Below are 72089 nucleotides of genomic sequence, written 5' to 3' on the forward strand. Positions count from 1 at the left end.
TAATAACTAGACATTAAGTGTTTGTGAACAAACACGAAGCTGTTCCGTGATGTTTTGCTTGGATTATGTGCTTCATTGCCCAAGGAATATATAACTGGAAAAAAAAAGTTTCAAAAAAGTTGTGTAGCTCTTGGTATTAGGTCACACTTCCCGGTTGACCCACAAGTAAAAGTCAAAATGGGCCCACAGCTACCAAAGACTAATCTGCAATGCCAAGGAGTCTATAACTGAAAAAGTTAAAGCAATCGGTTGTGAAGATCTTGATATATAGTCCCACTTCCGGTTGACCCAGAAGTAGAGGTCAACATAGGGTCACAGTTTTCCAAAGTTAATATTTATTGCCTTAGAGTCTATAGCTGAAGTTTGAACATTGGCTTTGTACTTCTTGAGATATGGGCCCACTTCCGGTCGAACCGGAAGTAAAGGTCAACATGGGGTCAAATGTGTTTCAAACTAATCTTGAATGTCCAAGGAGTCTATAACAGAAAAAAGTTTGAAAATCGGTTGTATATTTCTTGAGATATGGTCCCACTTCCGGTTGACCCGGAAGTAGAGGTCAACTTGAGGTCACGGTTTGTCAAAAGTTATATTTTATGCCTAGGGAGTTTATAACTGAAAAAAGTTTTATAATCTGTTGTATAGTTCTTGAGATATGGTCCCACTTCCGGTCGACCCGGAAGTAGGGGTCAACTTGAGGTCACGATTTTTCAAAATTAATCTCCAATCCCCAAAGAGTCTTTAGCAACAAACAGTCTTAAAATCGGCTGTATACTTCTTGAGATATGGTGCTGCAAAGATTTTCTAATTTAATATGCAAATGAGGGCCATGTGGTTAATTAGTTACTAGTTGCCATTTTTCAACAACAAATTAAAGATGCAAACATCACAACGTCGTCTTCTCAGACTCTCCCCGAGAGTCTTCAACACATACAGGTCTGCAGTGTGTTGCAAGAGCCATAGAGATGTCAAACCATTGCAATGAAAGTGACTACACCCAAATTATGAAGTACTACGTTGTACCCATGATGCCAAGATTATAATTGATTAATTAATTAATAGACGAACATTGATTGCTTTTATGGACTGAAACAAATCTTATTAGAATCAGTGTATTTTTCTACACATAATATGATATTTAGGAAACTAACAAATAAATTATTTAGAAGTTATTGTGTTTTTGACCAGTTTAAAGTATAGATTTGAAGAGCCATTGTGTTTGTGCACAGACACAAAACGTGCATTACATGACGTTATGGTGACGTCGTCCAGAATTTTATTTCGGAAATCACATTAACAGGACCTGACTAGTGTATAGCTGAAAAAAGTTTCAGGATCGGCGGTCTACTTTTTGAGATATGGTGTTAACAAGGTTTGCTAATTAAATATTCACAAGCTTAATTAAGGATTATTAATTAACAATTTTTACATTTTTTACGATAAGAATTAAGCTTATGTTCTAAGCTTCAATTTGGTATAATAAACTCACTCTTTCGTATTATGGTTTAGGAGATTAGGCTGCCGCAAAAACGTGTACAAACACTATGGGATTTAGGGAGAAACAAAGAATAATAATAATAAAAACAATAAAAATCTAGACGAAAACAATACCTGTTCCGACGGACGGTCGGAACAGCTAATAATAATAATAATAAAAATAATAAAAATCTCGACGAAAACAATACCTGTTCCGACGGACAGTCGGAACAGCTAATAATAAAAATAATAAAAATCTCGACGAAAACAATAGCTGTTCCGACTGGATCGGAACAGCTAATAATAATAACTAGACATTAAGTGTTTGTGAACAAACACAAAGCTGTTCCTTGTTGTTTTGCTTGGATTATGTGCTTCATTGCCCAAGGAATATATAACTGAAAAAAAGGTTTCAAAAAAGTTGTGTAGCTCTTGGTATTAGGTCACACTTCCCGGTTGACCCGCAAGTAAAGGTAAAAATGGGCCCACAGCTACCAAAGACTAATCTGCAATGCCAAGGAGTCTATAACTGGAAAAGTTAAAGCAATCGGTTGTGAAGATATATAGTCCCACTTCCGGTTGACCCAGAAGTAGAGGTCAACATAGGGTCACAGTTTTCCAAAGTTAATATTTATTGCCTTAGAGTCTATAACTGAAGTTTCAACATTGGTTTTGTACTTCTTGAGATATGGGCCCACTTCCGGTCGACCCGGAAGTAAAGGTCAACATGGGGTCAAATGTGTTTCAAACTAATCTTGAATGTCCAAGGAGTCTATAACTGAAAAAAGTTTGAAAATCGGTTGTATATTTCTTGAGATATGGTCCCACTTCCGGTTGACCCGGAAGTAGAGGTCAACTTGAGGTCACGGTTTGTCAAAAGTTATATTTTATGCCTAAGGAGTTTATAACTGAAAAAAGTTTTATAATCTGTTGTATAGTTCTTGAGATATGGTCCCACTTCCGGTCGACCCGGAAGTAGGGGTCAACTTGAGGTCACGATTTTTCAAAATTAATTTCCAATCCCCAAAGAGTCTTTAGCAACAAACAGTCTTAAAATCGGCTGTATACTTCTTGAGATATGGTGCTGCAAAGATTTTGTAATTTAATATGCAAATGAGGGTCATGTGGTTAATTAGTTACTAGTTGCCATTTTTCTAAAACAAATTAAAGATGCAAACATCACGACATCGTCTTCTCAGACTCTCCCCAAGAGTCCTCAACCCATACAGGTCCGCAGTGTGTTGTAAGAATTTTTATCAAGGGTAATGTACACAAGCATTGGGCAATTGCGCTTTTTGTGACGTGTGCACATTGTATAAACATTGTGCAGTGTATGCGTTTGTTAAGTTTGTATGTGAAACATGTAGGCCGCGTCAGAAAAACGTCGGTGGAATCCCACTGATTTTGATAATTCCAGAGAGGGTTTGCTGCTATATAAACGGAATAATTTGATAAAATAATAATTTTCCTCTACAACAAACATTGTTTTAATATCAGGGAAATTCAATTTTACTCACAACAGTCTAACAAAACTCATCGTTGACGTCATTCGGTCTCGCTGTTAAAGTCATAGAAACATGCACAAAACAGCGATGGGGTCACTGCTATAAATAATTCACCTCATGTTGGACTTTCTGAAAATCTCGCGCATGCGCAAAACTAATTGGCACTCGATGTAGAGCTCTGAACAGCGGTGGAGAGTCCTCAACCCATACAGGTCCGCAGTGTGTTGCAAGAGCCATAGAGATGTTTAAACATTGCAATGAAAGTGACTGCACCCAATTTATGAAGTACTACGTTGTACCCATGATGCCAAGATTCTAATTGATTAATTAATTAATAGACGAACATTGATTGCTTTTATGGACTGAAACAAATCTTATTAGAATCAGTGTATTTTTCTACACATAATATGATATTTAGGAAACTAACAAATAAATTATTTCGAAGTTATTGTGTTTTTTACCAGTTTAAAGTATAGATTTGAAGAGCCATTGTGTTTGTGCATCGACACAAAACGTGCATTAAATGACGTCATGGTGACGTCGTCCGAAATTTTATGTCAGAAATCACCTTAACAGGACCTGACTAGTGTATAGCTGAAAAAAGTTTCAGGATCGGCGGTCTACTTTTTGAGATATGGTGTTAACTAGGTTTGCTAATTAGATATTCATAAGCTTAATTAAGGCTTATTAATTAACAATTTTAATTTTTTTTTACGATAAGAATTAAGCTTATGTTCTAAGCTTCAATTTGGTATAATAAACTCACTCTTTCGTATTATGGTTTAGGAGATTAGGCTGCCACAAAAACGTGTACAAACACTATGGGATTTAGGGAGAAACAAAGAATAATAATAAAAACAATAAAAATCTAGACGAAAACAATACCTGTTCCGACGGACGGTCGGAACAGCTAATAATAAAAATAATAAAAATCTCGACGAAAACAATAGCTGTTCCGACTGGATCGGAACAGCTAATAATGCAATTATTATTTCCAACACATCCAAAACATACACATGAGTTTCCTCACTGTTCCTATACGTACTGTAAATTAGACTTAACCTTAATTTTTAATTCAATGACAAAACCGAAATCATTCGACAAGCATGAAGCATTCAATTCACTTACCTTTATTTGTAGCTTGCTGCAAAGATGGACGACGGATATCCTGACCTCCTAGTGTGTTATTTTCACTTACTACAGATGAACTACCAAAAAGGAAACCGCGACTGATATTCCAAATTTGTTTTTCTGAATCAAAACAATCTTTAGGATGAAAATAATCTCAGTCGGAGTGCAGATTACAAAAAAATGAGCAGCTTACAGTAAATTGCAGTTTTATATACGTGTGTATAATATGTTTTCTCATAGAATCTCCCACAGTCCATGTCGGTGAAGATACATTTGAATAGTACACATGATATCTATCGAATCTATCGGCAAATAGAAGCCCGTCGTGATTCTTTTAAAAGACACTTTGACCCAGATCACCAAGAAAACAAACACCCCTTCACTATCAATGGAACACTCCAAACAATGGGGACCGGGTATTACCCGTGATTTCGCAGCTCATACATCCTTGCTCCTAGACTTGACCCAGTCCCAATCCCGTGCCATCCCCAGGAAACTATACTGTTGATGCCTCTGCATTCCCAAACCTGTTCCGCATTCTCGGGACCACATTTTGACGGCGAGCGCGCACTGTACTGTATGCTACGGGTTGTTTCATAGTAAGTTGGGGGTGATAGCTTTATAGGGACCTCTCACAGAATGGGACTTGAATCAAGTCTACCTAGTAAATAGACCCGCGATTCCGCAGCTCATCCTTGCTCCTAGACTTGACCCAGTCCCAATCATAGTGCTTGACCGTACCATCAACTTAGGTGAGATTATCTGTATTTTGAGGGACTCAAAGTCACACGGTGCGTCGTGATTCTTTTAAAAGACACTTTGAAAATAATATATGCAATACCGTAGTCCATTTGTGTTGTTTAAAAAAAACAAAAAAAACAAAAAAAAACGAACTAACAAACATCAACGCAAGTACCGTTTATAGGATCTCCCCCAGATCACCAAGAAAACACCCCTTCACTATCAATGGAACACTTTTTAGACTCCAAACAATGGGGACCGGGTATTACCCGTGATTTCGCAGCTCATACATCCTTGCTCCTAGACTTGACCCAGTCCCAATCCCGTGCCATCCCCAGGAAACTATACTGTTGATGCCTCTGCATTCCCAAACCTGTTCCGCATTCTCGGGACCACATTTTGACGGCGAGCGCGCACTGTACTGTATGCTACGGGTTGTTTCATAGTAAATTGGGGGTGATAGCTTTATCATAGAATGGGACTTGAATCAAGTCTACCTTGCCCCAAAAGCATGGGCGACCTACAACTTCAGTAGCAATAGATCGGTAAGTTAGTAAATAGACCCGCGATTCCGCAGCTCATCCTTGCTCCTAGACTTGACCCAGTCCCAATCCCGTGCCATCCCCAGGAAACTATACTGTTGATGCCTCTGCATTCCCAAACCTGTTCCGCATTCTCGGGACCACATTTTGACGGCGAGCGCGCACTGTACTGTATGCTACGGGTTGTTTCATAGTAAGTTGGGGGTGATAGCTTTATAGGGACCTCTCACAGAATGGGACTTGAATCAAGTCTACCTTGCCCCCAAAGCATGGGCGACCTACAACTTCAGTAGCAATAAATCGGTAAGTTGCAGATGTTCCGAAAAAGCGATAAATGGTATACAATTGGTGCTGGGGCCGAGGATACGGAGTGGATTGGACCAATTTATGGGGCTATTTGAACCATATCGGTGAATACAACATTAATGAATAATTCATTAGGCATGTGATATCCATCTGCGAATAGCAGCCCGCAAAGATATCATCCCTTGTTATAACGAGATGAAATTATGCACTAGATTTGATTATAACACACCTCTTGCTTGTACACGGTCACGTGGGATGAACTAATAATAAAGTATTGCCGAGCTTGGCACGTGCCATATTATAAAGCGCAATGGGCCGTACCATTTACTGGTAGGTGAGACTCTAACTTTACTTTTGAGGGACTCGCCAAATCTGGAAGCAACACATTGCGAAATGATTTTAAAAGATACCTTAAGTATTTTTAACTATATACAAGACAATTCAAAGCTGCCATAATCTTGTGGTCCCTTTGTATTTTGTTTTAAAATCTGAGACCCTCAAACAAACAACATAGCAAGAATACACTTGCCTTTAAAGAGACAAAAGAACATTATTTACACAACACATCTTTATACTTTTATTGCAAATAGAAGAAGCGTACACACACACACACACATAGTATTTTTTTATCAATTAATCTAACAAGATCTTCTTGAATTTCATGGACAAATCTTGATTTATTATCGATGTTCAAAAGAAGAAGAAAAAACGGTAATGTCTCTACTTTGTCGTACCAACAATCACAAAATATATATAAAAACTTGAGACATTATACAGGACGTTCATTCAGCATTTTTATTCAAGAGAGAATGGTTTGAAAACGTCGTAAGTTTTAGTTTTCTATGGCCCTTTTCGAAACCACGGCTTCGGCTTTGGATTCGGCTTCAGGGTCGTCCTCTCGTCTTTTCGAAACCACGGCTTCGGCTTTGGATTCGGCTTCAGTGTCGTCCTCTCGTCTGAAGCCCTGAGCGTGTATACGCAAAGCACACGCAATATTGTCAAAACAACCGCGGGGCCAAGGTAGCCTGAGCCGATTCCAAAGCCGAAGCCGTGGTTTCGTGATGGGCCTATGAGAGAGCTACACTCCCTGATAGAAAACTAAAACTTACTAGTACTTTATTATTTGCCTACGTAATTAAAATGCTATTTCCTTGAAATTACTCTGCGCATTGTGTTAAAAAGTACTCAATAAACAATTATTGTTATATTCTTAAGCGTAAAACCTCAATTTTTAACCGAGGTATAGGCTACCTAACATTATAATATATTTTTTTTGTCTTAATAAAAATTACACTACGAGTATTTTTGTTTAACAAATTCATTCGATAGTACGATTGTCGTTTAAATCTACAAAATCTTTAGCAAAATTCATCTCTAAGATCATGATACATACAATCTAAAAAATGGCAGGTTAGAATTTACCAGAAGACGGGTCCGTGTGATAAGTCAGTTCTGGGTCACCGTTCTACGGATCAACATTACCCGGAACAGAGTTAGAAATAATTTGTAATGAATCTCGATGGTCTAGTTGGTGGTTAGGACACTGCTCTAGAATTGCAAAGGTCGCCTTCATATCCCACCCGAGTAATAGGCCTATGCGTTTTCACAGAACTCGTGGAGATACTGAGGTGCTGTAACACACATTGGTGAAAGAAAAAACGCCCTTGTTGGACGAAATTGTGTGCTTTCAGATAAGAATAAAAGACTTCTAGCTAGAAGTCTTTTATTATTTTAGTGAGAAATTACCTCTTTCTCAAAAACTATGTTACTTCAGATTTATTCCTCCATGTTCAGAGGGAGTCGTTTCCCACAAAGTTTTATACTATCAACATCTCTCCAATGCTTGTTACGAAGTCAGTTTTTAAGTTAATATTTGTTTTGAGTAATGACCAAATGTGTACCTTCCCTTTAAGTAGAAAGAAAAGTAATAATAAATAGTAAACTTGTGGGTACAACCAGGGGCCAATTTCATAGAGCTGCATTGGACCCTTTAGGTACAGAAAAAACAAAAAAAGTTCACAGATTTACAAAGAACTTACAGGGTTTACAGAAGGTAATGGTGAAAGACTTCTCTTGAAATATTAGTCCATGAAATGCTTTACTTTTTGAGAAAACGGTAAAAAAATATAAATTCTCGTTAACTAGAATTACCTTACTCTATGGAATTACGAATTTAGTTTAAACACATGTCATGACACAGCGAAACGCGCGGAAACAAGAGTGGGTTTTCCCGTTTTTTTCTCCCGACTCCGATGACCGATTGAGCCTAAATTTTCACAGGTTTGTTGTTTTACATATAAGTTGTGATACACGAAGTGTGGGGCTTGGACAATACTGTTTACCGAAAGTGTATAATGGCTTTAAGCAAAAACAATGCTTAAGCACAATAATAGCTAGCTTGTTTTACACATGTTACTGGCCAAAATTTCATGCCATATGCATTGATTGTGACTGGTATTTAGCTGTTGTTTACTTAGCATAACAACTGAGTGGAGTCTTAGCAGGTAATCTAATTTTACTAAGCAATGATTTCTTTGCTTAAGCAAAATGTTGTGCTTAAGCAGCTCTATGAAATTGGGCCCTGGTCTCTTGTGTGAGTTTAATATCTTCCTATCCACACCTTACAAAGCTTCAAACAATACTTGAACTTTCAAGTTATACTTTCACCTCAAAAGCTGTACTTCATAATCCGAAGAATTACCTTGTGTATAATGTGCGGCAAGATTTGGTCACAGTTTAAAGGAAAAAACTTTATATAACAATAGGCCAACAATATTGCCAAAAAGATGCGACTAATTTTCTTTTGCACACTTTGCACAGACCACAGTAAGACTAGGATAGGAGTAGTTTACTCCTAGAACTATGAGGTTCGTTCCGCTATCGTCTCCACGAGGAGACGGTAGCGGAACGAACCTCATAGTTCTAAAAGTAGGTGTAGATAAGCAAGCATGGACGCAGTCTGTTAAAAATAGTATGGTTTCTTATTGTATTCTTATCAAAAACATAAGTTATAATTTTTAAATGGCAAACTTCCACATAAAATCATCATTTTTTAGCCATTATTATAATCAATTTCAGTTATATTATTTTATCAACTAAGAATCTTTAAGTCGTGAGTTGTTGTTTAAAGACAATTCATTTCCTGTTTTGGATGAACAAAGAAAAATTGACTAGGGCAGGATTTGAACCAACGACCTCTGGTGAACGTGCTGGCGCTCTACCAACTGAGCTATCTAGCCCTTTAATGACAGCCTCCCTTTTTAATCAATATCCAGTTGTTCACTTTAAAATTGTCTGAATATAACAAATATGCGGTTTTGCTTTTCAGAAAAATAGGACATACTTTCAATTCTCATTCTTGTCAATTTGTTGTTCACCCAAAACATTTCTTTTTTTACACATTTTTCCTTGTGGTTTCTTACTTAACATATAATATTATTACGTCAGCGCAAAAAAAAAAAAATCGTACTCATGGTACGCCGGAAGTTGTTGAAACATTGCATCTCGTTTATATCAGCCCAGATGTACATAAAAACAAAACAAGTTTGCAAAAAAAAAAGATACAACATTACGCAAGGAGAAAATGGCGAGAGATATTACTTTTTTTCGCAAAATCAATGATCATAAAATCAAGAGATGTGTGTAAAATATGGGAAGAGATGCAATGTTTTATGCAAAAACAAGGTACAAAACGTTTTTGCACAAACACAACGATATATCTTTTAGAAGCCAGGCCCAAGTTGATAGAGCTGCAAGGTAGCCAAGCGCAGCAAATTTTTGCTTACCAGGATAAGGTTACCAGTCAAATTACCATGACATCACATGCACAATTTGTTACTTGTATCCTGGTAGTTTCTGCTTAAGCGACATTTTCTGCTTACAGGGTGTCAGTACATTTTGTAACACAAAACACAATGTCGTCAGGGCTACATCAAACTCACACAGTTTGAAGATAATGATAGTAGAAAGCTTCCCATTAAAATATTATTTGCTGAGGTGTGAGAACTGAGTAAACAAATGTCTTGAAATTAATTTTAGTCTCCAAGCTTTATCATGTAAAACGTATTTACCAGTTAAGCTGGTTAATACGTCATGCTAAAATAACTTTCGTCTCACTGAGACAAAACGATTTTTGTGACTTGTTTTATTCATTTCTCAAAAACTACAGCACCTTAGCAAGTAATATTTTAAAGGAAGCACAATCATATCCTTTAAACCATGTAAGTTTAATGTAAATCTGTTGACATTCTTCAAAGAGTACCCAAGTCCTTTAAGCAGCTCTATGAAATTGGGCCCAGGAGGTACCAGTCACAAATCTGGTTTTAGAACTCATCTTCGTCCTGCAGAAGTACAAAGCCAGCTTTCTTCCACTGCTTCGGAACCTTTGCAGTTCCTTCGCGAGAGAAGACAATCTTGAAGCTGTCTGCTTTCAGTGCGTATCCGAGAGGGGGGTCTAGCAACAGGAACTTCTGCATTGTTCCAAGATTTTTCTTGCAGGTGTAAGTGGCACATTTGATGAGACCTGTAATGACAAATTGGAGCTGTTTTCAAGATTGTTGCTCGTGAGTTGACTCTTAACAGTATTAAGTATCTATAAGTATCTACCTACATAGTAATAATAATAACTAGTTCTTATAAAGCACATTTTCACAATAACCGTCTTGATGCGCTACATCAGTATCCTGGGCATAGACTGTGCAAGTCTCACACGTATTTGAACTTCCAGGACCTTTGTGGTCCCAACCTTAAGGGGTTTTACGTTGGAGAGATTTTGTTCCATCCATTATTTTAGTTTAACGTAATTTATGACCATGAAAATTACATATGTTGTTGAATATGTAATACTACTGAGCAACACATAAAAAAGGAAAAATAAATTTTACAAAATAACGAAGAAAACCGATATTTGTACTTGACCTCAGGTCAGGTTACTTGAACAAAATTAAGACTTTGTGCCCATCTCTGATCACAAAACTTACGCAGACGCTTGTTTGGTCGCACGGGGTGAAAAGCCTTTTCGTTGGTTGTTTATGTGTCGGCTTCCTCCTTAAACTGCGTCAAGCATTAATTTTACGCCCTCTTGACCATTGTGCGTCTGCGTATAAACCAGCTTTTAGTTGTTTCACATTCGGGCGTAGATTTACAACAGTGGTTTCAAAAAATTTAAGATCAAATAAACACCCTTGTCCCAGGGTTTTACTTTTTTCTATACTTTCAACTATAACCGATTAATTGTATATTTGTTTTGAAAGCTGAAACTTATTTAAACAGGCTGTAATGAGTATTTTTGTTGCTAAGATTTGGCATTAAAAATAATTGAAAGCAAAGATTTGATTTCATAAAAATAAAGTTCTTCGTTTATCGTGTTTTCTTGCTCCGGTGCGCGCGAGACTTGCACAGTCTATTGAGCCAATAACATCCTTTAGTCTTTCTCAGCTCCCTAGGGAGTATAAAACCTGTTATGGGCAACCGTAGCACTCCAAAAGCTTTTCATACATAATATCAACTCTACCCTCGCAGGTACCCATTTATACTCCCGGGTGAAGAGAAGCAATTAACGTAAAGACAGACAGGTTGAACAAGGACAGAAAGAGAAATGGATATTTGGAGTAACCACACTTCTTAAAACAGACTGCATTAGAGTCCAGCGTTCTCCTGAAGATTATTCAATTCAATTCAAACGTTTAGTTTCATTACTTTACAAAAACCTCTAAACAAAACATTAAGGTTATAAAAACCAAGAAAAATGAATTTAAGAAGTACCCATAAATCCAGTCTTTGAAGACGGGATATATATCAAATAAGTATGAGGCATCTTCTAGAATTCTGGATTTGGTAATAATAATTATAATAAAAGGTAGCTATATAGTGCCTTTGCAAAAAAAATCAAAGCGCTGACCAGAAAAGATGAGAAACAAGAAGACAAAGATGGAGGGTTATGAGGAAAAAAAGTTTTAAGACATTTCCTGAAAATGGCGGTAGAAGGAGCATTCTGGATATTGATGGGGATAGAGTTGTACTATTTGGGACCAGCTATAGAAAAGGATCTGTCCCCAAGAGATTTTGAACCAGTAGGAATAGACAGAAGAAGTTGATCATCAGAAGATCAGAGTCCCACTCTGCCTGGTTGAGTGAGACGCCTGATGGACAGACAAACAGAACTAAAGAGGAACCAAAAGGTAAAGACAAGTTGAACAAAGACAGAAATTAATACCCACCAGTTGTTTCTGTGTCTCGATATCGCTGTGGTCTGCTATACTGTATCTCTGTAATCTTGCTACCAAAGTCCGGACTGATGCAAGTCACATGACCAGCAGTTCCTTTCCGTCGCAGCTCTGACGCTTTGCAAATGTAGGCGGAGCATTCTTTACAATGAATGTCGATCTTCTCAAGATCGTGCATACTGCCTTGGAGCTTTTCCTGCTCCTCAGCTTTGATTATTGCTTTTATTCGTGCGTCCTGAAAAAACGAGAAACAACATGAAGGCGTACTTTTTAATTTGTTTCCATCTTTCTAAGCTTCAAAGGTATGAAATAGTAATAATATTAATTATTACTATTTCATGAAATAGTATTAATATTAATTATTACTATTTCATACCTTTGAAGCTGACATTCGAACCCACACTCCGATGACTTGAATTTGATGCTCTTAACCACTCGGCCATGACACCCAAACTCATACAATGAGGGGGAAATGGGGTTAAATGTTTCATCCATACAGCGAAAACCTGCAGCTAACCATGTACCGGTACGTCTTTTCAAGATCTGGGCTAGGCGTGGCAGGTCCTGGCAATGTCTGGGCCCGATCATAGTAGATATGGGCCAGGTCTGACCACACTAGGTCAGATGATATCTGATCTGGGCCAGGTCTGACCACACTAGGTCAGATGATATCTGATCTGGGCCAGGTTTGGCCACACCAGGTTGGATGATGTTAGATCTGGGCCAGGTCTGACCACACTAGGTCAGATGATATCTGATCTGGGCCAGGTTTGGCCACACCGGGTTGGATGATGTTAGATCTGGGCCAGGTATGGCAACACCAGGTTAGATGATGTCTGATCTGGGCCAGGTCTGGCCACACCAGGTTGGACGATGTTAGATCTGGGCCAGGTATGGCCACAGCAGGTTAGATGGTGTCTGATCTGGGCAAGGTCTGGCCCGGTATGGCCACACCAGGTTAGATGATGTCTGATCTGGGCCAGGTCTGGCCACACCAGGTTGGACGATGTTAGATCTGGGCCAGGTATGGCCACAGCAGGTTAGATGGTGTCTGATCTGGGCAAGGTCTGGCCCGGTATGGCCACACCAGGTTAGATGATGTCTGATCTGGGCCAGGTCTGGCCACACCAGGTTGGACGATGTTAGATCTGAGCCAGGTCTGGCCACACTAGGTTAGATGATGTTTGATCTGGGACAGATCTGGCATCACCAGGTTAATTGATGTTTAATCTGGGACGGGTCTGGCATCGGGTCAGGATCTGGCCAGGAAAAAGCACAGGGCACTTTTGGGATGCTGGCGGCAGCAGCCATAATGGTCCTTTTTTGCAGCTCTGAGTGTGCGTGCAGTGCTCAGTGCTGCGGGCGTAGGTCTGAGCACACGCAATACTGTGAAAAAGGACCGTCTAACAATCTCCCATTGTTGTGAGTGCCGTGGGTTACGTCGAGTCCTCAGTAATGCATCAATCTTTACTGACGGGTGTGTCTTACCTGTTTTTCCTGGATCTTGACAAGCCGATCCTCTTCCACCATGGCTTCCAGCTCCTCCATTGCTTTCTCCATTCTGACCACCTTTGAGCGATTCTCATACTCTCTCTTTTCATTTTGGGAATTTCTGATGTGAAAAAAATAACAAGCTCTTGATACAACCTATAGTAGCACTGTCACAGGTCTAAAAATCACATGGAGGGCACTATTACCAAGGCCCTCAGAGCCCTTCATGACTTTAAAATGTTCCTTTTAAACATGCCACTTTTGCAAAACCCAACTACATAATGTAACTCCTTCTTTTATTCCACTGATCATGGGAATAAACTCATTTAATCAAATTAATTTTATGGTTTAAGTATTTGTATAAGGTTTCATCCCCTTAAAGCCATTGGACCCTTTCGGTACAGAAAAAACAAAAAAAGTTCACAGATTTACAAATATTTTACAGGGTTTACAGAAGGTAATGGTGAAAGACTTCTCTTGAAATAATAGTTCATGAAGTGCTTTACTTTTTGAGAAAACGGTAAAACAATATAAATTCTCGTTAGCGAGAATTAGGGATTTATTTCAAACACATGTCATGACACGGCGAAACGCGCGGAAACAAGAATGGGTTTTCCCGTTTTTTTTTCTCCCGACTCCGATGACCGATTGAGCCTAAATTTTCACAGGTTTGTTGTTTTATATATAAGTTGTGATACACGAAGTGTGGGACTTGGACAATACTGTTTAACGAAAGTGTATAATGGCTTTAAGGATCCCCTGGCTGCTGCATCCTAGCGAGTAGACAAAGGGTCACGGGTGTGATTCCTTGCTACACTGCAACTAATGGTTGTATAGCTTCGACTGGCACCCCGAACAAACATATTGACAAAATAGGAAGACAGTCAACATAGAGCTAGATAGCTCCAATGGTAGAGTACCAGCACGTTAAACTGGAGGTCGTTGGTTCAAGTCCCATATGATTAAACTTTTCTTTGTTTTTTGTTCCAACCCCAAATTAGTGAGACAACTTATTCAATTTAATTCAATTCAATTCAATTTGTAACGTTCCTACCATGGAGCAAAACTCTTTGCATACATGCAATACACAAACTAAAGACAAACAATCGAAACGATATTTTATATCTTGAAAATAAATTACTTCAATACTAATACCACAGGGGAATCAGTTGAACAACATCTTAGCAGAAAAGACAACGCGTTTGTTTGATAACTTTCTTACCTTTCCACGATGAGGAAGCACTGGCTCCCACTTGCACGTGCTCGTCCCTTCGACTGGACCGTGCCGATCTCATTACTGACGAAGTTATACCTGATGACAAAGCTACAGGCTGGCATGTCAAGGCCTTCCTGAGCGATATCTGTAGCCACTAAGATGTTACAGCCATCATCTGCAGAGAAATGGAGTTAAAGATTTCATTAAGTTGGATACTGAGATCGAGAGACGATTCACAAATTTGCTGAATTTGTTTGAGCTCCTGGTAGAATGGAGTTTTTTTTATCAAGAGCGGATGTACATGGATACTATTAAAAGCATCTACAACAGAGTGAAGAGCCAAGGAGACGAAGAGGTCAGACACTGAGCCCACAGGTCAGACTGCGACCGAGAACAATGAAAAGTAGACTTACCACTGCCAGACCTGTGTTTTTACAATTCTTGCAGGACTAAAATTACATGATTCAAAAGTTAATACTAGTGGTTGGTCCTGTCAGGACTTACAATCACATGGCTGTGGGTTCAAATCCTACCAAGCGTAAACCGCTGATTTCAAAATTACTAGATTAAGTATTATATAGAAAAGTTTGCGGTAACACCATGTAATAACAATTAATTAAGATTAAGATTAAACAATTAGATTAAGTATTGTCGTCTAGTTACTGGATCACAATTTCTTGATTTGTGCAATTTTATATTCATAGACATTAAAGCAATATTTGTATGAGAGAAAGATTGGCTGTTGCCAGCTTGGCATTTATATCTCCTTGCAGGTGGTTTGCCGATTTCTCTTGACGGGAAGATCATCTAAACAAACTACAGTCAGCTCACCTCTTCTGAAACTGTTCAGAACCTCCTTCTGTTGAGCCTCTGTCAGGCAGTCATCTTCTAGGCTGCCCTGCCCAACCAGCCTGAGTGGTTCGATCCTGCATGGTAAGGACTTCAGGAGATTTGAAGACCTCAGAAACTCAACCAGAGCGGTGGCAGCTACTTTCATGGTTGCGAGAATAATTCCTGATGGGAGGAAAAAGGATTAACCAGCTCATAATTTATCCTGAAATTTTTAGCAACAAAAATTCTGACCAAGTTTGAGTAACTAGATTGGTTGTACGATCTTGTCACATGAGGCAAATTAAATCTCCACCATGCAAAGTTTAAAATCCTACTTTAAAAAAAAGGTGTAATCGTTTTCATTTATTGATTTGTATTGCCCCCATTCCATAAAATGGACACAAGCGCATAACAAAAGAATTAGACAATGAGCCTTCAATCTTCTTCAAATCGCTCATTTCCAGTTTTCCCCGGTACCCCGCACCATGACATGCTATGGCGATAGCGCCTTTTCAATCAAAGCTCCAACAATTTGGAGCAAGAAGCAAACTACCCACCCACATTCAAGCAGTTCCTTCATTGGACACTTTTAAATCACTACTTAAAACCCATCTGTTTTGTCAATCTGGTAAAAGTGCCTAGAAATTTCCGTATTTAGCGCTCTATAAATGTTGTAATTATTAGTATTACTATTAAAAGCTAACAGCTGGTAAAAGCAAAGAAATACCTTTAGATTCAGGTTTATCCGAGAAGATCTCATGTAGAACATGAGCAAGTTCCCCAAGCTTGTGGTTGCTATGCTGCCCTTCGTCCTTCTCCAGTTCCTTCATTCGAGGAAGTAGCGAGTTGAAGAGGCGCCGGCAGTGTTCCTCAACTGGTACCTGGTCTGGATGATCGTGAACATATCGACTGACATGAAACTCCTCCAAGTGTCGAACTCCATCCTTGACCCTTAGATCATCATAGAGAATCATGGCACGATTGTACTCGTATAAGTACATGTAGACAATGATATCCGTGCGATTGGCCGATCTCTGGGACTCCGCTTCTATGAGGCGTCTCTTGACCTCAGTCTCATAAAGCTTTGTACCATGTGAAGGCAATGGATGCTCAACTATTTCTGGAAGCTGACCCTCAATCTCCAACATGATCACCTCCAGGAGGTCACCAAACTCCCGATCGTGGGCATCTCTTGGTAGCGCCTGTTTGATGGTGTCCTCATCTGGACTATTGACATGTCTTTTCAGTTCCTCTACGTTTTCAAGAACTCTCACCACTCCTTTGGAATCCATGTTCCCACAGAGAGTCTGGAGATGTCCAAGAGCTGTCAACTCATGGCCCACGCCCAGAGAAGCACTTAGACCAATAATAAAAGGGAGAGCCCTACCAGAAACCCCCACTTGGTGCCGAGGCTGCTTGTACTTCTCTTTCAGATAAGTCTTCATGATCTCGTTGAAAGGGTGCTTTTGATCGGTGTGGTGACACTCGTCAAAAATAAGCATGTCAAGATCGTTTATCTTGATAGATTTTGACTTCAGCGCATTGACAAAAATCTGCGCAGTCAACATCAGGACTGCTGGCATCTCCTCGTCAAACTTAAGAGCATCTTTGAAAGTCTGCTGCTCACCAATTACCCGCACATCCTGCTTATTCGGGAAGTAGAGAAGGAAATTATTCCTCTGCTGCCAAGTCAGGTGCCGCATATGGACAATGAAGAGAGCCTTGAAGTGCTTCTCGTCTACTGCTGTCTGAAATCGTCTCATGTACTGGTAGCAGATGAAGGCGGCTGTGAGAGTCTTTCCACTGCCAGTAGGAGCACAGATGATGTGATTCTCAAACTTTCGTAAGGGCCTCTCTGCAAGTTCCTTCTGATAGGCTCTCAAAGTTGGACGTGACCCGCTTGCAGCTCTAGCATCTCGGACTTCTTTTTGTTCTGTCAGATTGTTGATGGACAGCATCAGCTCTTCTATGGATTGATCTGCTGCTTTCATCTCCGTCTTTTTTTCTTGGGTTTCCTGAGGTGAATACACAGGAAGTTCCCAAACAGAACGTTGGCTTGAGCTTCGAGAGGATGAGGCGCCATCTTCAAGAACTCTCTGGGCAGAATCTGTCTGCAGATCGTCATTTACACTTGAAGGCGAAGGATCTTTCAAAGACATGTTCCCCAACTTTCCCTCTAGTATGGGCATATCAAGGAGGCTTATTGAGCGTGTGGGTCGTTGGCCAGAAGAGGGGGTAGTAGGCACTGAGCCCCTTGTAGGAGGTGTAGAAACATCGGCAAAAATGTTTGGTCTGATACTTTGATTGCCTTGCTGGTCTAGGCGACGAGGGGTGCTTTGGTTGAACTTTGGCAGGGTTTGACCGCCATCAATGTTGTATACTCCTGTCGGACTTTGGCCACTGGAGAGCGCTGCATCCTCTGATGCACTTTTGGCTTGATGCATCTGTCTTTCTGTTTTACTTTGATTGATTTGAGGTGGGGAGGGGCGAGTAAAATGCTGTGGTCTTTTCAAATCTGTCAACTGATTTACCTCTCCACTGAAGCCAGAACCTCCGAATGGTGGAGTTTGTTGTGAAAACCCAGGTGGTGGAGTTTTACCCCGTCCTGATAAAAATAAAATAATAAACAAAAATCTAAAATTGAAACAAACTTTGACTTGGACCTGCTCGGCCCTTCCAAGACAAAACAGCCCAAACTGCCCAACTCAAAGTTTTGGATTTTTTCAATTTCAAATTTTCAACGGTTGACTAGGTATGGCTGTGACTATATAACATGTCCTATCTCAGCCTCTTTTTAAACACATCGTTGGCAAAACAGCTTATCTCTGAACTTGCTTAAATCTAAAAAAATGTCACTTGTCGAGTTATGCTGTTTTGCTATGAATGGCCAGGCTAAGTTAGGTTACTGTAGTATTTTTACGTGTAGGTTGTCTCATCATTGACTAGGCATTTGACTTGGTAAAAAATGCACTTCAGTAACTGTCAGAACAAAATGGTAACATTTCAGTGTAACACCCCCCTCCCCTCCACTTAAAAAAATAAATAAATGTCTCACCTGGTGTCATTTTCTCACGCAAGATCTTTCTCAAATCCTCTCTCATTATATCTTTTAATAAGAGGTCTAAGCAACTTACGTTACTTTCTGAAATTTGTCCTGTTTCCTCTAGGTATTTAAATACGTCTAGTGGAGTCTCCATTTTTTCTCCAGCCTTTTTACGGATGGCAGCCAGAAAAATCATATCCTTCACGTCTGTTTCAGACAGCCCTTTGGTGATGCGGAAAAGTTTTTTTCTAAAGGGAGATACACCTTGAACGTCTTCACAATTAGCACTAGCAGCCATTGTAACGCTGTTATATAATTAGGGCAGAAATTGTTTGCGTCTATGCTTTATGAAAAGTTGATGCTATGTTCATTTAAAAACTTGGTTTTATTTAATGCTGGGATGAAATGCATCTGACTTAAATGTTTGTCTGGTGTGGTATTTGGCCAACTGTTAAAAAAAAAAATTCTTAATTGTGGAAGTTAAAACTTGAGGAACTTTGCTACAAGACTTCCTGTCCTGGTGCATGTCTGATTTCCTCTAAGGCAGGGATCAAATCTGAAACAACAACAAAACATTTGATAATTATTAAAATAATATATTAGCATAAAAAAATACTTTGTAACGAGCAACAGAGAGAGCTGTTGACAAGACATTGTTGAAGAAATGACTCCCTCCTCTGATGTGACATAGTTTTTTTTTAAAAGAGGTAATTTCTGATTGAAATATTTGAATCTGAGAAGGACTTCAGGCCTGAAATCTTTGTCAGAATTTTTGCAGTTGAATGAAATCCCTCCCTCAATGTCGGTCTGAAAGTCACTGATTCACCGTTGCCATTGTAACTTACGCTAATTTTTTGAAATATTAAACTGCTCCTAGGATTTCAAACACTTCATTTGGAGACTTTATAGTTCAAGGTGGAAATGGCTTAAAATTTACTCAGGACCACAGGCCAGGGGCCGATTTCACAAAAAATCTAAGATTGATTGTAATGCCAAATCAATCGTAGTTGCTAAGTAAAGTGTGATGTGTCACAATACAAATCACTACTGAAAATTTGTCTTGCGATGAACATTATTGCTTTGTGAAATCAGCCCCAGATGCCCGTAATTTTTGTATTGGGACAGAGTCAAGACCAGTACATAGCCTTGCAGTCTTGTGATTTTCAAATGAATTTGTATACTTTACTGCATGATATCTTGAGCAAAAAGCAATACAAGTAGTACGGGGTAGGTATATTTTGATAAATAGTCTGATAATCTTTCAATCTTCATTGTGATATGACTTCCAGCTTGTTTGTTTTAAACAACGAGCTGCAGCTACGGCTTTGACTGTAACTAATGGGAACTGTATGCTTTCATGCATGACAGCAGGGATCTAGCCGTAGCCGTAGCTGTAGACACAACTGCAGATACGGCCTTCTTCACAATTTAGGTAGTAGCAACAAAAAGAGGTCACTAAATGCATCCCGTTACGGGAGACGATAGCGGAACAAAACCTCATAATGTGTCATAGTTCTAGGATTAGCCCTAGCTGCATGCCCTGTTGTTAGTGTTTAACAGATCTTGAACAAACAAAAAGTTATTTACTCTGTTTCAGCCTGATATAACAATCATTTCTATTAATTAATGGAGTACAAATAGTTATTGTCTTTGTTGCTTGCTTGTTCATTCTTGTCCTGAACAAATGTTGAGCAACATTATGCTGCAACTACCTAACCCGGCCGAAGGCGGCGTAGAAACTAGAAGGAAATCAAAGTGACATGACTGCTGCACTGTCTAGTGTCTAGTGTCGAGTCGTCATCAACCCAGTCGAACTTTCAGAAATTTATACTGCATGAAAACGCCTGGAGTGGCTTTCTAAACATACACATTACCGACAAATTCTTACCTTAACAACCATACTGATGTGTCGTATCTGTTCTGTGTTCACCTCCTTTTAATGACCACAGTCGAGTGAATTGGGGCATATTAGGGCTAAAGGCGTTTCTTTATTTCACCAATTTGCAGACTGGCCGATCTCCAGATTGAAGTATTGCACAGCCCGGGGAATCCCAGTTCTAAAAATAGCAACAGTTACGACGTCATCATGTCAAAGCTTGCGCGCCTCCCCCTCGCGCGGTACGTGTGCGCAGCGATATGTAATAGACTGGCTGTAGTAGTCCATTGGGTAGTTTTACCCGTTGGCAACGCCACGGTCGACATTCTCGGTTTTGGGCCAACTCAGTGTGGAATATTTTGCAATGACATACATTATTTTTACACATACTTACAGACGTGCCATGTATAGATAAACACTTTACTGCATTTTGTTAGATGTTTTGAAAACCCGGCTGTTTTGCACAAAAAAAGACACAGCATGGTAGCACTAGACTTGAACAACTTTAATAACAAATTCACAACATGAAAATGGATGTCAATCGAATAATAAAAATACTAAAATAAAATGACAGTGATTCTTTTATTGACAAAACAATCACAAAATGAGTTTAAAAAATATACACAAAATACAATAAAATACAATAAAATTGATAATAACATAAAGTCTGTAACTATGGTGTTTCATTATTATTTCTCTGTTCACAGCAGAAAACTTTAGGTATAAGACCATCAGTTGAACTTCCACACGTAACCAAAATTCTTTGAACTCATATACCATGACGTCATGTGACCCGTGGCAAGCCACCACATGCAATGTTTACTATTTTTTAATTTTTTTATTTTTTTATTATTTATTTATTTATTCAAAAGACAACACGAAAGAAGTGGAAAAACGCAACACGCAAAAAACCTAAACCATTGTTATGGAGTTATTTTAGTCTCAACAATTCGCAGGCCCTATAGCTTTCCCAGTATCCTCATATAGAACGGGTGTGGTATTTTCAAATTAATTATAAAAAGAAGGGAAAAATAGAAGAGGAATTTTGCAAAGAGTGCATGGAAAACCACTCAAACAACCTAGTTTGATGCAGGTGCATGTTATTTATACATCGTTTGAAAATTCGCATCGGGGATCGTGGGTTCGAGTCCCACAGTATGCCTGCAGGTAGTCTTGGTTCCAAGACCATTGGTAATGCGCGGTCACACACAACTGTTTCTCTGAGCATGGAGGAAGTTCCTCCATGCTCTGAGGAGTGAGATCTAAATCAGAGAAACAGAGCGCCAGCTAGCGTTCGTTCATTACAAGCGTGTACAGTTTTTGCCGTGCATGCATAATCGGAACGTTGGTTGTGTGTGACCGCGCAACACCAATGGTCTTGGAACCAAGACTAGCCTGCAGGGTGTTTTTTCACAGAGCTCGGGAAACTATACAGCGTAAACAGGAACACACATCGGTGAATAAAAAAATGGTTAACCAAACGTGTTAAATTATGATTGTTAACAAATACATGGAATTTATTTACCTGGCTAGATTAGAACCGCCACCATTCATCACATGGGTCAAGCGGGCGAGAACGAGTATTTGTGTAGTTCCCGCCGCTCTCTCAGCTCAGCTCGGCCGAAGAAGGTCGACATGTCTCCGTGGAGCTTGCACTGCTTTTTATGCAAAAGAAATCATACGAACGTCGAGGCGTGATATTGTGTTATATCTTGAAGAAGTGCCACTTCTTTACGAGCTAAAGCAAGTAACATGATGCGTAACCTCTGATGATCTTATATGTTTCTTTAGGTTGCCTCTCAAGTGTCTTTTTGCGAGCCTCAGCAAGCCCAAGTTTTCAATAATGTATTGAATTGTAGGCAAGTGAACTCTGAATGCTTCTTTCAGCAGCAGGAAAGTACGCCATCAGGCTCGAGAACCACGTGGCCAAACAATAAGCCTTTAAGAAGCATGGGAAAAGTTTCCGTATGGCGCCACCACTTTTTCATTCGCAATAAAATAATATAGTATCTAATTTACCTGATTGATATATCCCTTTTTGTAAAAATGAGTGAAAAAGCTATCCGAAGCATGCATTGGATGATTGCGGGCTGGGGGCCAGACCATGGAGGAATAAGAACACATGGCCAGACCTAGTAACTGGGGCCCTGTACTCATTTAAAAACAAATTGACCTTTGCATTTTCCTACTATACTCATTAAACAATTTTTTACAATTTCGCACTAAATAGTTTTTTTTTTTTAAATTAGTGCAGAGCCCATTTTACTAGGTCTAGCAATGGGCATGTGTGACATTGTACAACTCCGAGCCTTTTTCTGACAGGCAAGATATAAGTACACTGGGCATGTGAAACGTTTAACAATTCTTCTTTTGAATTACCATAATTAATTGTGAAATTAACAGGAGAAAATGTTATTAGATATGCCCATGAAAAAATGTGCAGTTCAGAGAGCCCTTACCAATATTATTATTTGCTGTATGAAGCAAGTGGGGAGGACGCAGACTTCTTTTTGGTGCAAGAGGGGTGGTACAATGGTTTGGGTCCTTCTGGTATTCTCAAGAAGCCAGATACATACCTACAAGACACTAAAGCAAACAATACATCAAGAATGCTCAGCACAATAGATTGGGTATCAATCAATGCACTTCTTGAATTCGATAGAGTCAGATTCTCTGATTGAGATGGTGAGTACACTCCAGGTTTGGGGAGCAAAAATGAGAAAAGGTGCGACTTGAGAAGCTTGAAAACGGGGTTTGGTTTCTAGGAGGCGAGTAATGTCAGAATCAGAAATAAAACGAACTCAAACTCAATCGAACATATTCAGATTTTATTTTCAATTAGTTTATTTATTTATTTATACAGGCATAGAGGTCTTCACCTCACGGGTATAGTCATTAGCATAAAATGTATTACACAGGAACAGGGTTTAATAAAGCCAGAAATTTATGATTTCAATATGTAACCTTTGGTTCATAGATTGATGTTGACATGGTGGTAGCTGGTAAATAACGGGGGGGGGGGGGGGGGGGGGGGGTGCTGGGTCAGTGTCACTTTAGGTACCTTTATTATCTGGGGGTCGATTTCACAAAAAGTTGGGGACTAGTCCTAACTTTAGGACTAGTCCTAACTTTAGGACTAGTCCCAGGAGATATTAAAATTTAGGAAGATAACTCGGCCTAACTATTGAGATAAGACTAGTCCTGACTCATTGTGAAGTCGACCCCTGGTCACTCAATCTGGGCATACTTTTATATAATAGTGAGCTGCTAAAGCACAACAAAGTTGCTTAGCATAACAAATTTATGCTTACCAAAATAAGATTACCAGTCGAGATACTATGTCAAGTGTACCATCTGTATCTAGGATCCTGCTCACATTTGCTTAGCAGATACACTGGTAAGCAATTTTGGATGCTTAAGCAGCTCTATGAAGTTGAGTAGAAGATATTGTGAATAAGGAGGGCACTGGTGGTCACAATACAGTAAACATAATGCCAGTTGGGCTTGTAACTTGTTTCTGCTAGCATGCATTGTCTTTGCTTATCACTTTGAGTGCTAAGCATGTTTTTGGTGCTTAGCAGGTTTTGTAATGTTTTCTACTATCATCATCATTAGACCGTATAAGTTTGCTGTGAATCTGTGATCTATAGATGGGTTTTGTTCTTACCGATTCTGTAACGTTCCTTTAAGGGAAATATTCATTTTGTGACTTTCATAGTCTTGTTTTTGATAATTTTGCCAACACATCAGCACAACATTGCCAAAAGATGACCCCTACCTTAAAGATGAACAATAGTGCTTTGTGAAATCGAGACCTGATTATATAAACAATTGTTAATAGATTATGAACTTCAAATGATAATTATTCGAACAGCCTCTGATTTTCTTAACGTGATTCAGTCCTTCATTAAACTCCATCAATTGCAAGGAATAATTTATTATTCTTTGATAATTTCTGATAAAATATGCAACAAAATTGCAAAACTAATACATCCAAATTACCATAGTAAACAGCATTCTATGATTACACTAGAAATTTACAAAATATTAGGAAAAATAATTTCATACTTTAAGATATATATTTTTACATTGATACGTAATTTTTAATAACCCAGGTTTGAATTACATTAATCACATTTCCAAAATCAAAGTCAAACAACCCAGCATCGTCAAAACCTACCCTTGTTGTCATGGAAACAAAAATTAGACAAGTGCCAACGTTTAATATTCAGGTATATTTCAGAACACTGCTATTAAAAGATTTATAACCAAGATTGAACAAATAGGGGCAATACATACACATACTGGGGGAAAAATATACAGAGATGGACAATGTAAATAAATAAAAGAAATGTTATTATATGCATAGATTTTCACAAATACAAGTCGAGTAACAACATATAGGACAAAAGGTCACAATATTTACATAGCGTGCAAGGACCAAATGTTAGCCACTCCAAAGGGGCGTGGCTAAGACCCGAACCAGAAAAAATGGGGCGGTCATCGCATTAAATCAACTTCTGCTTTGAGTTGACATTCAATTCGAGACGGATCTCTTGCCAGGCATGCAGTTTGTCAAAAAAGGATATATTTCCAGGCATTTAAAGCACAACTTTGTACTTTTTTTTTTTTTCTAGTTTCAAAATTATGCTTACCAGAATAGAATTACCAGCCGAACCACCATGTCACATGTACAATGGGAGACTTTGGGACGCTAGGTGGCAGCAGACTTACCAGGACCCAATTTCATAGACCTTTTCGCAAATACCGGGGCGCGCGCGTCAAGCTTGGAATTAGGTGCATTGTGGTCTTGCTGGTATCCAAATTTGATCCATATATATCCCACAATGCACCTCATTCAACAGTCTGCGCTTGCGCATTGGTATTTGCGATAAGGTCTATGGCTCTGCTTACCGTTAGCACAGAATCAGCGCTTACGGAAGCAGGGAAATCTGTGCTTACCACAAGGGTATTTCACGGGTTAGCGGTGAAATTTTGGCCTCTGCGCATGCGTACTCCTCATTACTAGGCGATCTATGCTTACAAGGCTAGTGCAGAAATTCGGCGCTTGTGCATAAGCGGCGGATCGGGATCGTAAGCGCAGAATTCGGCGATAAGCAGAGCCATGAAATTGGGCCCAGGTAACTTTGAATTGTTTCTGTAGTTCTGAGGGTGCGCACATTACCGAGAACAATGGATTTACCTGTAAGTCTGCCGCCACCAAGCGTCCCAAATATTCCCCATTTGTGACTGGTATTCTGCTTGTTTCTGCTCAGTTGACATTTTGTTGCTTAAGCAGCTCTATGAAATTGGGCCCTGAAAAGTTGAACATCTGGCTGTTGTTACAGACCCCTTGTATATGTCACACTCTCAGAAACAGCGCCCTCACTCAGGCAAAAGGAGACAGGCTTATTGTACACAACCAGGGCTCAATTTCATTGAGCTGCTTAAGCACAAAAAGTAGCTAAGCACAACACATTTTGTGCTTACCAGAATAAGGTTACCAGCCAAACTTTGATGTCAAGTGCACAATTTTTGACTGGTATCCTACTCATTTCTGCTTAGCAGGAAATCGTTCAGCAATATTTAATTGGGCCCTGTTGTTTGTGTGTAAAAACGTGCGCGTGACCTCATACCAGCAGTGTTGCTCGTCACATGTCACACACACAACTCTCAAACCATAATGTTTGAGCTTAAGACATCGTCATATGTAAGAGGGCTATTATCTTTAAGACAGTTCAGAATATTTGGAACTCCCCTTAATACAAACGTGATGGTACGGATTAGTACCTGTTAGCCCAAATGGGCATGATATTAAATCTTGCCTTTGTACCACCTTTAGGAACATTAGAGTTAAAAGAGCATATAATATTAAATGTAAACAAAATGAAATCATTTCTTTTTCAATTGTTGTCAAATACAAAACTTTCAAAATTGACATATTTATAAAATTACAATTTAGTACTTAATTAAATAGCTAACTGTTTATAACTGGTAGAGATTTTATCATCTTTTTGTAATTAAAATTTCCTAAAACAGCTGCTGCATGAAGCTGTAAAAGTAAAGAAGACACAAAACAAAAAACATAACAAACTAAAAATTGCACAGAGCACTGGTAGACTTGTCCAAATCAGTAAACTAGAGTTCCTGTCCCTGTGTCGTCAATGAAACAGCTTTGCACTTTTAAAGATTGAAATAGTAAATTCTAAAAATATCAGTCAGCTAATATTCAAACTATTTTTGAAAAATTTTGACAAGTTGACAAGTTTTCATAACTGTCTAAAGTTGGATGCTGACTTTTTAATTCAAATCAGAAAAAGTCTTTTGAAAATATCAAATCTAGAATCTAAAATGTTTAATAAAGATTGAGTGAACTTTTTGATAAAGTATGATTCATCCATTGGAAAACAGTTTGAGACGGCATTCAAATACACAATTTGAATTAGGTTTGAGTTATTTTAAGAATTCAGGAACTTTAGCTTTAGTTTTAATTGTCAATTGATGGATCTACATGATTGTCTAACAAATTTTCTTGTTAAATAAGCTAGAATATAGTGTCAAAAATGCTTTGTGGTTGTCTCTTGGACAAACACAAAGTCTAGTTTTTTTTTATTACAATGATCTTCCTCTTCTTCTTAAGAGTATGTGCATTGTGCATCATTGCCATGTAGGGAAGCACAAGCCTCACTAAAAATGAACAAGTCATAACTAAAATAAAATAAAAACAACAGAACAAAAACAAACTTTGCTATTTACAACCATGCAAACTCAAAACTTATCGGTGAGCGACCAGATAGAAGAGATCCAGAAGAAGACACTGACTGAGCGTGTGCAGTGTAATCATGCAGAGCTGGTGAGGAACAAGATGGTGAGGAACAACCTTTATCCCAGGGGGGGCTTGTGTGGAGAACCTACATCCCAAATGTTCTTTTGGATTGAGCCGCATTGGAACCTGTGTTATACTCTTCAGTTTGGAAATACAATGTATTGTACTTGAACTTAGTTTTTTTTTAAATAATGGACACAGAGTGTCGCTATAAATTGAATAAAATATTTCAGAGTTACTCCTGACCTCTGAATAATTTTAGCAAAATGATAATAAACCAAATAAATTAATAAAAAAAATTAAAAAAAGGTTATAGCAAAACAAAAAGTTATAAAAATTTAAAACATTCTGGGTGATTTTGTTTCGTTTCAAAAGATACAAAACTACGAAGAATTCAGTCCAATAATTACTTCTCCTTTTGAAGTACGGTACTTCATGTTAGTCTGATGAAAATTTACCCATAAACTGTGAAATGAAAGTACAACGAAAAGCCCGGGCACAAGACTGTAGTCAACAAGTGAACAATGTTGTTTTGTTTACGGTGAGAACATTTGGGATTTGGGATGGGAACTCCACGGTCCACCTGTAAAGTGGGGGGTTGTGTACCAGTGCAGAAACAAATAATGACATGCCACATCTAGATGGAATACTGCATGCGAGACCACGGCACATGCTGAGGGCCTCTTTGATTGGTCAACTCAACTCTCGTTGTCCTGTAGGGATGCAAAGAAGAAACGGGTGAATTTCATACACACAAACACGCAGAGAAAACAAATATAAACATTTTCAATAGTTTCAGTAAACAGTTCAGTGGGCATTCAAATGTAACGACACATGGAAAAATTTAATTCATGATCAATTCCTTTGAAATAGGAGTATCGTGCAGGGAACTTTTTCCAGCAACAAAGTATAAACAAATTTTGGAAGCACAGGTCATTGACCTTTTCATCAAAACAAAAGCAGATCCAGAATGGGTGAAAGGAGATTAAACCTCCTTCCCAAACCAACCCCAACACCAAAAAACAAAAATAATAATACTAAAAATAAAAGGAGGGTTTCTTGCAAAAATTACTTTTTCAAACGATTGTTTCTCTCCAAATGGTACAGGTGGTTCGCACTTTTGATGAAGACGGGTGCAAAGTAAAAAAAAATAAGAACGGAAAAGAGGAGATGGTAAATATGATTTACGAGACATTCTGCCATACTTCATAGATTTAAAAGCGAAGCATGGAAGGCATGGAAAATGAAAGCGCAGTAAATCCATGTAGCAGGTCAACAATTTGACCATGACCACGCCCCATTTGTCTCTTTGGTCAAAGAGGCGTCTTGTGGACCCATTCTTTTTCATTCACTAAATGTTTTCAGTAAATCTGATCTGAAAACATTTAATGTAACTTACATATAATTTTTGAAAAGGTGAATATTTTATTTATTTTTACTTAAAAAAGAAAAGAAAAGAAAAAAAAAAAAAATCTTGTTTTCAATTTACACTACATTTTAGACACCCGAAGAAAAAAAAAATGACGCTTTCCATTTTCAAATACTCTCTCTACAGACTCTTTCTATTGTAGGGTAGTTTTCCCCTCCTTTTCACACCACACTGGATCTGCCATTAATTTTCATCACACAGTTTGCATCATCAAACTCAAGGACGTTGCTTTAGGAATTCATTGGGGGGAGTTTATAGCGCCCTCTAGTGCGGAACGTGGGCTCAGCTCGAGGCACTGCTGTCACTGTCCCTGCATGGAAAAAACAATAGAAATTGCAATTCCAGCCGATTTGAGATTCATACTTTGATACAACCTGCCCTGTGTGCTGTAAGACAATCAGAATTCCCAGTAGACTAGCGGAGTGAGAGTAGAGGTAGTCACAGTGCCGAAGAAATGCCACTGTACCAGCGAATGATTTCCCAAAATGCTTCACAAAATGTACCTATGCACAACGCGCAGCGCATATACACACGCGTCTCCTGTCCACCATTTTTGTGTGTCAAAATGTGCACAAAAGGAATAGACTTCCCCTAAAAAGCAGAAATGGTTGACGCACATTGTTCAGAGGTACGTAAATACGAGTACCATTCTTTTGTGTCGTTTTGACACCCAAAATGGCTGACAGGAGAAGCGGGGGCAAGTGTGTTGCGTGCTTTAACTGGGTCTATTGCAACTCAAAATTAGCATTCAGTGAGCATGAAAACAAGTTCACGTTCAACATGGAAAATTGATGGGTGAAATCGTTCCCTGGACGTGTACCATACTTCCGAGAAGAATTAAATGTTACGACCCTCAACCACCCTCAGGTTCAGTCCACGGATATTCACGCGACGTTGACCACAGATATAAAACATTATTGTTATACATAACCAGATAGATTTTTAAAAATAAATAAATAAAAACAAACTAAATGTTTTATTAGTTTTGATACCCAAGGTCAACATAGTGTGAACAACAGTGGAATTGCCCCTTGGACTTTTGGAAATTATGTCTTAAACACAGAGCCGACAGTATCAAGTAATTGTTTAGCCCCTTATTTATGAAATTTAAAAAGACTTTAATTAAAAAAGGGTTATTATAACTGGGTGATTGACAAACATGAAATAAGTGTTAACAGATGAAGTCAAATGAAAATGTCCACTGAATATGTGGGGAAAATAATGAAACTAAAAACACAAATCCTTGTTAGAAAACCAAAAAAGTTACTCCAATGAAGTTGACAGTGTGTGAAAGAGGGAAACATTGTTAACGAGACTATCAACCCATGAATGACCAATCAAATGTAAAAAAGGAGCTTGTTAAAAGTTTTGGTCCATCCAACAACAAAAATATGATTGTTATTTAGGAAAAAGTTTGAAAGACTAATATTAGAATTGAGTAATTCGAGTTAAACACCAACTGTTTGTTTTATACTAAACCTGAACTTTGGTGGCCATTTTGTCAAGTTGCCATAGCAACCATGAAATCCTATGAATACTCAGTATGCAATGTGATCAAAAATAATGTCAGTTTGTTGTTTTCTTGTTTTGAGTCGATGCCTGTATTTACTGTTTAGAACAACCCTAGCTCATCGTTTAACTTTCCGAAACATCGTAAAAAGCTACAAAAATTGACAAAGTATTTCAACAAGAAAGATTTGTGCAGTTTCTTGTGTCACACAACAAAACGAACCAAATAAATCACCAATTTAGAAATGAAATAAACAACTATTCTTCTTGTTTACAATATATTCCTTATTGGTAGCAACTGGTACGAAAAGAGAAAGACATTTTGTAATACTAAATTCAGACAACTGTCAAGTATGAAAAAGGTGTATGAAAACACTAGAAAGACTGTTTTTCTCGTCTATTCTAACTGCTATGTTTGTTTTTCTCATAAAATGAGTCCTATGTTTTCAAGTCTCTACTTTATCTTAGACTAAAAAACATTTTAAAATTGTGCTAAAACATGCGCATCTTAAAAGTTGCTATATAAATCCTACCAATAATATGTTCATTTGTACAAAAATATTTTAACTTCATTTTAAAGTTGATAAACGAAAACTGTTCAGGTTGTTTTCTTAGCTGTTGTTTCTTAATTTTGGTTTTACAATTCCTGTACAAGAAGCCTCCAAAAAACCCTGTCACAATGATTTGGTGTTTAAAAAACACTCACACGACTGTTACAAACATCTTTAAAATTTCCAAAAATACCTTTTATGTACACTTTCTGTTTCCAATAATAGCTTTTTCTTGTAAATATTATTTTAGAAGAATCACGAAGCCTATGTACAGATTTGGGGTAACAGTATAAAAATCTAATTTAATTTGTTGTTTTTAAAAATTGTCTGAAATTGATAACCTTTTCATAAAAATGTTCATCAAAATATTTTGGTGGGGTTAAATTTGTGATACAATATTCTTATGATGGTGTAGAAAATTGAGTATTAAGAAGGTCAAATTTATCATGTTGTCCTTTGGGGTGGGGGAGGGGGTTGTTTTTTCTCGACCTGTCCGGAACTTAATTGTGTACCCCCATCTCGCCTTGGTAGTGGGGGTGGCTTGGCGCCCCTGTTAGACACACTTCGTTTGACCTGGTTACCCACCACTGATGCCCGTTTCAGCTGGGTGCTTGGGGAAGGGGGCAAGACAAATATCGCCCCCTGGGTTGCAGGAGAAGAGGGTGGCGAATTCCGGACCCGTGGGGACGGGGGCTTGTTTGTAGGTGTACTGTTTACCTTTGGGGGTACAACAGGGGAACTGGGCGTACGCACCCTTAGAGGGGTTGGGGAACCCTGTTTACAAAACGATTGCAACTTAGGGGTGCTATTGAATGTGGATGTGTTATCTTTGTGTGCATTGTGTGATGCTGAGTGTGCCAATGGGGAGGATGGGACCCCCTGTCTACTAGTATTTTGTTGCGGTGTAATTTCTTGCCTGTGCGGTTTTGGCTTTGGGGAGAGAGGGGGTCTTGGGGAGACTGGTGGTTTCCCCGACAGACCCCCTGGTTTGTTGGGCTTAAGGGCGCTGTTCAGTTCTGCAAGGAAAGAAGAATTAGCTTGCCTTGGAGGTGCGTGCTGCAGAGTTGCCTGCTGAACGTGACCGTAACCGTTACTCTGGGGTGGCGTGACGGGTAGTGCCCTGGGTTCTCTCACCATATTTGTCAACCCTCCACTCGCTGGTTGATGAGTTGTGTTAATGTTAGTGGTGTGAGGTGATGAGAAGGTTGAGTGGAAGGTGTTTGAGGCGGAGTGAAGGGGTTGAGACGGGGAGGAGAGGGGCGAGAAGGTGGAGGTGGGATGCGGTGAGGAGGGCGGGGCGGGAGTTGTATTCAAGATAGGCTTCAACGGGGAATTGGGCGGGGATGCAATTGGCTCCTTTTCGGCAGCTCTGCCTCGGACTGGGATGTTTTCCTCCAAGACCTCCTTAAACTGAACCCTCTTACTTTCGCTCCTTACGAGGTTCGTTTCCCTCGGCCTTGAACTTATAATAGAAGAGGTCTGTTTAAGGTTCATCTCCGCGCTTGGCGAGATTTGGTTAGTGGATGAAATGCAAGGAGTAGTGGTGGTAGTATGAGGTTTGGGAGCAATGGGAGGCGGGCAGCTCCGTGGCTCGTGTCTCGTGCCCCCGTTTGAAGGTTGCGGGGTGACTTTTACAGTCACCGCGTCTGAATTTCTAGCCGTGACCTTGACATGGACTGGCCGGGCATTGGAGTTGTTCAGATTTGTCTTGATAGAGGGGGGTAACAACACCTGCGGTGCTAGTACCTGTTGGGCAGACTCTTGGTCGCGAGCCAGGTTCATTTCCAGTTCCATCAGGGTTCGCTCCATGTCGTTATCGATGGGGGAGTCTTTGGGTTGGGACGGCTGAGTTGGAGGCTGAGAGGGTTTGACCAGAGGAGGTTTAAACTGGAAGGTTCCCTGTTAAGACAAGAAAAATAATAATAATTATAACATACAATTTATAAAACGCACAGTATCTGGAATAGTACCATTCAAAGGCGCCGGATGCTAGCAAGCTGACAAATTGATGAGTCTTGAGGTTGAATGTTTGAATGTAGATAGATCAGGTGTGCCCCTCAGCTCGTCTGGCAAGGAATTCCAGAGACGTGGTGCGCAGCTGGAAAAGGCACGGTCTCCGTAACTTGCCAGACGAGTTTTGGGAACATAGAAACCTTTTTTATTTTTGTTAGGTAAGTTTGCCCCAAACAAGGCTAACAGCCACTCTTGAAAAGGGGGCTACAAAAAGAAAACTTTTTAGATGAGAATAACTCAGGGGAGCTGAAGGTAGGAATTGATATTGAATGAGGAAATTTTTCTAGGCGTTAAAACACCAGGGTATAAGTTTATGCAAATTTAAGAGCAAAACAAATAATAAAATAAAAACTAAAATCTGAAAAAACAAATTGAGAAGTCTATTCTACCTCATCAGGAATCCTTTCTCCTTGTGCGGGTGAATTGTAACGGTCCTGTATAGAAAGAAAAAAGGTTTGTTCAAGCAGATTCACAATAATAATATTAACAGAAATGATTTGTAGCCACAAATCTAAACTGCTCGGTGCTCAAGGTACGGAGACAAATAAAAACATCAAAAAATATATTGATTTTGAAGCTTTGCTTGCCTATAAAGACAGAACAGGAGCGCCTTTTGGAAATTTCTTTTTTAAACGTTTTTAAAAGTTACCATGTTAGGGGAGTCCACTTGGCTTTCCTTTTCTCTTCCTTTCTTCCAGGCGCTGGCAAACATATTACCCATACTGCCCTGTCGTGCTGGATTGATGCTCGACTGCATCGGAGGAACGCTCAATGTGCTGCCGCTCGGACTCACACCAGAACCTTTCCCCGGAAAAAAACCAAAAAATCAAACAAGTCAAGAACAAATTAACACAACTCTCCAGGGCCCAATTTCAAAGAGCTGCTAAGCACAAAAGTTTGCTATGCATGAAATTTCTTCCTTAATATATAAAAACAGGATTACCAACCAAATTTCCACGTGACTTTCGGGATAAGCAAACAAAAGCTGAATACCAGTAACAAGCAATATGCAACAAATAGAAATTTCGTTGGTAATTCTGTTTTGATCAAGGAAGAAATTTCATGTAAGCAAATTGTTGTGCTTAGCAGCTCTATGAGATTGAGGCCTTGGCTTGATTTTACAAAGTGCTAAGATTCATCTTAAAGATGAGTTGCTTATATCGACATTTGGTATTATGACATCACTCTTTGCTCAGTAGTTTTGCATTTTTCTTTGTGCGCCTCCGCTTCTTTTTTAGATTGGCTCATAGTTCAGATTGGAATTGGTAGAAACAGTTAAACAATAATCGCAAACCTGCCAACATTGAAACCTCAGAAATAGGAACACCAATTTTAGGAGTCCACGACACAAGAAGCCGTGAGAGTAAAGCTTATTAAATGTAAAGACACAATTTATGTACAGTGTACAAACATCACTGTATCCCGAAAGAAAATCAATTCTGGCGCAAACAAATGGCACTCTCTTTTGCCAGAACTCTTTTGATTTGGTTCATTGCTGTCTTTTTGTCAGAAATCTTCTGATGTCGTGCGACCCATAACTAAAACATCTGGACAATTCCAATTAAATCTGAACATTTGGCAGGTATGTAATCGGAAGTCAAAAATAAATTGGCAAACTACCCACCGAGGGAGCTTTGAGTACTGTGATTGCTGACGCTCGAGTGCATACTGGAGATAGATGAGCTATCACCAAGGCTGCTCGTTGACATACTCTCAATACTTGATGAGTAGTCGACCATCTCACGCTGAGTCTCTATGTAGTTATCCAGCATCACTCGTCCGTACTGTTTGCACACAAAATAAAAGTAGTGTAAGGGCCTTGTCACACGAGACAACTTTTGCAGGCAACTTGGAGGCAACCAACGACAGCAGTGCATGCTACAGGACCACTTTGGTAGCACAGGAGTAGTGTTCAGTTAAAACAAGGCAATAGTCACAGAAAACATTCAAATTTCAATTGTAAGCAACAAAATTATACTGATCGGAATAAGGTAACTGGCCAACTTACCATGTTTCGAGTATGATCTATGACTGGTGTTCCGCTTAATTTTGCTAAGCAGAAATTTTTTCACAGCTCTGTGAAATTGGGTCCTGATATTAAGATCTGAAAGGCCCCATAAAACCGCTTAACAGTTTTCTGCTGAGCAGAAATGAGCAGGATACCGTGCACAAATGTTTCATGGGACATGGTATTTTGACTGGTAACCCTATTCCGGTAAGCATAATTTTGTAAGCTAAAGTAGCTCTGGGGGTCGATTTGTCCTAGGAGATATTAAAAACTTAAGGCTAGTCCTAAGTTAGGACAGGTAACTTAATGAGTAATCCACCCCTGGACCCTGACGCTAAGATCTGACCTTTGCTATCCTGATTCCAGCCATCCACCGTTGACAGGTGCGGTAATCCTCGGCCGACAGGTACTTGATGTACTTTGACTTCTGTTGGATTTGTGGATGCTGCAAACAGGAAAGTCATTAAGAACGGCTCAATTAGAATAATCTAACAATTGGATATTGCTTATATTTTTGTACAGGAATACAACTACTGTTTGTCTATAAAAAGGAAAGTGCCAGAGTGTTTTTCAATTTTCAACAGCACAGCTGAGGAACTCAACACGAGGAAATCAGCTGATAATTGGAAAAGTTGCCTGCCTGGTAGTAACAGTGTAATCTTAAACATCAAACGTTGATCGCAAGCGCAGAATTGGGCAGTAAGCAGAGCCATGAAATTGGACCCTGCTTCTTTTACATTTGGGCTGACGGAATCAGTAGAAATAGTTGACGAGACGTCGCAAGTCCCTTTTAACTATTAAGGAAAATAAACAGGCACAGGCCTGTATGCTACGTTTTTGAAAAAGCAAGAGCACCAAGGCATTTTCTTCTTTGTAAAAGGCACCCTATGAGGAACTTGTAATTTCTACTGGAGCATTTCAATGGCACCAAGGCACTGACCAGGGGTTACCGAGGCAAACGCCTTCATTGCCTCTGTGAAGTATCAGGCCTGGATTCAAAACCCTTTCTGACACGTCCCTCAAAACATAAAGTTCTCTGGGTCCCGAATCTTACCTTGAGAGCAAAGCAGTGGTCAGACGGGGCCTTGAACTTCTTCTTCCAACCTATTCCACTGTAGACGTTCACATGTTCAAACTGCACCAAGCACACCAAATCCTTAGACGACTGAAAAAAACAGAAGAACAAAATTCCTCGATACAATATCTCAAATCAAGACATTTCATTCAAGGGTTCTTCGATACACACTATTTTTAAACATCAAATTCGCAAAAATCTTTGAAAAACAGTATTTATTGCAGTTTCAATTGAGCAGTTTTGGGCCAAAACCGCAACAATGACACGATCTCTAAGGGAGATATTTAGAATTACATTAAACATAACCGGGACAAAGTTTCCATAATCAGAAAGATTTTCAAACTTGTTAATCAGATTATGGAGAGTTTGATTTGTTTTAGGGAACTTTCTGCAGAATCACGGAGAGTTCAAATACACACCACAGTTGGGCCAGGTTCCACAGTTGGGCAATGTTCCAACTGAAAACAAAACTCTTCAATAACTTATTTTTCGGTGTGTAAATGGGGAGTTACAGCAATGCCTTCTGTGTCTCAAGGAAGAATTTACAAAGAAAAATAATCCTTTAAAGGCAGTGGACACTATTGGTAGTGGTCGAAGACTAGTCTTCTCAGTTGGGGTATCTCAACATATGCACGAAATAACAAACCTGTGAAAATTTGAGCTCAATTGGTCGTTGAAGTTGCAAGATAATAATGGAAGAAAAAACACCCTTGTCACACGAAGTTGTGTGCTTTCAGATGCTTGATTTCGGGACCTCAAAATCTAATTCTGAGGTCTTGAGATCAAATAAGCGGAAAATTTGTTCTTTCTCGAAAACTACGTTACTTCAGAGGGAGCCGTTTCTCACAATGTTTTACACTATCAACAGCTCTCCATTGCTTGTAACGAGTATACTTTTTATGCTTACAATTATTTTGAGTAATTACCAATAGTGTCCACTGCCTTAAAAATAAATAAAAGCGACAATCTCTACCTTAGACTTTCCTTTTGGAGTGTAATAAATCCCAGACGCTCTAAGGATGAAGAAGTATTTCTTCCAGGATTTCTTGCCCTCAGCTTTAAGGTACAGAGGTCCCTCAATCTCAGGCACGCCCTGTCTTCCCTCAGAGAAGAATTCATCAATCAACGTCTGCTTGGATTTCTCGGCAAACTCTGTCGCAACTTGGGATGTGTGGGTCGACAGAAGGAAATTCTAAGACAGGATGAAAAGAAATAATTTTATCTTCCAGTACGCGTTATTAATAATAATAATAATAATAATTGTGGCTTCTTATAGCGTACATGTCCGTCACCCAGTGACGCTCCTGGCGCTGTTACGTATAGTATTTCCTGCAAATCAGATGCTCGAACCGGAGTGTGATATCAGACGTTAACCTACTCCCAGTTTTATTGTTGCACTCTGCGTATTGTGAGTGAGCGCAAAAATTTAATTTTAAAAACCAAAACATAACCTAACCTCTTTGACATAATGAGGCTGGAAGATGAACTCGTTATCATACTCGCCCTTGTGGAATACTGAAATTTTTCATAATAATAACAATTTGATACATTTATAAGGCGCATAATGCAGGAGCCTCTATGCGCAAAAGAAAAGAGTGGGAAGGGGGAAGGAGATGCAAGGATACTCTTTCTTATACCTGTGGGTTTCTGAATACTGCGTACTTCTCCCTTCTTTCAGTAAACAGAAGTCGACTCGTCGAGTCTCGCTTCCAATGCAGTAAGATGTCGGTCACTAAGTGCTCCTGGTCCTCCAGAACTCTCTCTGAAAGGGGAGACAGGGTAAAAGAAGATTATCTTACGACAGGCCTTGAACGTTGCTCTTGAAGGGGTACATCATTTTTCCTCCAGTAAGGGGAATTCTACGAGGAAAAATTAAACTTGTATTGGCACTTTTTAAAGGGCACCAGTGCAAAAGCACAGGGAGCCATGGCAATTGCTGTGGGTGTAGTGGGTTGTTTCGAGGCTTGTTATCCCTGATCTTACTCTGAAGCAACAAAAGAACTGTTGGACGTTTTGATCCTGTTGCCTTCAACTTGCTCTCATTCGAGAGGAAATGTGAGGTGCTTGTAAAACACGCTTTTCCTACTTGCAGAGTTTTCCTGAATTAAGTGAGGTTTGTGGTGGCACCATGTGTTAATCTCTTTTGAGGAGTGTTGGTTCTGGAACAATTTTTTATCAGTATGCTCTGATCGTTTTCAGTTCTCCTTAACAAAAACTTCTTTGAAAGCAAAAATGTGCACCACTGTTTAATTTGTATGAGAATTTGTCCAAGCACAGTCTACTGACATCTTACCGAGTGTTTGAATCTGAAGTTAATAATCTGAACCCATCCTTTTGTTTAGGATAAGGGCTTCAATCTCCCGTGGGAAAATTAGTAAGGGGCTTAGCTTGACCTTTGATCCTTACCCATATAGAGGTCGGGTATCTGTTCCACAACAGCCCAGTCTGCTCTCTCATCAAGATGGTTCTTCTCAACAAGGATGTGGACGACTTGCCGGCACGTCATCGTCTCGTCTGCAAACATGGTCTTGGAACTCCCGTCATCGCCATAAACCCTGATAATCAGCTGGTCGAGATGAGATTGATAAATGTTATAGTTGCATCGGGGATAAAGAATATAGTTTGTTTTTACCCTTAAAGGCATGAGGCACTATTGGTAACTACTAAAAAAACTTACTTGGTACTGAGCAATGGAGAGCCGTTGATAGTATAAAACATTTTGAGAAACGGCTCCCTCTGAAGTAATGTAGTTTTTCACTCAAATAATAAAGACTTCAGCTGAAGCCTTTTATTAGGCAGTCGAAAGCACACACATTTATGCAACAAGGGTGTTTTCCCTTTCATTGTTCTCTTGGAACTTCCACAACCAATTGAGTCAAAATGTTCACAGATTTGTTATTTTATGCATATATGTTGGGATACACCAAGTGAGAACTATGGTCTTTGACAATTAGCAAAGGTGTCCAGTGCCTTTAAACCATTGTGTATTAAGCACTGTTTACTCGATTCTTTCCTGACAATAAGTCCACAGGCAAATCACTTGGCCGCCAGGCCTCTAGCCACTGGGCTAGTGGTGGTCTAGTGGTAAGACCTCTGCTCTAGCAATGCAAAGGTCGTGGGTTTGAATCCCACCTAAGTGATTTGCCTGTTTTTTTTCTTCTTCACAGCACTCAGGAAAGTACAGACTAAAAGATTGATAAAGTTTAATCAACAGGAAACGAGTCTTAGCGGGAAGTAAAGTAAGCAAAACTAAAAGGGAAGTGTGAAACGTTTAAATAAAAGTCACAAATTTCTTTTAACAGTTTCCTTTGTGTTTTATTCCTTGGTCAATGAAAGTTTAACGTGATGAGTGAACTAAAACGAAACCTAAACATTTATTTTAAGGAAATGTGTTAACAAAACTGATAATGACACGGATAAAGGTTCTGGATTCATAAACTCTAAGACTCAGAACTCTAAATAAAAAATAAAAAAAAGTACAAGTACACCAAACTAAACCAATGTTTATCAAGACGAAGTGCCCTGATTCTCTCTATAGGAAACCAAGAGGAACTGGCTTTACCATTTAATGGATTTCATTGGTTAGTTTGTACAATAAAGAATAATTTCACAGCAACCTCAACCATCAATGTCAAAGTTGAAAGTCCCACAAATCAAGTGACCAGTACATAGTAATCACATAACATCATTGCTGTTTACTGTCGACTGGTAAAACTATAAAGCATTAATTTTCTGTGCTAAGCAGAAAATTCTGCCCAAAAACCTGGACATCCGGTTAAAAATGGAGAAATCACATCCCTCATACTGCTTAAAGACTCTGGACACTATTGGTAAAATATGTCAAAGACTAGTCTTCACAGTTGGTGTATCTCAACATATGCATAAAATAACAAACCTGTGAAAATTTGAGCTCAATCAGTCGTCAAAGTTGCGAAATATTAATGAAAGAAAAAAACACCCTTGTCACAAGTAGTTGTGTGCTTTTAGATGCTTGATTTCGAGACCTCAAATTCTAAATCTGAGGTCTCGAAATCAAATTCGTGGAAAATTACTTCTTTCTCGAAAACTGAATTACTTCAGATGGAGCCGTTTCTCACAATGTTTTATACTATCAACCTCTCCCCATTACTCGTTACCAAGTAAGGTTTTATGCTAATAAATATTTTGAGTAATTACCAATAATGTCCACTGCCTTTTAGCATCTCTATGAAATTGGGCCCAGAAAGTGAAAGATATTTACCTTTTGTACCCGGGCCTTCTTAAGTTTTTCCAGGGCAATCTTGATCTTCTCCGCCTTCAACTTGGAGACTTTCTCCTCCTCCGTCAGGGTAGAGTCGCTCGCTAGCTGGGCCTCAAAGTCTTGAAGCTTGACTCGAACGCTCATGGAATACTGCCGAGAAAATGGAGGAGACGTGAGTCATGGAATTTGTGAAATTTAAAGGCAAAGTATACCTTTTGTTATTGGAACCGATCAGTTGTAAATGCTTTAAAAATGTATAAATGTATACAAAACAAATCGCCTTTGAAAATTTCATTTCAAAAGGTGGTAGCGTTTTTTAGTTATCGCTGAAAATCCAGAAAGAGGAGAGTTACTTCAAAAATAGAAAGTTTGCAAACTTACTGGTGCTTGTTGACCGAGTGGGGATCGAGGGCTCAAGAAGCTCGGCTTAAGAGGAGAGAAGTCCTTCGTGGGAGACACTTCCTCTCTCGTTTGTAACGCTAGAGATTCTGGGGGTGTCTTCTGCAAGGATGGGGGCGCTGTGACGACAGATGGTGGGGGTGGTATGACCATCTGTTGGGGTGGGGGAGGGGGCGTAGATGGCTCACTGTCCGGGGTATCAGCTGATGGGGGTGGGGGTAGCGGCATTTGATCGATGATTTCGTTTGATGATGTTGGAGGTGGAGGAGGGGGTAAAGTATCGTCCGGAGTGAAGCTAGGTGGCGATGGAACGAAACTCGGGGGCGTCGCCGGCACCGTGTGGATGACTGGCGGGGGTTGAGTTATAGACGCTGCATCCGTGCTACTAGTGTAGTTGTAACTGGGGAAATGCGGTATTGAGTTGCTGTTGGCGTTGCTGTTTGCGTCGCAGCTGTCCATCTGCGCGTTGAGGCTCTGCTCCATTTGACAAAGGTCGCCCAAGAGGGCGTCGAGGTCGACATCGGGGGAATCTTTAGAGCGACAAGAAAAATAAGAAATTAATTGTTCACACAGAAATCTTTAAAGAGAGTTGAGGTAATGTTTAAACCATAGCTGTAATGGCCATGTCACAGGAGGCAATTCACAGGCAACCAGTTTTAGGCAATCTCCAAGAAGAGAATACTTTTTGAATGTTCATATATTATTCTTGGGGATCATAAGACATTGTCTGAAAAAATGTACTCCTGTGCTACCAAATTGGTCTTGTAGAATGCACTGAAGTTGGTTGCCAGCAAAAGTTGCTCCGTGACCATATAGCAAGGGTGTTAGGAGGCCTTATAATGCAACACAAAATTACAACTCCCTCACACTTCCAGTACTACTTCATCTGGATATACATGTATGTAGATCTACAAGAACAATACACTCAAGATTGAACAAAATGTTAAATTCAAGCTCCATTCATGCAACATGCATTTTGTGTTATTTCGAAATTAGTACGTCAAATTGACTGGATTGTTACAAAGACACTTTCATGCATCAACAAACAAAAAATGCACATACAAAATTGTAAATTATTTTTTAAGTCATTACACAGAATGCCGTCTTTAACACAGGAAGTTACAATAGATTATGTTAAGTATTGCTAAAAGTTTCTATCATTTACATGTCACAAGTCATCTCACACTCTCTCCATCCTGCTTAGCATAAACAGGTAACCAGCCAAAAATACTATGCATATTGTTCACAAACTGGTGCCCTGCCGGTACTCTGCTTAGCGATACCAACCATTAACGGCACTGGACATGTTTGGTAATTTCTCAAAATATACGTAACAAGCAAGGGAGAGGTTTGAGAAAGAGGTAATTTCTCACTTAAATATTTGAATCTGAAAAGACTTTAGGTCTGAAGCTTTTCTCAGGCATCTGAAATCACACACAAATGTGCAACAAGGGTGTTTTTCTTTAGTTATTTTCTTGCAACTTAGATGACCAATTGAACCCAAACGTTCACAGATTTGTTATTTTATGCATTATGTTCGGATACACCAAGTTAGAATACTGGTCTTTGACAACTACCAAAGGTGTCCAGTGCCTTTAAACACCTCAGCTAATTTCATGAATTAGTGATCAGTCTACCAACAGGATATTAAATTACTGCATCAAAGTTCCTCTTAGTCTCCTTTCAGTCCGCTTTTAACTCCTGATGTAACTGCGGCTTATTAGGGGCTTCCTCTGGAGGCTTAACTTTGCAATATTAATTACTGAGTGGAGACTAAGATTTGTGACAGCATATTGAATTCAACACAATCGTGTGATACTCCAGAAATGCGGAATAAAGGACGCTCATGTTGAAAAAGTTTGGTCTGTAAAACTCCACCATGATAATTACCAAACCTGAGCCTAAGCAAATCCGAATTTGCGGCTACAGCTACGGCTAAGGCTAGATTTCTGCATCATCATGCACTGAAGGACCACAGGCAACAGCCTTAGAAACAGTTGTAGCCAAAAGCTGTAGCTACCAATTCGTATACAGCCTTATTTCATAGAGCTAATTACTAATCTAATTACCTAAGTAGAAATTTGCAAAGAACCATTCAACAATGCTATCTAATTTTTTGAGTGATTTTTTTTCTTAGACTGGTTAACCAATTCTGCTAAGCAAGATTTCCTGTGCTTAGAAGATTTTGTACTTTAAAGGGTTTCAGATCAATTTATTCATTTGATAATTTGTTTTCTTTTAATCTCATAAAAACAAAAGCGCAGACACGACTCAAAATCAATATATACGAAACGAGCTTGCAACCCCCCCCCCCCCCCCCCCAAAAAAAAAAGGGAGTACTTTAATTTGAAATATCCCCTTTAATTGTTACTCAATCACTCATTAGAAATCATGTGCCCAACAAGGAAGTTCAGGTATTTTACAAACCAACTCACAAAGTTTACGATAAAGGGAAATGATTCTACAAAAAAAATAGAAGGAAATTCAGCGCATAAATCCAAAAATATTATCAAAAAGATTGTTTGCTTCCTTTGAATGCTTGAAAGTAAACTTTAGAAAAATCATTCAAACAATGACCTATTTTTAAAACCAGTTTCCCTTTCGCCTGGGGGAATATATAATATGCCTAAGTACTGATCATCTAACCATTATTTTTTTAAGAAACAAACAAAATCCCAGAATTTCCTTGTTTGTGTAATAAAAAACAGTTTGCATGACAGTAAACATAATATGTGACGCGATCAAGCAAACTAAGTTATTGTTGACCCAGATTATTTTATATTTTTGTATGTATTTGAAAAGAGCACAATCTATCTTTTAAACTGATCTAAAAATCTGCAGTACAAAATCTTCTAAGCACAGGAAATCTTGCTTAGCAGAATTGGGTAAATCAGGCAAAAAATCACACAAAATAATATCTTGCTGTTGATTGGTTCCCCAAGAAAGAACTTCGCAAGATCTGCATCACCAGGGGTCGATTTCACAAAGAGTTCGGACTAGTCCTAACTAAGGACTAGTCCTAGGAGATAGTAAAAACGTACAACTACATGTAGTTCTAAGTTAGAAATAAGACTAGTCTCAACTCTTTGTGAATTCCACCCCTGTACTTTGATCTGAGAACTTCAATTTTCAGTTTCATGGTTTACTATCCTTTGAATAAAATATCAAAAAAATAAAGAGATCTTGAACTCTGTGTAACAAGATTTTTGAGGCTTTTCAGAGGGATTTATACACAAAACCATTCTCCATGAGATGTGATTAATCTTCAAATCAGATTTGTTTCCAATCCCCCCCCCCACCGCAAAACTAAATCAACAGAAATCTTGGAAAAGAGAAGGCAAATTTAATTAGGAATCAAAATTTTCAAGTCAATCCCCAATTTATAAACTGGATGTTGCTGATGGAATTTAGGAGAAATGGGACGTCTCATCTAGAGGAAGGCATCCCGTTATTATTTCTTAATAATCTTCGGGAAAGAAAGTCTCCCGCCATGAACCTCGTACATCATCTAATTTACGGATTCTGGGAGGGGCTTAATACCAACCTGAAATAACAACGTTGACAGCAACAAAAATATGCAGTCATACAAATGAGTATCATGTCATTCGTTGAATACCACCATTTCAGGGAGGGAGGGGGGGGGGGGGACGTTGACCAAAGTGGGTTAAATACAAACATTAAAGGTATTACTGTGTATTTTTAATCTAAAGTAGAGGATTGGTTCAGCAAAAACCTGATTCTCTCAAGCTATTTTTTTTCTTTCTTGCAACAAAATTTCTAAGCGGTTTCTTCCTCCATGGTAAAGGGTACAAATTTGCTAAGCACTGAAAAAAGTTTGCTAAGTAGAATACAGAGTACATTTTTCACTAATTGGCTATTTAATTATTTCGAATCAGACATTGCAATTAATGACCTTATAACACTGAGATGACTACACTGTCTTACTTAACCTACATGAATGTTAAAATTGCAAATACATGGGTAAAACCAAAATGAGTACACTAATTATAATATAAACTACAACGAAATTACTGAACTTCCGGACATTTTAATTAGTTATTACAGAATAAATAACAACAACAACAGCTGAGTGCAGGATGATTTCACAGCAGAGCAAGCCCACTAATAGGTTTAACGCACGGTACTACTTGTACTTGATAATCCACAACAAAATTACTATTCTTCACGACACTTTCACATTTGACATTACATAATAAACAACAACACAACAACAACCGCAGCGGAGTACGGGAGGACTTCACAGCGGAGCAAGCCCGCTAGTAAGTTTAAACGCACTTGCAATCATGCAAATGCACATCGGCAAAAACCCCCAGTCATTCCTTGCTGCACAACACCCCTAGGAAAGATTTGCTCCCATAGCAAAAAACACAGCATCATATCAACACATTCCAATCATAGATGCACTGTGCACACACACCGAAAGATCAAGCAATCAGTTTGGAAGATGCGTGGCCACGCAAAATAAAAAAAATGTTTCCAGTTCCATGTCAGTCCGTTAAAATCTTTACCGAACATTAGGGATGCCAACATAGGGCTTGATAGCTAAGGACTTGGAAGAGCGCCGAAACGTTAATCCGGAGGTGGTTGGTCCACGTCCTGTTTGAGTCAATTTTTTTTGGTTCAAACCCCAAAAAACTATACCCATCCATTCTTGGAATTTGAAAGAAAATTTTGAAATTTTATGTTCAACTTGGGAATAAATTGTAACTACATAAGACCAGACTAGACCTCTAATTCATAAAAAAAAAAATTAAACAAACAAAATGTTGAAGTTGTTTGCAGTAAACAATCGTTTCAACTTGTCAAATTGTGTTTCAGGGTTGAAGTTTATTTTATCTCAACCATATTTGTTTTATTACAACGGTAAACAAAACTTGCTTTTTAAGATTCTTCAATCAGGGACCGTCATAATTGGATGACAGACTGGAAACATTTTTGGATTATTTTGCAGGTGTTAAGCCAGGTTCATACTTCTTGCGAATGTATATGGGATTTAAATTCTTGACGTCACAGCCCTGTTTTCACTGCGAATGTTTCGCAGGAGTTGGGCACATTTCAACTGATGCAAGTTAATCGCTGAGAATTTATAATGTCAAAATTTGTATAAGTCTTTTTGAGATATAGGGTGGACACTATTGGAGTGGACTGTTTGGTTTGGGAGTATACAGCCTAAAGAAATAGAACCCGGAAAACGCTGTGTGTCATTGTGCATGCGGTTTCGTTGTGAGACCATTTTTATGGACGCGCGTACGCCATTTTGTTTACCCGTGTATTGCCATACAGTAGACGTCACATTGACCAATAAAAACGATTAAAACGGTCTATGTGCGATGCCATCTTGCCGCTTCTCCATACACGCGTGTCTCGTGATGCTCATTTTGCCATACACGAGTGTCATGCGATGATCGTTTTGCCATACACGCATATTGCGCGCTATTGCTACACCGTGTCCACAGACGACACAGAGAGCGCAGAGCTCAGCGCTTTCCGGGTTCTATTTCTATGGTGTATACAGACAAAATAACCAAAACCTGATAGTGTCATAGTATTGTGTCCACCATACTTCAAAATGGCTTATCGAATTCGCAAATCGCAGTAAGTATGAACCTGGCTTTACACAACCTCAAATATTTACCTTGCGAGTTGGTGTCGTTGTTTCTTGCAACTGCATCAAGGACAAGAGGGGAAGAAAAAACCAGGACGGGCAAAGGAAATGTAGAGACAAAGAAAATGGTTATTTTGTCACCTTCAAAAATAAATGCAAGCATTATAAATCAAAAATCATGATATGCAACGGAAAAAAGGCAAGGAAAGAGTGTTTATAGACAAAAACAAACTCAAAAGAAAACAAAGTCAAAATAAAAAAGTGAAGTTATTAGCAGAAATGATTGAGGAAATATTAGTGCAATGTAGAAATCTTTATGGTTCATTTAAGATTCGATTACGAAAACCATAATTTCTTCCCTGCGTCTAGATATAAACACTGGCATGCCAATTATGACTTTTAAACTAAACTCTTCACCTTAACTCAAATGTGTATATCCAGGACCTCTGTTCTCTAAGAAGTGGCAAAAGACATTGGGTAGGGTTGGGTTCCAACTACTTACAAAACCATAATTTCTTCTCTCCACCAAGGAATATAAACACTCAGAACGCTAATCATGACATTAATATAAACTCCTGAACCTTTACTCAAAGTGTAACAAGATTCTCCCGAGGTTTCTTTTAAACTGTGGGCCATTCTGGACCCAAATTTGTCAACGCTTGGCCGAAGCACGCTGAATTAAAAAAACAAGGTCTTCGGAATGTTTTCTTGTTGGTTTTAAAAGCCCCACTGTACAATCTGGAGCACTATACATGTTTTTCTCTTGGTGCTTTTTGTGGAAAAAAAAGAGGACAAAATAAACAAATAAATAAATTAGCTTATCTGTCGAAATATGCATGTATCGGCACGCAAATCAAGCGTATCGGCCTGATACGCTAGGTTGCGCTTATGGAGAATCCTGTGGAAACCAAAGCTCTTCCTTATATAGAAAGAGACACAATACATTGGGTGGGTTGTTACTGTTGCTTCAAGAGAAAATGATTTACTCATTCACCCCCCAAAAAACAAAAACATTTTCAATTCAGGTGTGAAATTTTGTTTGTACCTGCGGCTGCCGCTAGGCCGACCCTTTTGGCCAAGCCTCAACAAAGTTTAAGTGAGGTTATTAATATAAAACACTTTAAAGCTTCTCATCCTTAGGCATAAAGAGCTAAACTCTGGGGTAAGAACTTAAAAAGGGGGAAGTTGAGAATTAGTTTTGCGGTTTATCAGCGCAGAGCCAAAGCAACTGTTTGCTGATGAAGCCCTTCCTCAAATCAGACCCAATCAGAGTTCAGAAGACCCTGATGTCTTACCAACTGCGCTAGCTTTAAAGTAACTACAGGTAAACCGTGTTTGGTGTTGATAAAACGAAGGAAATAAAAGCCACAAAAGGAGCAATTAATTTCAGCGAAGAAACTTCCAAGGATAAAATGAACCTGAAATTATGAAAACAAGTTTGAAAAGCCTCGAAATTAAAATTTTCTTTGATATTAACAGATGATAACGTCAAAACTCCAAAGAAATAAATTTGACAATAAGACTGGTACAAACGAACCAACTCAAAATTGGCAAATTGCCAATTAAATGTCTTTGATAATAACGTCAAAATTCCAAAGAAATAAATTCTGACAATGAGAGATTCATAGGATCAAACTAATAATAAAAAAGAAAAAAAAAAAAAACAAAAAAAAAACGTTAAACATCTTGGAGCGGGTTGCTGAAATTATTTCTATTTAAAGAAAAAGTTTTACAATTTCTTTCATATTAACGGATAACGTCAAAATTACAAGGAAACAAATTTGACAATAAGAGGTTCGAAACAACTCAAAAAAAGAAGAAGATACAAATCTTGGAACGGGTTCCAACAATTCCCATTTAAAGAGAAATTGATTAACTTCACCGCAGTGAGGTGTAAAAAAGTGCATTTTCGGGTCATTCTATAAACAGAGTCTATGGTAGGCGCTGTCAGGCCAGGACCACTGCCCCAGGCAGGCAACTCTACATGCAATTTCTGAGTAAAATTTGGCAGCTTTTTTGGATGACTCACTCCGACTCCAGAGGGATTTTTTCTTTTCTTCTTTCCAGAAACCAAATAGAGAATATTGCGCTCCACTCTGGTTTTGTTTGGGAGGGTGTTACGACCGGCAGGTCTTTCGTTGGGGATTAAAAACCGTCGACGAGCACTGGACGCTTTCTTAATCAGGGTTTAATTAAGTCAAGTAGGTATGGTTTTGCCCAAAATGGCCAGATCACTTCAATGATTGGACACATTTGCATCAAGGTTTGGTAATCCGTTGATGGTAGACCACCGTATTCTATCAAGTTATCATGAATGCTTCATGTTTATTCATGTTCATTATTCGTACTTTGGTTTACAGGTCATCAATATTCATTGTCAGGCAACAAAGAATGAATCTTAGGATCAAGAGAAATCTGCATTTGCATCAAGAGCGGGGAGATACATTATGATAAATCCTTGAATATCTAAAGAAGGATTTAAAACCCAAGCCCCTGTCTGAAACAAGACAGCTGCGGTAGGATAGAGTCTCATGCATTTTCACATCTACCGAGGCCGGATCTCAAGCCAAGTTGAATGTCTTAGATTAAAAATAAAAATAATATCTTAGGAGGGATTCAAAACCTTAGTCCCTCTTTGAAACAAGACAGCTGGGGTAGGGTAGATTCAGAGCTTGTTTTTTTTTTTTCAGAGACCGGAACTCAAGCCAAGTTTAATATCTTAAAAAAATAAAAAATAAAAAATGAAATATTGATGATGGGGGATGAGTCAGTGCGGGTAATTTAGAATTCAGAGTGTAGTTGACATCGTTGACAATGTCCGCTAGTATCTTCTATTGAAACAAACCGTTGCCAGATGTGGAATAATTTGGGCATCTGGCCGTTACATCTTTAACCCTACCCTTTGCCTGACCTGGTTTAAATTGCCGAATACAAAGACGATGAACGGTGGCAAGGGGAGGCAAACTCATCTGCACTGCAACTGTTAAAATATCATTTTAATGAATTTTCCAGGCGGCTTCATTGATGGAGGTTATGATTGTTATTTTTATTTCATTTTTTTTTTTGAAATTGCAGAAATTGTTGACACTTGCATCAAGGACATGGTTTGGGGTAAAACTGAAAAAACTTAATTTGGATAAATGTCGCATGTCAAGATTATTTAATTGAAATATTTTTGATACACAAAAAGCAGTTGGATAAAAACCTTTACCTCTGTGGGTTTAAGTTTCAAATCTTGGGGATTTTTCATTTCTAAGAGTTTTGTTTGAAAAAAGTTTATTAAACTGTAAATATTTGATCCCTCTTAACGTATTAATTTTGAAAACATTACTTATGATAACTGAATAAATTAGTATAAACTATGCAAAACATTCGAAGCGGCCGTAGATTTAAGATTTAATGAGCTTTTTACCTTCAAGATTGAGCATGGAGAACTGGAAGTTGTCCAAATCGTTAACCGCGGGCGCTGGCGGTGTGGGAGAAGTGGGCGTCTCAGCTACGGTGCTGTCTAAATTCTACACAAGAGAAAAAAGAAAAGAAAAAAAAAAAAACCACTTGAGTGGGATTCAAACCCATGACCTTTGCATTGCTAGAGCAGACATCTTACCACTAGGCCACCCAGCTAGCCCGGTAGCTAAAGGCAGTTCGAGTGATTTGCCTGTGGATTTTTTTTATTTAATTTTTTTAACAGAACTCAGGGACAAGTACTGAGACAGAGTCTACCTTGCTTAAAGGAACGTTACAGAATTGGTTAAGAAACAAAAATCGTGACGACCACAGATTTACATACAACTTACACGGTCTAATGATGATGATAGTAGAAAACATCCCTTGAAATATTTCTGTCTGAAATTTCATATTTGACGAGAAATAAATAATCTAATTTTGCGTTTGGAGTTTACTGCTCAGTGAGCGTTTCATTCATTTTTGTTTTGGCATCGATGCAATGCAAAATTTGTAATCGGTTTTTCACTATTCTCTTGTGGCCGATCGATCTTGAACTTCTACAGGTTAGTCAGTTTAGTACATATAATTATGTAGAATTACATAAAGTGCTTACACCGCCAACAACTTTTTGGCTAGCATAACCAATTCTGTAATGTTCCTTTAATACACTATGGTGTAAGGGTAAAAGCAAATTATATTCTTTATCTCAGATGCAAAAATAACATCTATTAAAAAGTTTCCTTGAAAAAGTAAGCTTGGGAGTAAGTGTGCAAATACTTAAAAGGAACATTACAGAATTGTTTTTTTGCTAACAAAACAGTTGCTGGCATGTAATCCACCATACATAAACTGACAAACCTGTAGAAGTTTGAGATCGATCGGCCATCTGGGTCACGAGAGAATAGTGAAAAACCGATTACAACTTTTGCTTTGCATTGTATCGATGCCAAAATAAAAATGAATAAAACGCTCACTGAGCAATAAACTCCAAACGCAAAGTTAGATTCTTTATTTCTCATCAAATATGACATTTCAGACAGAAATATTTCAAGGGATGTTTTCAATTAACATTAGACCGTGTAAGTTTTATGTAAATCTGTGACCTTCGCGATTTTTGTTTCTTACCAATTCTGTAATGTCCTTTAAAGGAAGGCAAAGTCAGAATTATGATGTGGCATGTTGTGGCTAAGCTTGGGCGATACCACGATATTATTGAATATCGCGATACTAATTTGGAAACGATTTCAATATATGATCGATTTGGTTTTAATCGAAATATCGATATTTTGCGATAAATCGCGATACCTCGCGATATCGATTAAATGTCGCAATATCGCGAGGTATTTCCTAGCTGAGACATCTTGCACCCCATAGGTTTGGAGTAAAACCAGAAGAATAGGTCATTTGAACACCTCTCTTATGCTATGACTGTCTCTTCTACAACTTTCACTGGGAGTTTGAAGACTGATGATGTCAAATTTAATTAATAATGATGATATCGAATATCGTGATATATTGTCGGCGATATATCGTGAATAAAATAAATCGATATTGCCCAAGCTTAGTTGTGGCTGAGCAGCCAGGCATGTTAGACTGATTCTGTGGTGTTACTGGAACAGCAGGGTGTTGGGTTTGGGTCCCGGTCTTGACACTTGTGTCCTCAAGCAGGACACCTAACTATTGCTTCGACCTTCAGATGGGGTGTCAACATGAGGACTCATGTGTTGTGTAATGCACGAAAATGGGTTTAAATCGACTCTGTGTTTCTGGCAGTGGCTGCTGTGACGGCCGCAACACCTTGAAATTTATGCATTTCAAAAACTTGTTATTTTTTAAACGAATTCTGTTTCTTCAAGCGCCTTTGAGTAGCTTATTAGTTCTGTGTGCTATTAAGACGACTGTATTATTATATTTTGTCTTGCCTTGGAGAACAGTAGAAAAGAAATACAGCATAAAAACAAAAGGACACTAGACAATAAGTTTGCTTACAGAGCCATTCAAAAAATATCAATGTAAAATAAAAAAAACTTTATTTTCTTCCAACTATATTTTCCCACCCCCTTTTTCTTTCCTTTAAAGAAATCCCATCTGAAAACAAAACATTAGACAATATATTTGCTGAAAGGGCCCCCAAAAAAAAATAAAAAATTTACCATATAAAAATATTAATTTATTTATTTAAATGAAAACTCAGAAATGAAAACAGCAGAAACAATCACATTTCCCTCCTGTTTAAATCCTCAATAATCAAAAACAAGCTTCTTCCTCCTACCTTGGTCATTATCTCCAGCTCCCCGAGCCAAGTGCCGAGCATCTTGTCCAAATCCTGCTCCTGGTCGCTGTCCAGTTCGGCGTCCATGTCGCCGCCGGAGTGGTCACTTAGACTATCCTGGTCGGCCCTGTAATCAAACCAGCAAGAAAAAGAGAGAGATGATCAGCGAGAAACCAACTAGAAAGAGAGATATGTTGATGATCAGCGAACGATGGATTAAACGGTGATTCAGCCCACCTGGCAATGGATGACCCCGCATTAGGACGATGAGTCCAAATGAGAAACTCGGCTGATTACAATATCAGGGATGAGATTCTTAAATAACTAAAAGACGGAAATTTGTTTGACGCAGGAGGTGAACACACGTAAGCTATAATTATTTCCCTTGAAGGCAGTGGACACTATTGGTAATTACTCAAAATAATTATCATCATTCAAACCTTTCTTGATTACCAGTAATGGGGAGAGGTTGATAGTATAAAACATTGTGAGAAACAGCTCCCTCTGAAGTGACGTAGTTTTTGAGAAAGAAGTAATTTTCCACGAATTTGATTTTGAGACCTCAGATTAAGAAATTGAGGTTTTGAAGTCAACCATCTAAACGCACACAACTTCGTGTGACAAGGGTGTTTTTTTCTCTCATTATTATTTTGCAAGTTCGATGACCGATTGAGCTCAAATTTTCACAGGTTAGTTATTTTATGCATATGTTAAGATACACCAAGTGTGAAGGCTAGTCTTCTTGACAATTACCAATAGTTTCCACTGCCTTTAAGAAGTAAATGCTGTCTTGCCCTTTCAGAATGTACTAGCAATGCACTTACGAAAGTCTTTCACTCTTAAGAGTCATATCTGTCGCCATGAAGACTTAGGCTTGACATTTGGCACTTGGGAAAAAAGTAAGACATTTTTATTGAGTCATGGGCCGACCTAAACAAACATACACTATACTTGCTTTCAATGCTATTAAAGTAAAACATTTGAGAACATATAATTATCTGTTGCAAAGTGCTAACCAAACCAAATCCCAACGGATTTATGGTACAAATGCACAAATTTGTTTAATGTATAGTGGCCGGACGTTTAAACCCAGGCACAGTGCTGGAATTTCATTTTTTCGAAAGGGCGAGGCAATTTTCATTTACCAAAAGGGCACTTCTTTTGGAAATATGGGAAATCTTTGAAGAGACACAAAGGCCAAGACCAAGACCAGGCCGAGGTCTCAGTGGCCTTCCTTTAACTCCAGAACTGCAAGCAGAGACTTTCTCGAAGGCTAAATGACAACACAACACAACACAACACACATAAACAGGTAGGCCCTATACAAGAAATTGCTGAAGTTTTTCAGCAAAAATTGTAAAACAGATTAAAGTAGGGCGAACATCATGCCTGGAACTTTTTTTTAAAAGAAACAAGACTTCACCGCTTTCAACGCGGAATGACCAACCTCTCTCAAAGTGCTTCAAGAGTGCCCCCCCTATGACCCTGAAGCCTCCAGAAAAATGCACTTTCACAAAAAAATAATTAAAGTGCTCCCCTGCCAGATGAGATTAAAATCATTCAAAATGAGTTGGTGGAAGGAGAAGGGGGGGGGGGGAGTTGATGGTGGTAAAAAACCGCCGGTCAAATTCCCTCCAGCCCCAGAAATGCCAAATGTTTAATTGATATACCTAGAATCCTGGGCCGGCATGTTTGGCCGAGCCTTGAGGGTTAAATATTCACACGGGAAACGGCAAAGTCTTTTTGGAGAGATCACAGTCACTGCGCCGATTAAACAAATCGAGAATTTCGGGGAACATGTGGGGTTGCTTCTGTTTCTTTCAGTTTGGCAGAGTCGAGCTTGAAAACTTACACAGTTTACACCAGTTGTCACACAAAGGAAAATGTTTATTAACACAAAATAAACATTTAATCCGGTTATAAAAACAAAAGCATAGGAGTAGATCATGAAGAAAATGTGGTTTCAAAAGGTTGGAAATGGAAGCATAAACGATCGCAGTTTCAGTTTCTGTTAGAATAGAGTGTGGTGTGACTTTGGCTATATAATAAGGTGCAATGCTGGGAAAGGCCCTTTTAACTGTAACTGACCAAGCAATACTTGGGAACAAGTGCAGGGACCAATTTGATTATATGCTTACAGAGCCCATTGAATCACCAGGGCTGCTTATAAGCACAACAAGTAGCTAAGCATAAAACAACCTTATGCTTTATACCAGATAAAGGTTACCAGCCAAACTACCATGTCACAAGTACAATTTGTGACTGTATCCTGCTAATTTTCGAATATTTTTTTGCTTTGAAAGCATGCTCGTAACAGAGTGCAGATTAGCGCAGCATAAAATAAAAATACCTTCCACCTTTAATGGAGAAACCTCAAGGACTACGTTTCATAACAAATCGAAGATTGCCAATTACAATAATGAGCCGCAGCAAATGAGCAAAAATATGTCGCTGGAAGCCACATACATTATACATACCCCTGGAGGTTGTGCGTTTGGAGGCTACAGACCGCGCATGGCAGAATGAACACTAAAGGGGGAGGGTCAATTCATGTTGAAGTAATGTCATTATGTTGTATCGAAATACTCATCATGCATGTCTTTGTGTGGGTTATGCGCTTCACTTATTGTATGATCACCAAATAATAATATGATACATTTATATAGGGCATAATGCAGCAGGCCTTGAACTTTACTCTCGAAGGGGCACAGAAATTTTTTGGAACTTTGCAAAGGGCACCACAGCAAATACTTAACGTAAAGTAATTATGTTGTATCCAAATAATCATCATGCATGTCTTTGTGTGTTTCACTTATTGTATGATCACCAAATAACAATATGATTATTAATACAAGACTTTTATATAGCGCATAATGCAGCATGTCTTGAGCTTCACTCTATATACAAAACAATAAAATAAAATGTATAAAGCAAATGTTACAAGAAATAAAGATTCAAACAAATGAGTCTTTAAAGGCAGTTGACACTATTGGTAATTACTCAGAATAATTATTAGCATAAAACCTCATTTGGTAACGAGTAATGGGGAGAGGTTGATGGTATAAAACATTGTGGGAAACGGCTCCCTCTGAAGTGCCATAGTTTTCGAGAAAGAAGTAATTTTCCACGAATTTGATTTCGAGACCTCAAGTTTAGAACTGTGAAGGCTAGTCTTTGACAATTACCAGTAGTGTCCACTGCCTTTAAAAGTCAACTACAATGTGTTAAAATATAAGTGAATTATAAACGTGAAATAAAACAACTGAGAACTGGTAAATTCTCTCCAAGTGATCTGGCTAGCAAGTCCAGTGTTGAAATGCATCCATCAATCATGAAATATGGACCAGTCAAAAAAGCTGACAGACTAGTGAAATGACAAACATAATAGTCCAACTGGATGGGCAGGTACTGAAACCGGCCAGGGTACCAGGACAGCCGGCCTATATTAGTAACAAGCCTTCCACTCGCTCTCTTCAGTTTACCAGTGTAGCACCCCATTTACATGTACTTGAAAAGAATCCACATGAAACATAAAAAATGGACTCATCAAAAAGCCGATGGATAGTGAAATGACAAGCTAAATAGTCCCGCTGGGTGTAGTTTACTGTGACCAACAGGGTACCAGGACAGCCCCAACAAGCCCTCCACTCACTCTCTTCTGTTTACCCGTGTACCACCTCAGTTACTTGAAAAGAATCCCATGAACCATAAAATATGGACTCAGGTCAAAAAGCAGACAGACTAGTGAAACGACAAGCTAAATGGTACCGATAGGAAAAATTCTGTGACCAATCAGGGTACCAGGACAGCCCCTACAAGCCTCACACTCACTCTCTTCTGTTTACCCGTGTACCACCTCAGTTACTTGAAAAGAATCCCATGAACCATAAAATATGGACTCAGGTCAAAAAGCAGACAGACTAGTGAAACGACAAGCTAAATGGTACCGATAGGAAAAATTCTGTGACCAATCAGGGTACCAGGACAGCCCCTACAAGCCTCACACTCACTCTCTTCTGTTTACCCGTGTACCACCTCAGTTACTTGAAAAGAATCCCATGAACCATAAAATATGGACTCAGGTCAAAAAGCTGACAGACTAGTGAAACGCCATGCTAAATGGTACCGATGGGAACAATTCTGTGACCAATCAGGGTACCAGGACAGCCCCTACAAGCCTCACACTCTCTTGCTTTGGTTTACCAGTGTACCACCCCATTCAACAGACCATCACCTCAACCCTCATTGGAATACCACTCTTACACCCCCCCCCCCCCCCAATTCATTTTTGTCTTGTCATGACCCATCCAAGCCTCCCTGAAATCCATTTTCTATCTCTGGAAATAATAAATTCCAATCTTAATGGGCTTTTGATAGTACATTTTTTGACTGGCAAGTCAGTTGCTGGGTTAGAACAGCTGTGCATGTCTTGCTGACGGACGACAAAAATGTACATTTTTGTAGACACGCAAAGTCTTTAATTCTGGAATGTTCCTTTAATTACAGACCCAAACATTAGATCTGTTTATTTTTATCATTTCAGCTGGCACAGTCAGTGAGGGTAACATTACCACATGGAGGGGTTCTGCTTTGAAGATTGTTTTCTTTGCGAATTCTTTGGATGAACTCCTGTGATGGTAGTTAACAGTCCGTCATTTTTCGGGATTATGTTTTGTCGGGACTGTAGGAAACAGTCCATCATTTTTGGGGGACTATGGTTTGTCTGAATGGCTAAGGTTTGGAGTACATTATGTTTTGAACGAATTCCTCATTACAGATGTATTTGCATTATGTTTTAAAAGAATCAGAGAATCAGAAGATCTTCATTTTTAAAAACCCTAGAACATCTCATTGATTTAAGATTTGTTTTCTCTTAGTTAATTCAGTTGTGACAGCCGATGCTATTTCAAAATGCAAAAATATACCAAAACTTTTGCATATATGCCACAAAGAAAGCACATGTGAGACAATGTCAGGATCCAAAAACATTAAATCATTTTTAGATTGTAGTTAATTGACCACTTTCATTGGCGGATTTCTTTCGTGCAATACCTAAAATAAAAGGTCATAACAATTCTTTCTTAAATCTACTATAAAAATAGTTTAAATTTTGGGGTCAAAAACCGGCCAAAATGTTGACCTAGCAGCTTCGGCCAAGACTAAGAGGCAACTACCACAGACAGGAGAATCTTTACTTCTATGGTTTCAGATCACTGGCAGATTGACCAAGAGAACTGTGAATTTAGAAGTACAGCGAACTCCTAAAACCACCCAAATTTAAAGAGAAACCATGCCGATTATAAGCCCTTCTCAAAACCACAGCTTTGGGCTTGGGTTTTGCATGCCTGCCTTTAAAAGCCTTGTACAGGGAAAGTGGATTACAGTGTTTGTCAACAATTGATGGACCCCTAGCCCAGGCCCAATCCTTGATTCGAAACAGGCAGTAGTCAAAACAATCGCTTATAAATATAAGCCCAACTCAAAACCACGACTTGGGCTTGGGTCTTGCATGCCCTGCCTTTTAACCCTTGTAAAGGAAAATGTAAGCTTTTCACAATAACTGACAGAGCCTAAGCCCAGGGGCCCAATTTCATAGAGCTGCCTAAGCACAAAATTTTGCTTAAGCAATAAAATCCTTGCTTAGTAAAATCAGATTACCTGCCAAGACTCCACTCAATTGTTATGCTAGGTAAACAACAGCTAAATACTAGTCATAAGCAATGTATATGGCATGAAATTTTGGCCAGTAGCATGTGTAAAATAAGCGAGCTATTTTCATGCTTAAGCAAAGTTTTTGCTTAAGCAGCTCTATGAAATTGGCCCCTGGCCCAACCCGTGGATTCAAAACAGGCAGTAGTAAAAACAAATTGGCAATAAAATCTGAAAGCTTACTGATTCTTAAGTTCATACTGGAGTATCAATCCTCTACAGCAATATTCTCATCTGAAAAAACTGTCAAAGTCAAGGAAATTGAAATTGATGACCTTCATAAATCACTGTGACTTAATAATTGCTGGGATCATCAAAAGAAGCCTGATGTGAACATTCAGCACAAAATCCACGAAAAAACAATTTTTTTGTCATTACTAAAACGTGACCTTCAAATTGGAAGACTATTTCACGGGTCATTTGGATGGTGTGTTTCTTGAAAACTAGAGTATCATACATTTACATGTATCTAATTTACTCTTCACAAACGCTGTGAGAAAAAAAGAACTTTAAGAGAATAAGTCTGTAAGGGTTTTCATCTACATGTAGTGCAAGTGAAACAATTACTGGTGTAAATGGCTCTCAGATGGAATTAGAAGAGTTTCTATTGAGAACAACCTATACATGTAAATGTAAGGCCTGGATTTGCAAAACATAATTGGCCTTGACCTCTCAAAGAGAAATTCCAGGCCTGAAAAATGTAGGCCTTCTATGTTTTGACAGGATATTTAAAGACAATAATTCCCCCCTTTTTCTGAGAGAGAAAATAAATCAGAAATCAAACTTCACTAGGAAGAATATCATGCTAGATAATACTTAGTATGAAATATCATTCCAAAAGGCCTGTATGCTTTGTTTCTTAAAAAGGGCAAGGGCACCAAGGCATTTTCTCCTTCGTACAGGGCACCCCACCCCCTTGAGGAAATGGTAAATTTATACTGGAGCATTTCGAGGGCACCAAGGCAAAGACCAGGGGGCATCCTCCGTGAAGTAAATGTAACAGGCCTGCAATTCCTGGCCCAATCAAACTGCATCTTTAATCGAGAATGCAGAACCTTGCAGATAAAAAACACACCAAGAAATCAAAATTTTCCCAACAACATGTGGTGATATCCGGTGTTCCATTAATACATGCTGTGACAATATTCCAAGCTTACTTCCCTCTCTCTGACGTGGGTTGAGATCACTCCAAACCCCTGGTGTGAACAGGGGATTCCTGCTGCGAGGAAGGTCAGAATAAACCCGAGGGTTTCTTCGCCATTACCGAACGCTCTCACACCATCAAAACTTATTGAGTTTGAGCCAAATTGTATAGAAAGAAATTCCGTTTTTGAAGATGGTTTTTGTAAATTAGTTCCCGTTTGACAATCTTGGTTAAAGTTCAAGAATGTGGATACATAATAATAAATAAATATTTGGTATAACCTCATCAAAAAATAAGATTATGTTTTTAAAGTTAGTTCCTGCTTGGACAATCTTTGTTTTGGTTAAAGGTATAGGATTGGTAGTGGTGACAAAATAGTCACAGACAGTGTTCAATGTTTTGTGCGATCAACCATATACACAAAATAACAAACCTATGAAAGTTTTAGTCAAGAGAAAAAAATGAAGAAAAAACCCCACGAAGAATTATCAGCATGTAACCACTTATTCCCCACCCCACAGTAGTGTGGGTGGGTCTACGAGCGAATACTTACCTGTAGAGCGAATACTACAATTGCATTGTTCCCTATGCCGGCAGGCAAATAGCTAAGAGTTTTACGCACAATAGCGCCCTCAAGAGTCCCATCCCCAACGCCCTGTGACATGCGCAACACGTCGGCGTCCTCTTTTTCGTCAAGCGATACGCGCCTAAGTACTCAAGAACCACTCGTATAGTGGGGTAGGAGGGAGGGTGCTCTACAGGTAAGTATTCGCTCGTAGACCCACCCACACTACTGTGGGGTGGGGGTCTACTTCACTCTACTTACCTGTAGAGCGAATACTACAATTCGTAGACTCGCACCGAGTAGGCGGTGGGTATACGCAGGCTATCGTATGTCTACAGGGGCGTAGGACACGGGGCGTGCCTAAGAACCCCAAGGAGGGCCCTAGACTGCCCGCCGGTAAGCGGGCGCCAAGGGGCCAGAGACGGGCTACGCAACAGAGGGCCGGACCAGGGTTAACAGGTCGGTCCAAGCTCGTGAAACCGCGAGAACGACGCGCGCGGCCCTGGGGGCCCGCGAATCGTGCGCAAGACCTTAGGGGGGTATCGCCATTATGGGGTAAAAACATAATAGGTACACCTCGTTAAATGTCCAATGCACATAGGTAATATATAAATTATTACATGTATAAGAGAGGAAAGTGGACTCACCAGTTAGTGTTTCTGGGAAGCTTGACTGGCCGTCTTCAGCACTTCTCTCCCGGCTTTGCCGTCTGTCTGGAGGACATCCTTCAGGTAGAGGTCGCTGAAGGTGTTAGGACACTTCCAGCAGGCCGCCTTGGTGATATCTGCTAAGGGAACCCCTTTAAAGAAGGCCCAAGAGGCGGATACCCCCCTAACATCATGCGCCCGAACCGTATTCTCGGTCGCCGGCCAGCCGCCCGGCACGGAGCGGATGGCAGTCACGATCCATCGTGAGATGGTGCACTGTGACGCCGGCCGAAAGGGCGGTGTTGTCGTCACAAACAGCTTTTTATGGTCCGTACGAAGTGACTTCGTACGATTCAAGTACCACTTAAGTGCCCGGACGGGGCACCACAGTTTGTCCTTCGCCTCTGATGAAAAGGACTTGATGTCCGGGACAAAAATGTCCGGGGGCGTGAAGGAACTTGACTGGTTCTTTGTTAAAAAGCCGGTCGTGGGGACCAGGCGGACTCCGCCTGGTTCCCATCGGATATGTCCGGTCTCTACCGACAGGGCGTGCAGCTCACTGCGCCGTCGCGAAGTAGCGACGGCCAGGAGAAACGCCAACTTGACTGAGAGCTGTAGGAGTGTGGAGTAATCCATAGGCTCGTAAGGAGGCCCTGCCAAGGTTGACAGAACGTCAAACAGATCCCAAGACGGGACGAGTTTGCGTTCTGGGGGACGGGTGACAAACATCCCCTTGATCAACTGGCTAAGGGCCCCGTTGTCTGAGACGGTGGAACCGTCTGGGAATCCGGGGTGGATCGCGGCGACGGCTGATCTGTAATTTTTGACCGTACCAGTCATCAGGCCGCTATCTAGGAGATACACCAGGAAGTCCCCCACCTCCCCTACAGAAGTATTGGTAGGATGGAGGGATTCCCGGCCACACCATTTAAAGAAATGGCGTAGTCGGCTGTTGTATACCTTCCTGGTGGAGGCCCGTCGTGACTGGGCTGCGATTGTTGCAGCCCGTTGCGAAAGGCCTGCTGAGCGGAGGGATCGCGTGACAGCACCCAGCACGTCAGGTGAAGATCCCCCGGAGCCGAATGGGCCATCCCTGAACTGGGCTGGTACAGGAGATCCGCTCGCCCTGGTAGGATCACCGGACGGTGGACCAGTAACCTGATGAGTCGTGGGAACCACGGTTGCCGGGGCCAGAACGGGGCTATGAGAAGGACCCGGCAATCCTCTTGCTCGATCTTGGTCAGAACCCGAGAGACGAGCGAGATGGGTGGGAATGCATAAGCCAGTAGGCCGTCCCACTCTACTGATAGAGCGTCGATCTTCCATGCGTTGGGGTCTGGGCCCCTTGCGCAGTAGATCGGCAAATGGTGGTTCGCATGGGAGGCGAACAGGTCCACGTGTGGTCGGTCGATCAAGTGGAAGAGCGACCGAGCCACCTGTGGGAGAAGGGACCACTCCGTGGGGGCAATCCAGCCCCTTGAGAGAGCGTCGGCTGTGACGTTCTCTACACCCGGAATGTACACTGCTGATAGTGCTGTTCCCCGCTGTGTGCACCAGTGGATGAGGTCCCAGGCCAGTGCACACAGGCGACCCGACCGGGTGCCCCCCTGGTGATTGATGTAGGCCACGACTGTGGCGTTGTCGCATCTCACCAGAACCGCACGGTCCCTGACGTCCGACTGGAAATGCCGTAGTGCGTTGGAGACTGCCAACATTTCCAGGACATTGATGTGGGCCGATCGGTGTTCGGAACCCCACACGCCTGCGATTTGACGCGGGTGGAGGGTTGCCCCCCAGCCGAGGAGTGACGCGTCGGTCGTGACGGTCACCGACGGCGGGGGCGGACGAAAGGCCCGGCCCTGCGAGATGTTCGCATCGGCGAGCCACCAGCGAAGGTGGGGGACTAGCCAGGGCGTTGTCGGCACCAGGTGGTGGATTTTGTGACGGATGGGCCTGTAAAAGGAGAGCAGGTGAAGTTGGATGGGCCTCATCCTCAACCTGCCGAAGTCCACCAAATCCACCATGCTGGCCATAAGGCCCAACAGTCTGAGCCAGGCCCGCGCTGGGGCCACCACTGCTGGGAGGAAGAGAGAAACGCACTGCCGAAGGTTCAGTAGGCATTCCTCCGAAGGGCGGGCCAATCCCCTGCGCAGGTCGAGAGACGCACCCAGAAAGGTGGGAACCTGCGAGGGGATAAGGTGGGATTTCTCGGTATTGATTATAAATCCGAGGTCGGAGGTCAGGCGCCAGGTATATTGGAGCGCTGCCTCCGTCTCCTCCCGAGAAGGGCCCACGACCAGCCAGTCGTCCAGATATATAAATATCATGATGCCCCGCCTCCGCAGTGCCGCCCCGATTGTCTTTGCAATGCGGGTGAACACCCGCGGTGCGGTGGAGAGTCCGAATGGGAGCACCACAAATTCGTACAGGGTATCGTTGTATAGGAAACGTAGGAATTTGTGGTGCTCCGGCCTGACTGGGACGTGTAGGTATGCGTCCTTCAGGTCGATACTCGCCGCCCATGCGGGTGGCACTATGGAACTCAGTATAGTCCTGAGCGTCTCCATACGGAAACGCTTCGGACGGATGAACTTGTTGAGGGGTTTTAAGTTCAAAATCGGGCGCCACACGCCAGCCTCCTTCTTGGGAGTCAAGAAGAAGGTTGACATGAAGCCCGTCTGAGTCCCAGAACGGGGGACGATACGCACCGCCCCCTTGAGGAGGAGGGCGTTTATTTCCCCCTCGAGGGAGCGGCGCTTTGCTAAGTCGGACGGCACAGGTGTCGGCCGGCTGAGCATGTCCGACGGGGGGGTCCTCGTAAACTCGAGCGCGTAACCGCGGCCGATTGTTTCGAGGACCCACCGGTCGGAGGTCACTTGCCCCCAGGACCCCAGAAAGTTCCGGAGGCGGCCCCCCACGGGTCCGTCGGTGGGAGGCCGCTCGGAGTTTGTCAAGTCACTTGCGCCACGCCCCGGTATAACGGGGGGCGGGCGCTCGGAAACCACGACCCGACTGGGTGCGTGGTTGGCCAGGTTGAGTCTGTGGGTAACGTGCGCCCGCCGTGTTATCGGCGCGGCCACGAAAACTGCCACGGGTCGCCTTTTGTTGGCGGCGGCGGGGGATGACGAATGAAGGTTGTTTCTTCGCTTTGTTACCCACGGCCTTAGGCGGGGCGTTGGGCTTTTTCAGATTGATTTTGTCCGTGGCTTTGAGGCGCTTCGCTTCAGCCTCCATGGACGTCTGAAACTGCCCAGAAAATAAGTCAACGCCGGTGAGTGGTAGATCGTCGAGGCGTTTACGCGCCCCGGCTGATGGTAGGAAAAGTGCATCTAGCACATTGGCGCGGCGTGACGTCGTCGCCAGGGTCGTGATCTTAGTGAACTGGTCGAGGATGGAACAAAGACCGTTGTCCAAACAATGAAGGGCCGCAATCATCATGTCCGCCGGCACCATGTTTTCCTCGTCGCACCCCTGCTCCAGATATTCTGATAGGAGCAGGAGAAAGGATGTTGTGCGCATACCCATGCGTGCCGAAGAATCCATTTTCCGGGCGACGTCCTCCAATTTGCCGCGGATCTTGTCCGCAAACGGAAGCTTGGAAGATGATGATCCCCTGTCCGCGATCAGCTTGTCGGAGGCTGAGTCTGGCAGAACGGGAGTGGCGAAATATTTCTGAAAATCCGCTGGAGGGAAACGGTAATACGGCTCCGTACGTTTGGAGTACGGGGTCCATTTTTTTGTTCCCATTACCCCATCCATCCTGTCGCTGCACACCCGATCCAAGGGCATCACCGGGAAGGGTTTAGCTGCGCCCGTTGCGGGGCCCGCCCTCTTTTTGAACGATTGGCGTTCGTCGGAGGGGGGTTCCGGCTCACAGGGGAGATTCATAACTCTTATCATATCTCTCTGAACCAAGCGTAGCTCGGTCTCGGAGACTGACAATCGTTGAATGGAGGTGACCAACTCGTCCTCCTCATTGGCCGAGTCGGCCGAGTCGGAGGGACGAGATGTCATCGAAGAACGGGATTCCGAACCGGCATCATCACGGCGCCCATGGTCGGATTCAAAGGCCGCCGACGGGTGCAGGCTGATGCATGGCGGGCCTCCCTGAGGGGGTCCCCATTGGGTGGTAGCCAGCCGCCCCTGAACGTATGGGTTAGCGGGCGGTTGTGGCAAACCCGGGGGGGAATCCGGCGCACGGCTAGCCGTGTGGGGGAGTCCCCGTTGGCCCGGCGCAAGCCACCCATGGCCGTGCTGACTGTGGGGCACCGGTTCGGTGGCCAAGTCAGAGGGGCCTTGTCCACCACCCTCGCGACGACCCGTAATTGAGGCCGCGAGGGTGTGAAAAGCTTCCAAAAATTCCTCCCTCGAGATCGGGTCCCCGCCCTTGTGACGTTTGTCACGGTGGGGGCGACCAGAGGTGGAGCCGCTCGAGCTGGGGCTACGAGGGCGGGCTTTCTTGCCCTTTTTGGAGGGGCGTCCCCGAGCAGACTCCGTTGTAGTGTCGGAGGTCGGCTGCGGGGCGGGAATACCCGAGCAGCGGGTAAACCCTGAAGTAGAGGGCGACCCTTCGGAACGTAGCGTTCCGACGGGGCCCCAAGGGGTCTGTACCCCGTTGCCAATCTCTTTGGCGACCGCCATTGCCCCAAGCCCGATAGCGCAGGCTGCCTGGTCAGGGCGGCGGTATAAAAGGCCATCCCTGGGCACCGCGGTACTTGCGTGTGCACTGTGGGGGGCCGGGTGCACTGAGCCGTGGAGAGGTAATTTCTCCGGCTGTGCATGCCCTGTACCCAGCCCTGGGTGCACCGAGCCGTGGAGGGGTACCCCCTCCGGCTGTGCGTGCCCCGCTGGCTGGCCTGGGATCGATGGGGCGGGCCCCGTAGTGGAGTCCCGCTTACCAACTCGTCCCTTTTTGGGTGTCGCCCCGGTACTGAGCGATTTTTTGGCCTTACCGGGGCGTTTCCCCTTCTGTCGGGCGGATCCCGGCGGAGACGGCGAGACCGTAAGGTCCCCCGCTCGGCCGGTTACAGATCCGTCAGCCCCGGCAGCCGGCTGTGGCTGAGGGGGCTGACTGGGAGATTGCTTTGGCGGCGACGTAATGTCACCGCCGCAATCCCCCGAGGACTCGGGCTGTCTCGGAGGGATGTAGGTCCCACCTTCAACGACAAACCCTGTCCTCCCCGATTTCTTATAACTCATAATTAACTCACTTCAAGAAATTCACACAACTCTACAAGAAATTCTCTTACAGACTATCCTTTATTTTCTATCGGATATCTGTCTAAATTACACTCTTATAAGCTAAAAGGGGCAAAGAATCTACCTCAATACGGACAATTCACGTACTCACGTCCGCTGTCTTTGCCGGCTAAGAGAAAAAGAGGACGCCGACGTGTTGCGCATGTCACAGGGCGTTGGGGATGGGACTCTTGAGGGCGCTATTGTGTGTAAAACTCTTAGCTATTTGCCTGCCGGCATAGGGAACAATGCAATTGTAGTATTCGCTCTACAGGTAAGTAGAGTGAAGTAGACCATTAATTTTTTTGTAACAACCAAAATCAGCGGATGGCATTTTTTAAAATAGATTTTCAGATACAGTTTTCTCAAACTATGACTTCATTTTAGAGGGAGATATTTCACAGAAAAAAATATATTCCAGTTAAACTTCATAATCAGTAACCTTTCAGACTAAGTTAAAAACAATGATGTTTTCAACCTTAACCTGTATAATACCTTTAAGTATTGCCATTGAAATGAAAGAGAAAGTACTTGTTTTTACAGGAAAAACAAAATTTGTAAGCAGGTAATGTAAACAATACTTTAGCACAACCCATGCACATACTGATGCAACATAGTGTAAGCCAGAGGGTTGTCTTGCTGTCTTTTGGACACCCTGTTGTAAATTTGGAAACGCTGTTTTATCTGTCGTTAACATGTATTGTAAGCGAACAATTTATTTATTTCCTTTATTTACCCAGGGTGAGCCAAATCAGTGAAAAATAACTGGTTTCCATTTGGGCCCTGCATAATTATATTGTCAAGAACAAACAAATTAACATAAAAAAGTAAACATAAAATCACATTATAAAAATAACGATGTATTAGTTACGATATAAAACTAAGTTGTAATAAAACTAAGCTTACAAAATTTGGACACCCAGTTTTAAAAGTTTTCAGCAAATTTGGACACCCCTCCTTTACCAAATCCTGGCTAAGACCTTGACTGCTGCAAACTTCGTCAACTTTGTAGACGTATCCATTAAAAAGTCAATGTAGGTCTACTTTATGATAAAGTAGATCTACAACGTACATTGACTTTAAAAATAAAAGTCATAATTTTATGTCAAGCATGAGTCGTTCAAATCTAATTCTTAGATGACTTCCAGCCACAACAAAAATCCATTCAAAATCCCACTTTATGAAACTGTGGATTATTACCGAAAATAATATCAACATTTGAAATTTCCCCTAAACCATCGTTCATAACGATTCTGTAACCCAACCCAAAGTCCGAAGTACTGAGCGATAAGAATAGAACTTGGTGTTAGGTTTCGCCTCTCCAAAGAGAAGCCATGCTGTCAATATCAATGACCTCATCTGACCTTTGAGGTTATTGTTGATTATTAAAACTATGTTCGGGAAAACTAGAACGAGGTAGTTGAGGGTAAATTTACTATCACCAAATATAGTTTACATGTAATGTAATGTAATTGATTCACATTGATTAGTAGAGGATGGCAATAAATGAAACACACTTCCTCGTTACAGGTTTGGTTAATTCACAGGTGTTGAATTTTATCTTTGAGAGTGCAAGGACAAATTTTATTTTGCAAAGGGCACTTCCATCGGAAACTCTTTAAGTCTCTTGGACATTTTTGAAGGGGCACCAAGGCCAACACCAGGCGACAGAGCTAGAGAAGCCTTTTTTCTAAAGCCTGAATGAATAAATAAACAATACAAAAATAAACGTGAAGTACACACTTTCACAAATAAAAAAAATACTCATTCAGAAGCCATTCAATGTTAAACTGTTATTCAACTAGGGTTAAATTGGATTACCTTGTTGTATAACCAGGATTAAACCATTATACTAACTGTATAACCAGATTTTACCTGTTGTAGAGTTAAACCATAGTTAAACTAACCTGGGATCACCCAGATACATTAAAAACTTTTCTCCCTTTTTACCCCCACAAGCTCTACTTTACAAGACGCCATAAAAATCACAATGACACATTTAGAAGTCTAAATTCAGACTGTCAGTTATTCAGTGATAAATCTTGAGGGGAAATAAGACACACGAGGTATCAGAAATTCTTGACACTTGTGCTGGGGTGTCGTTAATCTTGACTGAATGGTATGATGTCATCTTGAAGACATGTTTATTGGGGTTTTTCCGTGGAATGTTTGGGCGGCTCTTTGACAAACTAGTAGGATATGATTATCCGGTAAATGCTGCTAAAATGTGAGCATTCAAGTGATTGGTTTGGTTTGGTTGGACAAAGAAAAATTGATTGGAGCGGGACTTGAACCAATGACTTAATGTTCCAGTTCCAGAGCTCTACCAACTGAGCTATTCAGCCCTATGTTGGCAGTCTCCCTATTTTGAATACATGAACTATCTGTATCTGTTTGTAACGTACAATACCATTACTGGTTATTGCGTACGTTGGGTCTGGTTGATTGGGTTAAGGTCAAGCGCTAACCATGCCTTGATAAATCATTTCAAAAAATAAATATGTACCAATATTTCACAACAAAGAAGTGAGTACATGATTTATTTAAACTTTGTATGCATTATAACCAAGAACAAAAACCCCTAGTCATTTCCGGTGTAACTTTGTTTCCTGATTAGTTACTATGAAAAGAACGATGACAAACACACATATTTTACACACTGACGGTGTGATGGCAAACACAATGACGACCCCCACGGGCAATATGCAAGCCATTGTCACGTTCAAGAGTTTTGTTTATTTTATGAAAGTCTCCCAAGTTCACAGTCAGACGTTCGGAATGGTAGAGGCTTAAGAGCAAAGTTAGTGGTCGTCAGAAAGTCGTGGTGGGCTTTTGTATGATTAGTAATAGTTACGGTGATTAATGATAACTTTCTTTGTGTGGTTATCATAGGGCTAGCAGTATTTTTAGAGCAATTTATCGTTTTAGAAAAACTGATGTTTTGTTTTGTAGGATTTTTTTTAAAGAACAAACAAAATAATTTATTTTAAATACTGATGTTTTGGACTAAGGCTTCCTACAGCCAAATCAATTATGCAAAAAAATGTTTAGTAAAGCGTCATTGTGAGCTTTCCCCAGGCGATGTCTATGATCTCCTCTCTTGAGAACTTTCCCGTTAAAAATAGTGTGGGGTGCAAACCCCACAATATCTTTCTTGTAAACACACAAATACACACAGCTAACATTTCATTGACAAGATTTTAAACAAACACCAATGCTGGAAATGTTTACAGAAGACTCAATTGCCTTGCTCATTTCTTCATCATCATTTACTTCTTCTGAAAAAACCGAACTTTCGTTTGGTTCCTTCCCCGTACATTTTTCTCTTCATTTACTAAAACACCTTGAGTTACTTTGGTTGATGTGTGCACTTTATAAGACCAAGCATGATATTTGGTCCTTGGGAAAAAAAAGTAGGAACATTTTATCAAATACAAAACCTGGTCTAGTAGTAAATGTACACATGGTGCAGGCTCTTACAATTAATGACAATTTTTCTGATTTTTTCTCAAAGGGAAACAAACAAATCGGAAAACGACTGAGAAAAGTCAGAAGAATATCATGCCTGTAAGACTTTGTTCTTGTTCTTCTTCGTATAATTTGCCAATGGAATGGAGTGTCCTTCCCTAATTAAAATAGCTGAGCCCTCACCAAGATAAAATTCCAGGCCTGCCTTAATCCACTCCATACTCAATTATCCATCGCCAGTTATTTCCTTTAATTATCCATCGCCAGTTATTTCCTTTAATTATCCATCGCTAGTTATTTCCTTTAATTATCCATCACCAGTTATTTCCTTTAAAAAGACAGAATTCTTCACCTGTTCCCCGAGTCAAGGATGAATCTGGATGACTTCTGTCTGACATTCACTTTGAAATGTTAATCTTTCTCTAGCAGTACGATGCTGGAGCTATAGTGAGTACATAATGGAGAAAGAGACCTCCATGCTTTAAAGGCAGTGGACACTATTAGTAATTGTCAAAGACTAGCCTTCACAGTTGGTGTATCTAAACATATGCATAGAATAACAAACCTGTGAAAATTTGAGCTCAATCGGTCTTCGAACTTACGAGATAATAATGAAAGAAAAAAATTTTGAGTAATTATATAAATTTTGAGTAATTATATAGTGTCCACTACCTTTAACTAACATATGTACATGTACATATCAAATGTGCATACTGTGTGCTGGGATAACAGTGTCTTCCTATACCATAGAAATAGAACCCGGAGAACGCCGAGTTGTGCGACCATTTCTATAGACGCGCATACGCCATTTTTTTTACGCGTGTGTGGCAAAATATTTTGCATTGACCAATGAAAACACTAGAAACGGGCTATGTGCCCTGACATTTTGCCATACACGCATGTCACGTAATGCTAATATTGCCATACACGCATATCACACAATGATCATAATTGCCATACACGCGTATCGTGTGGTATCGATACGCCGCGCCCACAGACGAACACAGAGGGCGGCCGAGCTCAGCGTTCTCCGGGTTCTATTTCTATGGCCTACACCTGTACACAGGCCTCAAATTCATACGGCATCCACAGCAATTGCCATTGTGCCCTGTGCTTTTGCTGCAAGGTTCCAATACAAATGTACATTTTCCCCCATAGAAGTGCCCCTGAAGCCCGGCTCATACTTTCTGCGAATGCCAATGCAATACAAATTTTGACATCACAAATTCACATTGAGTAATTCGCAATAGTTGAACTGTGTTACATCTCCTGCGAAACATTCACTACGGAAACAGCCATGTGACGTCAAAATTGGCTTCCCATTCACATTCTCGTATAAACCAGGCTTTATACTAGAGAAAAAGTTACCCTTCAAGAGCGAAGATCGAAGGCCTAGTAGACAGTAGTTCAGTTTGCAAATGGTCACAACAAAATTCAGGTGTGTCAGTCAAATTTTGTCAAAAGGTGCTTACATTTATCAATGACCATTCTGTCAGCATAAAAATATTGCTGCACAATCGATTGACCTAACTTGACTATAGAGTACAAATAGTCTGTTTCGGGGTTGTTTTTGTACTTATTGCCTACATATAGAAAGGGGTTCAATTGGATTGGTCATTGGGTCAGGGTCAAGTGCCTTTATGAAGGTTGACAGTCTAATAGTTTGTGGACCACCACCAGTTTAAACTACAGATAAATAGGCACTAGAACAAATCCTATACAAGAACATGTACATTGACTGGATAGTCGACTGTTTTGGTTTTGGTAAAACCTGTCTGTATACACCCAAACCAAACCCAGTCATTGCCTTGGTGCCCCTTAAAATGCTCCGATAGAAATCTACAATGCCCTTATACGTGTACATTTATAGCTGCTCTTTATCAAGGAGAAACTGCCTTGGTGCCTTTGCCCTTTCAAGGTACAAAGCAACAGGCATGTTATTTGAGTAATATTTACAGAATTTAAGTCAACCAGCACCCAGTCAAACTGCCCATCACAACTAAAGCAGGGGAACGTGTCAATATTTGCCCACGGATCACTCACTAACTCCGAAATACAATCTTCTGCACAAATACCCAAAGCAGTTGAGTAAAGCATGGCTCTATGAAAACAAGTACAGAGTACACATTGCTGTTTTTAGCTTTTATTACAGCAGCTGGGGTAGTTGTTCCAGAGGTGTGGGAATAACAATGCATAAGAATGTAACAACAAAAGGTTACTTATAGAGAGCCGAAGGCGCAAGGATGTGGAGTTCGTGCTGAAATGTGAAATGTTGCCTACACTGGACGCCATTTTAGTAAGCAACTCCTTTGATGCAACAAAAGATAAGTGCACAAAATGACTAGTGGTATCCACATGAATGATTGACAAAACATGTTCGATTGACAAATGATATTTCTCTTCTAAACAACAAATAAATAACTGATTAAAATAAATAAAAATATAAAGCTTTTGGTAAAATTTTCTTTTCATTTTAGAATCGGGTCTCGTGACAAAAATTTTAGTCCAGTAAAAATGAAGCTTTGGATTCCCCCCCCTCCTCCGAACTCGAGCTCGTTACGGTTTGTGCATCTTAAGTGGATTTCAGAAAAGTCTTTAAACTTACCCTCTGTCGATCCCAAAAGACACCCAATACCAACTCAAAAGCCCTAGACACAAAACATCTATTTCCCCCTCCAGATTTGAGTCCGTTATGGTTCGTCTAAGGTGGATTTTTCGGAACAGTCCATCTTTAAAGTTGCCCTCCGTCGAACCCCAACAGACACCCAATACTAACCGAATAGGCCCTATACACAAACGACTATTTCCCACATCCAAATTCGAGCCCGTTATGGTTCGTCTGAAGTGGATTTTCAGAACAGTCCATCTTTAAACTTGCCCTCGGTCAAATCCTAACCGACACCCAATACTAACCGTAAGGGCCCCTAGACACAAAACATCTGTCTTTTTAAATGTCTAACTAACTAATTTATGTAAGAAACCTGGGTAATTATGTCATTGATACCTGAAATAATGTGGATGACTCATTCTGAGCCAGAGAGTAAACAGTTGAGAATCCTTTTAGTGCAATCATGGAGGAAGAATCGAGATCGCAATTTGCAGCTCGTAAAGTGTGTGCATTGTTTAATGATGAATCCATAATAGGTTGATTGTACCAAAGAGCAAGGATTGTACAATGGGGCCCAATGACTGTTGGCCATACTGCATTTTCCCCCTTCAAAACGGGGTCTTTTTTGCTGACATAATACTCCGAGTATTCAACAACAAAAACAAGTTTTATTTTTATTTTACAAAATAGGAACCTGACTGCCATCGCGACAGATTTCCATTTTTAAAAAATTGTTTGCATGAGTCAATAACATATTTATAACTTTATAATGAGTCAATTGACATACTTTTAGTTTGCATAATGAAAGTCAATTTACATTATTTTGTATGGGTATGTATTTAGAAGTTGTACAAATACAAAAACAAACACAACTATCACAGATAAGTTTGTTCATCAAGTAATCTTAAAAATTAATGTCGCTTCTACTTGTAGGTC

General features: G+C 40.4%; 2 protein-coding genes across 2 annotated transcripts; both read right to left on the reverse strand.

The window, feature by feature from the left end:
- Positions 1-9940: 9940 nt before the first annotated feature.
- Positions 9941-20537, reverse strand: LOC117300078 (probable ATP-dependent RNA helicase DHX58). Its single transcript, XM_033783759.1, has 8 exons — positions 20392-20537; positions 18516-19059; positions 16188-18065; positions 15461-15643; positions 14636-14804; positions 13411-13534; positions 11917-12157; positions 9941-10220 (listed from the first exon to the last, which is right to left on the reverse strand). Exons 2-8 carry the CDS (start codon positions 18799-18801, stop codon positions 10021-10023), a joined length of 3081 nt encoding a protein of 1026 aa, XP_033639650.1. The 5' UTR covers positions 18802-19059; positions 20392-20537; the 3' UTR covers positions 9941-10020.
- Positions 20538-25906: 5369 nt separating this feature from the next.
- LOC117300205 (ras-associated and pleckstrin homology domains-containing protein 1-like) lies at positions 25907-52636 on the reverse strand. Its single transcript, XM_033783931.1, has 15 exons — positions 52599-52636; positions 51775-51901; positions 49468-49570; positions 46086-46115; positions 40412-40959; positions 40031-40180; positions 38197-38356; positions 37428-37552; positions 36764-36982; positions 35770-35880; positions 35062-35160; positions 34332-34491; positions 33357-33508; positions 33097-33141; positions 25907-32593 (listed from the first exon to the last, which is right to left on the reverse strand). The coding sequence occupies exons 1-15, from the start codon at positions 52634-52636 to the stop codon at positions 31139-31141; spliced, it is 3522 nt and encodes a 1173-aa protein (XP_033639822.1). The 3' UTR covers positions 25907-31138.
- Between the last annotated feature and the right edge of the window lie 19453 nt (positions 52637-72089).

Source organism: Asterias rubens, chromosome 15 (assembly GCF_902459465.1).
Source record: "Asterias rubens chromosome 15, eAstRub1.3, whole genome shotgun sequence".
Classification (NCBI taxonomy): domain Eukaryota; kingdom Metazoa; phylum Echinodermata; class Asteroidea; order Forcipulatida; family Asteriidae; genus Asterias; species Asterias rubens.

Bases quoted from the DNA above. Each gene is read 5' to 3' on its own strand.
- LOC117300078 (XM_033783759.1), bottom strand. From the start codon at position 18,801: ATGGCTGCTAGTGCTAATTGTGAAGACGTTCAAGGTGTATCTCCCTTT. The intron at 15,644-16,187 runs GTATTTCTTTGC...TCCTCCCATCAG, and splicing joins GGATAAACCTGAATCTAAAG to GAATTATTCTCGCAACCATG. The intron at 13,535-14,635 runs GTAAGAAAGTTA...TTTTCACATCAG, and splicing joins TGCTTCCTCATCGTGGAAAG to AAATTCCCAAAATGAAAAGA.
- LOC117300205 (XM_033783931.1), bottom strand. From the start codon at position 52,636: ATGGCGACAGATATGACTCTTAAGAGTGAAAGACTTTC. The intron at 38,357-40,030 runs GTAAATATCTTT...CATCTCGACCAG, and splicing joins AGAAGGCCCGGGTACAAAAG to CTGATTATCAGGGTTTATGG. The intron at 33,142-33,356 runs GTAACTTTTAAA...CTTTCTATACAG, and splicing joins AAGTGGACTCCCCTAACATG to GACCGTTACAATTCACCCGC.